The sequence below is a fragment of the Oncorhynchus clarkii genome, chromosome 13, assembly GCF_045791955.1.
Source record: "Oncorhynchus clarkii lewisi isolate Uvic-CL-2024 chromosome 13, UVic_Ocla_1.0, whole genome shotgun sequence".
NCBI lineage: Eukaryota > Metazoa > Chordata > Actinopteri > Salmoniformes > Salmonidae > Oncorhynchus > Oncorhynchus clarkii.
The window spans coordinates 28,837,560-28,893,408 of record NC_092159.1 but is presented as its reverse complement, the minus strand read 5'-3'; the positions used below and the strand labels follow the sequence as shown (position 1 = coordinate 28,893,408).

Here is a 55,849-nt window from a genome sequence, read left to right as displayed (position 1 = left end):
TCATCCATTTTAGTATCAAAATATATCAAATTAACCTGAAAATTACTCATCTGGTGGTGAAGAAGTATAATACACCTAAAATAACAAAACCGGGTAAATAAACTGGCTGGTGTTCATGAGTTTATAAAACATGTACTTTATACATTTGTCATAAATTACCTGCATTGATGAGACACACAGTGTGGATGAATGATCAGTAGTCGACAGGGTAAAAATAGCACTCCTAAAGAAGATGCATTTTCCAGTTAGATACCAACTTGAAAGAGGGAACTTTAGCATAAAACCCACATGGAAAACTGAGATTCGGCAAGAAACATATAATGAGAGGCTTATTTGACGCCAAACCAACAACAGTAGTTACTAAAACATAAATAGCTAATGTATTATTTAAAAGGTGGATTTTATGATGTAATGTCAACTTTATATATTTCTATACCGGGACTTTTCCATTTTGAACTCACCCACAGCAATTCTCCATAAATCTGCTGTGGATTACCCAGAATCCCGAAATAAATGAATACATATGTGATAACACAAAAACATAACTGGTTGTGCGTATAGGTAACCAGATCTTCAATACAACTCAGTTATTACGTCTTTAACCACACTGTGTTCTTACACTGGTGAGTAAAAACTCATGCTTCCTACACTAACTTTTTGTCTGAACATTATAATATATATTTACGTCACACCAGCGTCATTGTCTTAAAGTCGCACATCTCCATCACAGTCAGAGGTTCAGACAACTGCGTTACCCACTCCAGTCAGCAGATGGCGGTTTGGGAATTTAAGGCGATGCTGCTGGTGTGACCTAAAATCTAGTGGACTGAACGCTTCTTTCAGCGGCAGCAACACTTAGTCAGACACCTCGGTGCTTGCTAGACAAAATAGCCGAACCAATAAAGCTCTTTAGACGCTTTAGTGTATATTACCCACTGTGTTTTAAACCCTCGTATGTCGTCTAGTTAATAATCCTATTTCGTGTTATATTTACGGTGTTGTTGTTATTATTCAGCTGCCGGGCTGGTTAAGTTAGCATTAGCCTAGCTAGCTAACATCTCCGACCATGAGTTCACTAAGTTACTCTCTTCCTGCTAAAGAAGAGGCGGTCTGCTGGACTGAGAAAGAAGTTCTCGTCAAAGAGGAGGAGGAAGAGAAGGATGTTACAATACAAAAACAAGTAGAGGGTGGGGCTGTTACAGGGAAAGAAGAAGAGAAAGACGTTACAGTGAAAGAAGAGGCGTTCAGAGTGAAAGAGGAGGAGGATGTTACAGTAAAAGATGAGGAGGATTCAATTGTTGAAGTGGAAGAGGAGGGGGAGATTACGGACTCATCGGAAGAGGAAGAAGAGGAGGAAACTGGATATCTGGGCCCGATTTCCCAAACGCAATTTAAGGCATCCAGTGGTTCTAAATATGAACTTAGCCATAAGATGGTTTTGAGAAACCGGGCCGTGATTACCACTGGTAAGTACTGTCTTATATACAGAGGTACAAACTCTGCAGTTGTTGAACTGATGTTTGGTGTTAAAGGGGAAATCTGCAATTGCTACATCCATATTTTGACTTTTAAATTATTTATTTATAGCCATTGATTATTGAAGAATATAATACATGCCTAATGAGCTTAGTTCAACTGTTATACCCCATCAGAACCCAAAATAAGCTTTTTTTTACTCCAATGTTTAGAAAAAATGTAAATCAACAGCCTCAACATGGTTAAAACTATAATGTTGATATCTTGGATGGTCAGTCCTTGCATCCATAGATCTGTCTATGAATTTGAGAGTAGTTACATTTCTCCAGGCCCACCATCATCTAATTACCAAAACACTTGTGGAATGACTGCTTTGTTATTGTTTCAACTGCAGATTGGTTGATTGATGTGTGGCTTTTTAAAAGGGAACCTAGTATTTAAACAGCAACAAAATGGCTGTTTGGAAAACAGCTGAGGGATGGGGGCTGTAGAAATATAACCACTCTCAAATTCATAGAGAAAGCTATTGTAGCAACCGTAAACCAACACCTAGCTACCTCGTCAAGTTCAGACATCTTGGCATAACAGTTATAAGGTGTTGACTTGACAGTCGCTGGAACCAGGTTTGAGTTCAGCTCAGGGCTACCCCCAGAATTCACTACACTATGAATATAAGGACTGGCCATGCATGAGGTCATAATGATAGTTTAACCCGGTTTCTAGGCTATATAGTATATTCTAGAATTCATCCATGATGTCATAATGATAGTTTAACCAGGTTTATAGGCTATATAGTATATTCTAGAATATCCAGTGAAGATTTAATGTGGAGGCAAATTATTATAGCTGTTGATAAGTCATTGTATAATATTCAGCCAATTTTTTTTCATGCCCTTACATTAAAGGCAAGACATACCTAGATTCAATTACATTCATGAATTGGTTTGAAACCTTTGTTTTAAACCCTTCTCAAAGTTGGTGCCTTGACGGATTTGTAAAAAATGGTTTATCTTGAAACACAGTTTTTTATTTAATTTAAATGTAACCTTTATTTAACTAGGCAAGTCAGTTAAGAACAAATTCTTATTTACAATGACTGCCCACTCCGGACGATGCTGGGCCAATTGTGCGCCGCCCTATGGGACTCCCAATCACGGCCGGTTGTGATCCAGCCTGGATTTGATCCAGGGTGTCTGTAGTGACACCTCAAGCACTGAGATGCAGTGTCCTCTGCGCCACTCGGGAGCCCCAAAATCATGTTCTAGTGCTGTCCCCAACTAAAATACATCTTGGTCAACCAAGAGTCATCTGTTTCTACCAATCACCCCATGTGTTTTTATAAAATCAAATATACATACTGAACTTGTCTGATGCTTTAAGCATTCTGTTTGATCAAATAATTAAGACACACAAATGACTCGAAGTCATAACTAGAGGGAGCCGGTCGTCAACATAACCCGACCAGAGGGAGCCGCTCGTCAACACAACCTGACCAGAGGGAGCCGCTCGTCAACACAACCTGACCAGAGGGAGCCGCTCGTCAACACAACCTGACCAGAGGGAGCCGCTCGTCAACACAACCTGACCAGAGGGAGCCGCTCGTCAACACAACCTGACCAGAGGGAGCCGCTCGTCAACACAACCTGACCAGAGGGAGCCGTTCGTCAACACAACCTGACCAGAGGGAGCCGCTCGTCAACACAACCTGACCAGAGGGAGCCGCTCGTCAACACAACCTGACCAGAGGGAGCCGTTCGTCAACACAACCTGACCAGAGGGAGCCGCTCGTCAACACAACCTGACCAGAGGGAGCCGCTCGTCAACACAACCTGACCAGAGGGAGCCGCTCGTCAACACAACCTGACCAGAGGGAGCCGCTCGTCAACACAACCTGACCAGAGGGAGCCGTTCGTCAACACAACCTGACCAGAGGGAGCCGCTCGTCAACACAACCTGACCAGAGGGAGCCGCTCGTCAACACAACCTGACCAGAGGGAGCCGCTCGTCAACACAACCTGACCAGAGGGAGCCGTTCGTCAACACAACCTGACCAGAGGGAGCCGCTCGTCAACACAACCTGACCAGAGGGAGTCCCCCCTCCGCTGCTGGACTTCGTAAATTCTGCCGTTCTGCTCCTGAAGTTTGCAGTAATAGACTAATAGACTACAGATAGATAGACTAATAGACTAGTAATAGACTACACCAGCAGTCTGCAACCTTTTCCAGTTGGAGTGCCAATTTATCTGACCATTTCTGCTAATCTGTGTGCCAGTTATGATTTTCATATGCACATTTTCATGGAACAGTTTCATTTAATTTATAATAGTATCTCAAAATCATTGTCTGTGATTAATCTACATTCTATCTAAATGAAAATTATACAAATCTAAAAGTAACTTTTATTGCCATTGCCAACTATGTAAAAATAGCCAACATAAAGCCAACAAAGAAAAACAGCTAGAAAATATCCAGATAAAAACAAATCACATTGGATGCGCATGGCCTGTCTACATAGTTGATACACTGTTTAAAGTTCTATCACCTAGGTCGGTCTGAAACTTGATATAAAATATTCTGGGCTCTCAGTTTCCCGCGCCAGTGAGTTTGGGACAGATACAGCTGTCTGCTATTTGTGAAAGGGATAAGAAGCAATCAGGTATTTTATGACATTTTCACTGGATCAGAGGATTACATTTTTCCCTTTCATGTCGAGTGGTTATCAAGAGTGAGATCTGGAAATATTGTACAAATACTTTGAGGAACTATTGTTATTCGCCAATTGATTTTTGTACGACTTTGTTCATACTATCAGACATCCCCAAATAGGTGCATCGCTCTCTGCATCGCTCTATGCCCTCTGTTTGCTAAAACGCAATTTGGTTGCAGAAACTCCTCAATGCTAATGTGGAAATCCCTAGTTATACCAATAACATAGACTTACTGTAGGACCCATAACGTCACCTAACAACAACATAGACTTACTGTAGGACCCATAACGTCACCTAACAACAACATAGACTTACTGTAGGACCCATAACGTCACCTAACAACAACATAGACTTACTGTAGGACCCATAACGTCACCTAACAACAACATAGACTTACTGTAGGACCCATAACGTCACCTAACAACAACATAGACTTACTGTAGGACCCATAACGTCACCTAACAACAACATAGACTTACTGTAGGACCCATAACGTCACCTAACAACAACAATAGACTTACTGTAGGACCCATAACGTCACCTAACAACAACAATAGACTTACTGTAGGACCCATAACGTCACCTAACAACAACATAGACTTACTGTAGGACCCATAACGTCACCTAACAACAACATAGACTTACTGTAGGACCCATAACGTCACCTAACAACAACATAGACTTACTGTAGGACCCATAACGTCACCTAACAACAACAATAGACTTACTGTAGGACCCATAACGTCACCTAACAACAACAACAGACTTACTGTAGGACCCATAACGTCACCTAACAACAACAACAGACTTACTGTAGGACCCATAACGTCACCTAACAACAACAACAGACTTACTGTAGGACCCATAACGTCACCTAACAACAACAACAGACTTACTGTAGGACCCATAACGTCACCTAACAACAACAACAGACTTACTGTAGGACCCATAACGTCACCTAACAACAACAACAGACTTACTGTAGGACCCATAACGTCACCTAACAACAACAACAGACTTACTGTAGGACCCATAACGTCACCTAACAACAACAACAGACTTACTGTAGGACCCATAACGTCACCTAACAACAACAACAGACTTACTGTAGGACCCATAACGTCACCTAACAACAACAACAGACTTACTGTAGGACCCATAACGTCACCTAACAACAACAACAGACTTACTGTAGGACCCATAACGTCACCTAACAACAACAACAGACTTACTGTAGGACCCATAACGTCACCTAACAACAACAACAGACTTACTGTAGGACCCATAACGTCACCTAACAACAACAACAGACTTACTGTAGGACCCATAACGTCACCTAACAACAACAACAGACTTACTGTAGGACCCATAACGTCACCTAACAACAACATATTTCTAGAACAAGACAATATGACTATTGTTGTTCACTTGACTGTCTTAAGACAAGTGTCAAATATTGAACATTCATTACAAACGTCATTGTTTGTACAACGACTACGCTGTTGGCATCACATTTTTACAGTATATTTTTGCTGTTGTGGGCCTTAAACCATCTGTCCGACTTTTTGTTCACACAGGAGAGAGACATGACTATCGTGGATCCTCCAGGGGACTTCAACAACCTCATGATGCTGACGAGGCAGAGAAGAGTCTCTCCACATTGAAACACCTCAAGAAACACCAGCAAAGACCCACAGGGAAGAAATCTCACTTCTGCTCTGACTGTGGGAAGAGTTACTCAAGATCAGATTCACTTAAACTACATAAGAGAATACACACAGGAGAGAAACCTTATAGCTGTGATCAATGTGGGAAGAGTTTTACTACATCTAGCTCTCTGACTTCACACCAGAGAACACACACAGGAGAGAAGCCTTATAGCTGTGATCAATGTGGGATGAGTTTTACTACATCAAGCCATCTGATTCGACACGAGAGAACACACACAGGAGAGAAACCTTATAGCTGTGATCAATGTGGGAGGAGTTTTACTACATCAAGTCATCTGATTCGACACCAGAGAACACACACAGGAGAGAAGCCTTATAGCTGTGATCAATGTGGGAAGAGTTTTACGACATCTAGCTCTCTGACTATACACCAGAGAACACACACTGGAGAGACATCTTATAGCTGTGATCAATGTGGGATGAGTTTTACTACATCAAGCCATCTGATTCAACACCAGAGAACACACACAGGAGAGAAACCTTATAGCTGTGATCAATGTGGGAAGAGTTTTACTTCATCTAGCTATCTGACTATACACCAGAGAAGACACACAGGAGAGAAATCTTATAGCTGTGATCAATGTGGGATGAGATACTCTGATAAAAGATCTCTGATCAAACATCAGAAAATACATTCATGAAGGAGTTGTTTCATGATATCAATGAAATAATGTCACAATGTAGAATTTATTAACATTGTAGTAGGAGTATTTAATGATGTTACAATGTAGAATGTTTTAACATTGTAGTAGGAGTATTTTAATGATGTCACAATGTAGAATGTTTTAACATTGTAGTAGGAGTATTTTAATGATGTCACAATGTAGAATGTTTTAACTTCTTATGGTATAGGGGACGCTTGCATCCCACTTGAAAAAAAACAGGGAAAATGCAGTGCGGCAAATTCAAATGATATCAAATCAAACGTTCATTAAATCACACATGTAAGATACTCAATTAAAGCTACACTCGTTGTGAATCCAGCCAACGTGTCAGATTTTAAAAAGCTTTTCGGCGAAAGCATTAAGAAGCTATTATCTGATTATAGCACTATGTCAATAAAGAGGGTAGTATATTTCAAACCTGCAGGCACTACACAAAACGCTGAAATAAAATATAAAACATGCATTACCTTTGACTTCTTTTGTTGGCAATCCAATATGTCCCATAAACATCACAATTGGTCCTTTTTTTTCGATTCATTCCGTCCATATATACCCCAAATGTCCATTTATAAAGCGCGTTTGATCCAGAAAAAAACAGCTTACAAAAACAACGTCACTACAAAACATTTCAAAAGTTGCCTATAAACTGCCAAAATATTTCAAACTACTTTTGTAATACAACTTTAGGTATTTTTAATCGTTAATAATCGATCAAATTGTAGACGGGGCAATCTGTATTCAATACAGCAAGTAAACAAACCATGCTCCTTTTTACGTCTTGCGCAACTCTCAATAGGGTAACCTTGTTCCAGGATGTGCTTCTTCTTCTTTGCACAAATGAATAACCTCAACCAAATTCCAAAGACTGGTGACATCCAGTGGAAGTGGTAGGAACTGTAAAATGGTTCCTATCAAATATCCCTTGGCAAAGACAACAGAGGGAACGGTCAGAGGCAAAAAAACAAGTGAAAATGCTGCCCCCTATACCCATTGTAGTAGGAGTATTTTAATGATGTCACAGTGTAGAATGTTTTAACATTGTAGTAGAAGTATTTTAATGATGTTCTACCTTATCGTTTGCCCTGTTCAATTGATTGCAGAATGATATGGATATTAGCCTCAGGGGAAAATCTAGGCTCTGAATTGAAAGAGTATTATTTAACAAAAAGTGACTAACAAAAAAACAGCTGTGTTACACTTACTGCGTTGGTGACCCACTTTAATCAAAATGCAGAACTTCAAAATGTAGCTAGCTGTTTTCTACAAGTTGAAAAAGCTGCTTGTTTAAAAAAAGACATGTAATATGATAATTGTTGCAGATGTTTGTGTGTATACACACATGAAAGCAGTATAATAAATTGGACTATAAATAATTTTATTAACAATCTGACATTTCTCCAGTATTTCTTTACAACATTCAAGTGCTAATTGTCTTTATTCCACTACTGAAGAAGCATGTCTCAAATCACCTCATATTTCAAACATTCAGCCTGACAAAATACATGTTTTATTATTCCATGCCTCACCATTAAGTGAAGTATTGCCAATACATATTAACAAAGGGGTGTACATTTGGTTTTGATTTCCATATTTACAATTTGTAAAATAACATTTGAAAAATATTTTTAAAAGTTTTCTGTTGGTTGTGAGCAAACTTGTCCAACAGAAATATAGGATATATTTTTCTTAAGGGCGAAGGTGTTACAGGCTTTGGTTTTTCCATTTATGTTTTGAGGTTGAACTTTATCACGTATAGCTTGTTAGCACGTAGGACGCACTGATTGGTGTCACCTCCTTAGTCAGTATGTGTTACACCTGTGCTGGCTTTTCCATCTCGTTAGTGGGAAGGTGTTTCACCTGAGCTGGTCCAGGTTCTATTTAAGAGTGTCTGGCCCAGTGCTCCAGTTGTCTTGATAGATGTGGAGAGTCAACACCTTTAGTTGCTCCACCTTTTTGGTTGGCTTCCTGTCTAAGTTTGGTGTTGAAGGTAGGGGGTAGGGGGGTACCACATTTCCCCCTCAAGCTGGACGCCATTTTTGTTTCTTTCTTGTTGACGGAGCTTGCTCGTCCGGTTATACACCCGTCCGGTTACCTCCTGCGGGTGTTCTTCTCGTATAAGGCGAGAAGCGTAATGGTGTGGTCTAACGCGGGTCCTCGGGCGGAACAGCTGCCGTGGCATTTTGGCCATGCGGCCAAGTGGCTGCGTGCGCACCCCGAGGTTGAAGTTGCCCGAGTAGGTTTAGACCACAGGCACCTGTACGAGGAGGTCAGGCAGGCAGGAAGTCCTGCGCCTGTAGCGGGCATCTCGTCAGTGGTCTGGGAGGGAGTGCAGGCGCGGGGCCTGGACAATAGGCTCAAGGACCTGAATTGGTTGGGCCTCCATAAGTGCTTGCCGGTACGTGCCATCTTGTACCGGTATAGTTTGGTGCAATCCCCCACCTGTCCAAGATCCTCTTGTGGCAGGGAGGAGACTGTGCGCCATGCCTTTTGGGACTGTGCCTTTGCCGGACTAGTCTGGGCTAGGGCACGGGTAATGCTAGGTGTGGTTAGGAGTGATTTTGTTTTGACATGGGCTAGGCTAGAGAGAGGCGTAGGGAGAGCAAAGGGAACGGATAGGGACAGGTTTCTGCTCTGGCTTCTCATGAGTCTCTTTAAAAAGGGACTGTGGGAAGCCAGGCAGAATTTAGTCAAGACAGGGAGAGATTGGGGGGTGGAAGGGATAGTGAGAAGGGTGGAAGGTGATTTGAGGGGGAAGATGAAGAGGGAGGAGAGGAAGTGGGGGAAGCATGCGGCACGGGAGAGGTGGAAAGGGGGTTTAGGGCTGGGAGTGTTAGAGTGAGTTTGGTAAGGGGATAGATTAGGGAAGGGGAGATAGGGAAAGGGTTAGGTATTGGTTAGGTATGACGGGGAGGGACGATGCTCCCCTGAGGTTTGTTTTTGTTTGATGTTTTTGTAAATACAATTAATTAAGAATGAATGAGAATTATGATTTTGTAATAGTATGAATGGTATTGATTGTAATAAATTATTTTAACCACCTTTTTGGTTGGCTTCCTGTCTAAGTTTGGTGTTGAAGCTTCTTTCTGAAGAGAGCTTTTTTTTTTTTGAAGAAAAATGAATACAAACAAGCAAACCTGGTCGGTTCCGGGGATTGGTATAGCAAATACCGTAAGATTTTCATGGACTGAAAAGGAGATGGAACCTTGGGGCAGGGAAACTTTTGGAAGGACCATATTGATGGGATGCCTCAGGATAGAGGTGAAGGAAGTACTCTGCCTTCAAGGCAACCCAAATGAAAAGGGTTTTGATGTGACGTTTCACAAGCAAGAGAAACATGACGAAGTAATGAAGATGGCAAAGGAAGCGGAGAAAACGGGACCCCTGTGCCATTATGCGGTGACCAGCCTGGCGAAGAACAACTTCAGGGTGGTCACCGTAACCATGTACAATCCGCATGTGAAAGATGAAGAGGTGAGGGCCTTTCTGGGGAGGTACATGGACAATGTCTCCTCAGCGAGGTACCTCAGGGACTCCCTGGGTTTCTGGAACGGGAGGAGAGGTTTCCAGGCGTTACTCAGGGAGTCCCCGAAGAGTGTGGATGGCTACCTCCATCCTCTGGCGATGTTCTCCCTGGGGGCTGACAGGGGAACACTCTACTATGCACGTCAGCCCCCGTTCTGCACGCGTTGTATGGCCTACGGCCATATCCTGGCCTCGTGCAGCGCCAAGAAATGTCGTTTTTGTGGGTCGGAAGAGCACGAGGCCAAGGAGTGTGACGAGCCCAAGGCTTGCCACGGGTGTGGCTCAAGAGCACACCTGTGGCGTGATTGCCCGGCTCGTCACAGGTCATACGCGTCTGCAGCTGGGGGGGAGCGGGGGATGGGGGGAGGAAAGAAAGGACGCGTGCGGATTGCATGGATGGCACAGGGGAAAAGACGGCGCAGGAAGAAGATGGGAAGAAGGATGAGGTGGGAAGAAAGAGGCGAGGAGAAGAAAAGAATGGAACAGAAGGAGAGAAGAAAAAGGGGACGGAAGAAGGTGGGGTAGCTGAGAAGAGGGAGAAGGGGACAGTGGTACGAGAAGGAGTGGAAGAGGGAACGGGGACAGTGACGGAGAAGGAGGGAGGAGTGGATGTGGGAGGGGAGGGGGTGGGAGGGGGGGAGATGGGGGGAAGGAGTGGGGGGACAGCCTGCCAGGCTTCCTCGAGGTCGAAATGAGGGATTTGGTGGAGGGGTTAGTGGGGATGGGACGTTGTGTCTCCCCGCTACCTCCTTCACCAAAGAAGAAAGGGATAAAGAGGGGGAGCTTGGCAGGAAGTGAGAGGGAGGGGGGTGTGGAGGGGGAGGGGGGGGGTTAAGAGAGTGGCGGGGGGGGGGGGGGGGGGAGGGTAATTTGTCCTCCCGGTTTGCCTCAGCCCCTTGCATTTTAGTGGATGACTCCAGTGAGGGGTCGGTGGGTTGTTTGCTAGAGGGATCCCAACTCCTGTTTGGGGAGATGGGGTCCCCTATATGCAGCCCCGAGGCAAACAGGGAGGGGGGGATGGTGGGTGGGGAGGGAGGACCCAACACACTGCCTGGATCATGGGTTGGGATGGAGGACGGGGGGGCGTCAGCAGAGGAGAGGACGTCCCCGCCGGTGGAGATGGACCAGGGGAGCATCGGGTGAGTCTCCTGGTTTTTCTTTGGGTTTTGGGGTTTTTATTTGTTGTAAATATTTAAATGAATAGTTCTGTTTCTTTTTTTAGTCTAAATGTTAGGGGGTTAAGGGATAATGTTAAAAGGAGGGCGGTTTTTTGTTATTTAGAGGGTGTGGGGTTTGATTTCTGTTTTTTACAGGAGGCTCACCTGAGGGATGGTGGGGATGTGTGTAGATTTAAGAGGGAGTGGGATAAGGGGGAATCTTTTTGGGGCATAGGAGGGGTGCACTCAACAGGAGTAGGGATTTTGTGTGGGCATAGAGAGGTTAAAATAGAGAACACTTTTGTAATAATGCAGGGTAGAGTTTTGGGGATAGATGTTAAGTTTAGAGAAGCTAGATATAGGTTAATTGGGGTGTATGGGCCACAGGTGGCGGCAGACAGGAGGGAGATGGTGGACTGTCTGGCGCCCCTGTGTGTTACAAACAGGCACTTGGTGATAGGAGGAGACTTTAATATAGATTTAGGGTTAGGCGGTGATAGCAGTGCAGGTGCCATCTCTGGGCTAATGGCTTGCCATGGTCTGGTTGATGGTGGCCTGCACACTACTCCGGCAATGGTCGGTCCTACATGGCTCAACTCCAGGGGGGTTGCGCGGAGGCTCGACTACATTTTTGTATCCAGGTCTTTGGGTCAGTTGTCTGGGCGGCTGTTGCCTGTTTTCTTCACGGATCACGACGGGGTGTTCCTGCAGGTGGGGTCGCCAGTCTGCCTCTTCGGTAGGGGGTACTGGAAGTTAGATTGGGATATACTGGAGGAGCAGGCTTTCGTTGACGCATTTTTTTGTTTCTTTCGGAGGCTTGACGGCCTCCGGTCCATGTGCGAGGGGGTGTTAGAGTGGTGGGATTTAGTCAAGGGGAGGATAAGGGCTTTTATAATAGGATATTGTAGAAGGAAAAAAAGGGAGGAAAGGAGGGAGGTGGATCGTATCCAAAGGTTAATTGAACTCGAGTACGAGGCAGGCAACCTCGGCGGGTCGATTGACTGGGAGAGATTCGCAGCCCTAAAGGCGCAGCTCAGGGAGCTGCAGGAGCAGAAGGCTCGAGCTTTCCTGGAGCGTGCGCATAGTGGCTTTCTAGAACATAATGAGACTTGTTCCGCTATGTTCTTTAAGTCGGTTAGGGCCAGACAGAGTAGGAAGGTAATGAAGGGAGTTAGGGAAGAAAATGGTAGTATAGTAAGTAAACCAGAGGAAATGGTCAGAGTGACAACTGATCATTTCCAAGGTTTATTTAAGGAAAGGGAAATAGATGTAGAGCAGGGAAACGTGTTTTTAGAACACTTGTCCCGGCGGTTGCCAGAGGACATTAGAGACGTGATGGAGGCCCAGATCTCACTAGAAGATGTTGAGAGCGCTCTTAGGAGGATGGGAAAAGGGAAGGTGCCTGGGATGGATGGGCTGCCGGCTGAGTTTTACCTCAAGTTTTGGGGTATACTTGGACCAGTGGTTCTCGAAGTCTTGAAGGCCATCCTTGAGACGGGGGTCCCGGGGGGATCAATGGCTGTTGGTGTGCTGTCACTTCTTTATAAGAAGGGGGAAGCAACTGACCTTGGCAACTGGCGGCCATTGACCATGCTGTGCGTAGATTACAAGATTCTTGCAAAGGTTTTAGCAGACCGGTTGCGCACAGCCCTTCCCTACGTCGTCCACGAGGATCAGACGTGCGGGGTAGAGGGCCGCTCTATAAGATGGAACCTACAGTTGATCAGGGATTCCATCGCTTGGGTTGAAGATAGAGGGCTGCCTTTAATGGTAGCAGCGCTAGATCAGGCGAAAGCTTTTGATCGCGTGAATAGATCTTTTCTATTCAGGGTGTTAGGTAGATTAGGATTTGGGGAGAAGTTTATAGGATGGATCCGTACTTTATATGTCGGAGCGGGGTGTCGAGTTAGTGTAAATAATCACTTAGGTGACGTTTTTGACCTCTCGTCTGGGGTCAGGCAGGGATGCCCACTCTCGGCTCTCCTCTTCGTTCTGTACATGGAGCCTCTGGGGGCTGCCATTAGGGCAGACACAGGGGTGGAAGGCTTGTTGATCCCTGGAAGCGGTGGGCTGCGTGTTAAGATGGCGCAGTACGCCGACGACACTTCCTTGCTGTTGTGCAAGGACTCGTGCCTGACAAGGTCCCTTGCCATCTTTGGGGATTTCACCCGAGCGTCGGGAGCAGTTCTGAACCATGCAAAGTCTTCCGTCAAGTTTTTCGGAAGATGGCGCGGTAGAACGGATGTGCCTGGGGGGTTATCTCTCTGTGAAGGGGCCCTGAGGATTCTCGGGGTTCATTTTGAGACCTCCGGCTCAGCGACGCTAAACTGGAACATGCGTATCGCAGTGGTACAGAGGAAGCTAGCAATGTGGAAGGCTAGGTATTTGTCTTTTATGGGCAAAGTCCTGGTCCTAAAGGTGGATGTGTTGCCGTCTCTTTTGTATGTGGCATACATCTATCCATTGCCGGCTTGTCTGAGGAGGCCTCTAGTGAGGCTTGTGTTTCAGTTTATGTGGAGTGGCAGGTGCGAGTGGGTCGCCAGGGCACGCATGATCTGTCCCATCGGGGAGGGAGGTAGGGGGGTACCACATTTCCCCCTCAAGTTGGACGCCATTTTTGTTTCTTTCTTGTTGACGGAGCTTGCTCGTCCGGTTATACACCCGTCCGGTTACCTCCTGCGGGTGTTCTTCTCGTATAAGGCGAGAAGCGTAATGGTGTGGTCTAACGCGGGTCCTCGGGCGGAACAGCTGCCGTGGCATTTTGGCCATGCGGCCAAGTGGCTGCGTGCGCACCCCGAGGTTGAAGTTGCCCGAGTAGGTTTAGACCACAGGCACCTGTACGAGGAGGTCAGGCAGGCAGGGAGTCCTGCGCCTGTAGCGGGCATCTCGTCAGTGGTCTGGGAGGGAGTGCAGGCGCGGGGCCTGGACAATAGGCTCAAGGACCTGAATTGGTTGGGCCTCCATAAGTTCCATCTTGTACCGGTATAGTTTGGTGCAATCCCCCACCTGTCCAAGATCCTCTTGTGGCAGGGAGGAGACTGTGCGCCATGCCTTTTGGGACTGTGCCTTTGCCGGACTAGTCTGGGCTAGGGCACGGGTAATGCTAGGTGTGGTTAGGAGTGATTTTGTTTTGACATGGGCTAGGCTAGAGAGAGGCGTAGGGAGAGCAAAGGGAACGGATAGGGACAGGTTTCTGCTCTGGCTTCTCATGAGTCTCTTTAAAAAGGGACTGTGGGAAGCCAGGCAGAATTTAGTCAAGACAGGGAGAGATTGGGGGGTGGAAGGGATAGTGAGAAGGGTGGAAGGTGATTTGAGGGGGAAGATGAAGAGGGAGGAGAGGAAGTGGGGGAAGCATGCGGCACGGGAGAGGTGGAAAGGGGGTTTAGGGCTGGGAGTGTTAGAGTGAGTTTGGTAAGGGGATAGATTAGGGAAGGGGAGATAGGGAAAGGGTTAGGTATTGGTTAGGTATGACGGGGAGGGACGATGCTCCCCTGAGGTTTGTTTTTGTTTGATGTTTTTGTAAATAGAATTAATTAAGAATGAATGAGAATTATGATTTTGTAATAGTATGAATGGTATTGATTGTAATAAATTATTTTAACCACCTTTTTGGTTTGCTTCCTGTCTTTAAGTTTGGTGTGGGTTTTTCTTTTGTTTGCCTCTTCTTGGGCAGATTTAGTGGGTATCATGGTGGGTGTCTTTTAAGTCCCAGTTGTTACCAGTCAATTTTCAATCGATGCCACCGTAGTGTCTTCCAGAGCCCCTCCTAAAAAACTAGTTATGTTTTGGGTGGATGTAGCATCATATTGTTAATATTTGCAATGCTCTTTAGTCTTTCAGTTGTTTTTTTATCCTCAATATTTGTTTATTTTCATTGTTTTTTCCTGTGAAGCCATTGTGTTGCATCCATGTCTGAAATGTGCTGTATAAATAAAGCTTATTGTAAAACAAATTAACCCAGTGACTGACCAATCAACAGGCTCTTGGTCCCTTTTAGTATGAAAATCGGTATCAATCACACTTTCCCAGCCTGCTGAAGGCGTGGTGGAGTGGTAAACACCACCCCCGGCTCTACCAGGGGCTTGAGGTGGTCTCCCACAGCTCTGCTTATGTCATGTTCTGTGGCCTTGCTGTTCCATTTCTTGACTGCCCCTGCAACACAGAAACACATTTAGTCACATTATATAAAACACTCAAAGTAATGGATATGGAGCATCTATGGCCTCAGTTACACCTGGCACCTAAATGTGACTTCTGTCATCTGATCACTCCAAGCTGCTTTAGGTTCAGATCTACCAGGATGGGCCTTTGACATAGTCTGGACACAGACAGGCCACTGAAAATGCATAAGTAATGTAAAGCGATGGGGTGTTTCTAACTAAATGCTTGTGTTCCTAGCTCCAACAGTGCAGTAATATCTGACTAAATGCTTGTGTTCATAGCTCCAACAGTGCAGTAATATCTAACTTAATGCTTGTGTTTCTAGCTCCAACAGTGCATTAATATCAAACTAAATGGTTGTGTTCATAGCTCCAACAGTGCAGTAATATCTAACTAAATGCTTGTGTTCATAGCTCCAACAGTGCAGTAATATCTATCTAAATGCTTGTGTTCCTAGCTCCAACAGTGCAGTAATATCTAACAATTTCACAACAAATACCTAATACACACAAATCTAAGTAAAGGAATAAGAATATATAAATATATGGACGAGCGATGTCAGAGCGGCATAGACAGATACAGTATAATAGGATAGAATACGGTATATACATATGAGATGAGTAATACATAGACTAAGACACAGTAGAATAGGATAGAATATAGTATATACATATGAGATGAGTAATACATAGACTAAGATACAGTAGAATAGTATAGAATACAGTATTTACATATGAGATGAGTAATGCATAGACTAAGATACAGTAGAATAGAATACAGTATATACATATGAGATGAGTAATGCCAGATATGTAAACATGCGGGAGATCCATGAAGGAAAGATAGTGATGGTGCTCAGTGATGTTGTTGCAAATGGTGGGGAACAACCAATTTTGGCATTTTTAAAATAATTTTACCCCCACATTTTCGATATTGTGATGTCTACAGTGCTGTTGGCTGTTCGTCATTGACCTTGCGTAGGCTTAAACACTGGTATACACTGATTTTTAAGGCCATATTGGGTAAAATGCCATTTTATCTCTGTTCTTTTTTAGTCAGGTCGGTAAATAAATATAAATTACGGTCCCCTTCTCATTTGCTTCTAACAGTACCAAAAATTAGAACAAGTCATGGTAGAAATTGTTTTAGTTACTCAGCTCCGTGGTCCTGGAATTCTCTCCTGAACATTTAAAAATTTGATGATCTAGTTTCGTTGGTGGAGCTTAAACACTTGATCGATGTATATATCATAGAAGAGTGTAATTGTTTTTAGGACAGCTGTTTTTAGTCAAGACTTTCGTGTTTTTAACGTAAAATGTTATTGTTTTACTGTGTGAGTGTTTATAGCTTTGTTTAATGTTGTGTGTCGTGGAAATTTCCTCTATTTACCAAATCATGAGAGCAAACCACACACAAGTCAGAGTTAGTTATCACAAAGTCCATCTTTAATTATATGAGTGTTATCACAACCCTGTGATTCTCAGATCAATTCAGTGTCTATCAATGAATTCTCTGAGAGTCCCTTACACATTGCAGCTGAGATCCTTTAATAGCAAGACACACATAGCCAGACAGCATAGGCATAATTTATCGTTCAACTTTGTCTCCTAAACTATGTTCTTTTCTCAAACTCAGAACCATGAACCAATCCTCCATATCAACAGGCATACATCAAATCCATCCTATCTTGACAAGATCACAGAGACACCCTGGCACACAGACATTGTGGAGCCAAGAGATACACGCTTGACCTCTCCCCTCTCTCCGGCCCAAGCAACTTAGTCTTGACATAGAACAGATACTGCAACCCCGCCACAGTATTATACAAAAATAACATTCTGATGAGAAGTAACTTACAAACATATGATGAATATAAAACATCTTACCTATGTTACCAACCAATTCTGATTATTCCCCAACATGTGTTAGTGTACGTAAGTTGGTTTGTCTGAAACGTTGTTTCCCCTGCTGCTATTGGACCAGGTGTCTCTTGGAAAAGAGATGTTATCTCAATGAGAAAAACCTGTATAAATAAAGGTAAAATAAAAAATACAAATATTGTCGAGTCATGCGTCCTTTGAAACATGACCAGCCAAACTGCGCTTCTTAACAGCTTAACCCGGAAGCCAGATGCACCAATATGTCGGAGGAAACACTGTTCACCTGACGACCGAGGTCAGCCTGCAGGCGCCACAAGGAGTCGCTAGAGTAGTAAAGCCCCCCCCGGCCAAACCCTCCCCTAACCTGGGCAACGCTTGGCCTTTGGTGTGCTGCCCTATGGGACTCCCGATCACAGCAGGTTGTGGTACAGCCCGGGATCAAACCCGGGTCTGTAGTGATTCCTCAAGCCCTTCGATGCAGTACCTTCGACCGCTGCACTACTCGGGTATAACCTTGTTTTTTTTACCAATTCTGATGTTTGTTAAAAGTGTGATTTTGACATTATTACCGTTATATCAACACACTTGACACTCCCAACTATCAATGTCTTTGGCACCGTAGACATCAAGTCACTTGACAATAATGTTTCATACAACGTTGCATTCCATGTTTGAAAGGTCTATAATTTTCATTGAAGACAATCAAAAGTTAACATTCCATAAAATGTTCATTCAAGGCTGAGTCTCAAATAGTCTCCTGTCCATTTTAATAGCCGGGTAATGGCACACATTATAGCAAATACATTTTGGGTCTGAATTAAAGGAGCTACAATCATAATTTAATTACATGTTTTAAATAAAATGTCCATAATATCTGCATTAATAGTGGAATGATCGTGTTTCACAATATTCCTAAACATAAAAGTATATTCTCTATCTTCTATTGTGTTGTTGACTGAATGTTTGTTCATGTGTAACTCTGTGTTGTTGTTTTTGTCGAACTGCTTTGCTTTATCTTGGCCAGGTCACAGTTGTGAATGAGAACTTGTTCTAAACTGCCTACCTGGTTAAATAAAGGAGAAATAAATAACACATAATAATACATAAAAATGTAGGAGCAGTATAGACCTAGTCTGTTCATTATATACATCTACATGATGTATTGTTACACCATGTAGGAGCAGTGTAGACCTAGTCGGTTCATTATATACATCTACATGATGTATTGTTACACCATGTAGGAGCAGTGTAGACCTAGTCTGTTCATTATATACATCTACAGTGCCTTGCGAAAGTATTCGGCCCCCTTAAGTTAATACTTTGTAGCGCCACCTTTTTGTCAGTTTTTGATTTGTTAAAAAAGTTTGAAATATCCAATAAATGTCGTTCCACTTCATGATTGTGTCCCACTTGTTGTTGATTCTTCACAAAAAAATACAGTTTTATATCTTTATGTTTGAAGCCTGAAATGTGGCAAAAGGTTGCAAAGTTCAAGGGGGCCGAATACTTTCGCAAGGCACTGTATTTCAAACTTTTTTAACAAATCAAAAACTGAAAAATTGGGCGTGCAAAATTATTCAGCCCCCTTAAGTTAATACTTTGTAACGCCACCTTTTGCTGTGATTACAGCTGTAAGTCGCTTGGGGTATGTCTCTATCAGTTTTGCACATCGAGAGACTGAAATTTTTTCCCATTCCTCCTTGCAAAACAGCTCGAGCTCAGTGAGGTTGGATGGAGAGCATTTGTGAACAGCAGTTTTCAGTTCTTTCCACAGATTCTCGATTGGATTCAGGTCTGGACTTTGACTTGGCCATTCTAACACCTGGATATGTTTATTTTTGAACCATTCCATTGTAGATTTTGCTTTATGTTTTGGATCATTGTCTTGTTGGAAGACAAATCTCTGTCCCAGTCTCAGGTCTTTTGCAGACTCCATCAGGTTTTCTTCCAGAATGGTCCTGTATTTGGCTCCATCCATCTTCCCATCAATTTTAACCATCTTCCCTGTCCCTGCTGAAGAAAAGCAGGCCCAAACCATGATGCTGCCACCACCATGTTTGACAGTGGGGATGGTGTGTTGCTTTTACGCCAAACATAACGTTTTGCATTGTTGCCAAAAAGTTCAATTTTGGTTTCATCTGACCAGAGCACCTTCTTCCACATGTTTGGTGTGTCTCCCAGGTGGCTTGTGGCAAACTTTAACCGACACTTTTTATGGATATGTTTAAGAAATGGCTTTCTTCTTGCCACTCTTCCATAAAGGCCAGATTTGTGCAATATACGACTGATTGTTGTCCTATGGACAGAGTCTCCCACCTCAGCTGTAGATCTCTGCAGTTCATCCAGAGTGATCATGGGCCTCTTGGCTGCATCTCTGATCAGTCTCCTTGTATGAGCTGAAAGTTTAGAGGGACGGCCAGGTCTTGGTAGATTTGCAGTGGTCTGATACTCCTTCCATTTCAATATTATCGCTTGCACAGTGCTCCTTGGGATGTTTAAAGCTTGGGAAATCTTTTTGTATCCAAATCCGGCTTTAAACTTCTTCACAACAGTATCTCGGACCTGCCTGGTGTGTTCCTTGTTCTTCATGATGCTCTCTGCGCTTTTAACGGACCTCTGAGACTATCACAGTGCAGGTGCATTTATACGGAGACTTGATTACACACAGGTGGATTGTATTTATCATCATTAGTCATTTAGGTCAACATTGGATCATTCAGAGATCCTCACTGAACTTCTGGAGAGAGTTTGCTGCACTGAAAGTAAAGGGGCTGAATAATTTTGCACGCCCAATTTTTCAGTTTTTGATTTGTTAAAAAAGTTTGAAATATCCAATAAATGTCGTTCCACTTCATGATTGTGTCCCACTTGTTGTTGATTCTTCACAAAAAAATACAGTTTTATATCTTTATGTTTGAAGCCTGAAATGTGGCGAAAGGTCGCAAAGTTCAAAGGGGCCGAATACTTTCGCAAGGCACTGTACATGATGTATTGTTACACCATGTTGGAGCAGTGTAGACCTAGTCTGTTCATTATGTACATCTACATGATGTATTGTTACACCATGTAGGAGCAGTATAGACCGACAGTAGCTGGCTACTTATTTAGATTTAGTTGGACTTAATGAAACTGCCTTTAATGTTCTGTAGTAAACATTGTTTTATTCGCACTAATCAATCAACACATTCATGTCTTTTGTATGTCTCAATATAATAGTATTATTTAATTAAATACATTTAAAAATAATCTTTGTCTGAAAATAAAATATGATCCTCAACTGCGTTTCCCCTCCAGTCAGCAGACGACGATGTGCGTCTTTCAGGCGACGCTGCCAGCGTCGTATAATCTAGTGGACGGTTCTTCAGAAACAGCTTGTCAACCACCTCGGTAGCTTGCTAGCCAACATAGCCGAACGATTCAAGCTATTTATACGCTTTCGGTGTATATTAGCTACTGTGTTTTAGACACACTTCTGTCGTATCTACTTGTTAACCTATTTAATTTGATATTACATTATTTTGTATTAGTCAGCTATAGTAGCTGGCTGGTTAAGTTAGCACTAGTCTATTCTCTACTGATAGCTAGCCAACACCGCCGACCATGAGCTCTCTAAACTACTCCCCTCCTGTTAAAGAAGAGGGGAAATGCTGGACGGAGAAAGAGGGTCTTTGGCTGAACATTGTCGTGGAAGAGGAGGAGGAAGAGGAGGATGTCACAGTAAAACAAGAAGTAGACGGTGAGGCTGTTACAGTGGAAGAATAAGAGAAAGACGTTTCAGTGAAAGAAGAGGAAGATACTGTTTTTGGAGTGAAGAAGGATGGGGAGATTACTGTCACATTGAAAGATAAAGAGGTGGAGATATGAGATCTGATTCACACCAGTAAGTACCGTCTTAAATTGGTTTTTAACTTTGGATATTCGGAGTTGGCTCGTCAATACCTCTTCAACGGAGGGCCCTAGGATGATGACTGATATGTCTATAATCAGATGATGTAGAGAACAAGGTACCCCTTGTTTTCTCCGTTCCGTTTCCAAAAAAGTGGCTTAACATATATATTTGAGAAGGGTCTATCTGCTGACTGCAGACTGGGGGGCACGGCATGTAGTGATTTTCGTGTAGTGATGTTTTACTACACACCGAGCCCCCTAATAGTGCCATGTGAGAGTTGGGTTGACTACACCAAAGATTATGGATATACTGACAAGATGTCTCTCCTCCCTAGCAAGGGGAGTCGTTGTCCACAAAGCGGCACTGCGGGTTGTCTAGCTCCCGCTTATCCTTTCTTTGGATTGGTGGATACATCTTATTATTGTAAACTATTGTTTATATTCTATGAGGGTTGTTGACCTCAACCGCCTGTATTCAATGGAGAGAGATGCTAAGCTACTAGCATGAATATCCATAGCGATCTGGAGACAACTCCTGTAGTGTTTTTATCAAAGTTGTTGGTATATCACGTGTCCACGTAACAACATAATCATTACGAAACTTCTGTTAGATCAAGTAAACCTCACGTAGCAAATAAGCCATTCATTTTGTTGTTGACCAAATTCAACATTTTCCAAGTTGGGTTGATAATTGTTTGCACTTGGATACAACCTACTGGCATGGATACAACCTACTGGCATGGATACAACCTACTGGCATGGATACAACCTACTGGCATGGATACAACCTACTGGCATGGATACAACCTACTGGCATGGATACAACCTACTGGCATGGATACAACCTACTGGCATGTCCTAGAAAGCTAAAGTTGTTAAATTCCTGGATTTTAAATGAATATTTTCCATAATAATGGTAATTTGTGTCTCCCTATCCACATGTGGGATCCCTCTCCTTTGTCGTCCTCTCTACACCAATAACAGACTACTACTGTGGGACTCCCAATCACAGCTGAATGTGATACTGCCTGGATTCGAACCAGGGACTGTAGTGACACCTCTTGCACTGAGATGCAGTGGCTTAGACCGCTGCGTCCGTGTGTGTGTTAACTATTTAACAGTACTAGAATGCTTCAAAGGCAGCAAAACATTTTATCGGTTATCGGTTTCGTTTTTTGGTCATGGAAAATATTGGCCAAAAATGTAATATCAGTGCATCCCATTATTCTAAAATTGATTATATTATACTTTTTTTCCTCATCAATCTACACACAATACCCCATAATGCCATCACAATACCCCATAATGACATCACAATACCCCATAATGCAATCACAATACCCCATAATGACATCACAATACCCCATAATGCAAAGCAAAAACAGGTTTTAGATTTTTTGCAAATGTATTAAAACTATTCCGCATGATAACTAGTCTTAGTAATTTAAGATGTACGATCCCAGGATAACTAGTCTCAGAGTAATGTAAGTCTCAAATAGTTTTAACCCATTAGTCTAAGCCCTGTCTGAGGGGGAGGTTCTTCTAAGCTATATGGAATTGTTTTAAGAAGGTTTAAACAACATGAAGGGCTTCCCCTGTATTGTACTGTTTTAAGAAGGTTCTACCAAGGATCATTTTGCTATTTGATTTTGAACTGTAAGACCCATGGAATTATCAACAAAAAATATTTGTCCATACTTCTATAACTCAGTAAAAGGCACCTGACAGCCCACTTGGAGTTTGCCAAAAAGGCACCTAAAGGACTCTGACCACGAGAAACAAGATTCTCTGGTCTGATGAAACCAAGATTGAACTCTTTGGCCTGAATGCCTTTTGGCAACCTCCAAGCTAGCTATCATGTGCCTTTTACTGTGGAGTGGATTCTGTCTGCCCACTCTTCCATAAAGACCTGATCGGTGGAGTGCTGCAGAGATGGTTGTCCTTCTGGAAGGTTCTCCCATCTCCACATAGGAAATCTGTAGTTCTGTCAGAGTGACCATCGGGTTCTTGTTCCCTTCCCCGATGCCCTTCTCCACCGATTGCTCAGTTCTGCTGGACGGCCAGCTCTTGGAAGAGTTTTGGTGGCTCCAAACATCATCCATTTAAGAATGATGGAGGCCACTGTGTTCTTAGGGACCTTCAATGCTGCAGATTTGCTTTTGTTTTTTCGTAACTCTTTCGTAACTCTCCTCTGTGCCTCGACACAATCTTGCCTCGGAGCTCTAAGGACAATTCCTTCAACCTCATTGCTTGGTTTTTGCTCTGACACCTGTGGGACCTTATATAGACACGTGTGTGCCTTTCCAAATCATGTCCAATCAATTGAATTTACCACAGGTGGACTCCAAACAAGTTGTAGATATCTCAAGGATGATTAATGAAAATAAGATGCACCTGAAAGCAATTTTGAGTCTCATAGCAAAGGGTCTGAATACTTATGTAAATAAGGTATTTCTGTTTTTTTTTAACCTGTTTTCACTTTGTCATTATGGTCTATTGATGACACCCCTCTGAAACAAGATAGCCATCAGAAAAAAACATCTTCCTTAGCCTACTCCTCCCACTGCTGCTGGCCTTTGTAAATTCTGATGTTATGCCTCTAAAGTTTCTGGTAATAAACTACACCAGCAGTCATTATGCTCCTATAGTTTCTGGTAATAGGCTACACCAGCAGTCGTTATGCTCCTATAGTTTCTGGTAATAGACTACACCAGCAGTCGTTATGCTCCAAAAGTTTCTGGTAATAGGCTACACCAGCAGTCGTTATGCTCCAAAAGTTTCTGGTAATAGGCTACACCAGCAGTCAGCAACCTGACAGCTGACACCTACAGCTGTAGGCTATTTGTGAAAGGGATAAGAAGTAAGTCAGGTATTTTGACATTTCCACTCGATCCGCGTATTACGTTTTTCCCTTTTGTGCCGAGTTGTTATCGAAAGTGCGAGAGCTGGAAATATTTTTCAAATACTTTCAGGAACTATTCTCATTTGCAATTGATTTGGATTAGACTTTGTTTATTTGCTGTTTAACGTGAATAAAGCATTACTTTGAGAAGCTCCAAAACTTATTAGTGGTGGTGCATTAAGACAATCAGAAATACTATCAGAGGAGATCATAGGATTGGTTTAGGGGAAGAGGATGGACATCTGTGGATTAGGCGAAGGAGGGTTTGAGGTCAGGTCAGATCCCCTGAAGGGAGTAATAAGGGTTTAGTATCATGGTACCCTTTTTCTGTTTAACCAGAAGATGTAAGGATTGGAGAGAAGGAGGAGTGTCCAAAGTGGGGTATATATAGTTGTGATGGTGAGAACATGTTTTTGTCTGAATTACAGCTGTAACGACCCTTTGGGAAGAATTAAACTTGGTTAATCTTCTCTAGTGTCCATGAGTTATTTACTCTGAAAGATTAGAACCCAACACTATAATTACTGTTCCCTGAAGGAGGGAAACGAGGTGCAACACCTGTTTGGCCCCGCCCCTTCCTGGGTAGGTGAAGAGCCGTATTACATTTAAGGAATAAACCCGAGCGAGGCGTGAATGTAATAGTATGTTGTACCTAGTTTCCCTCCTTCAGTGAACAGTAGTTATAGTCATAACGTTACGCTTGTCATATGATGAACTTCAACTTAAATACAGATCTTGCTGTTGGACAGTTTTTTTTGTATTCTGAAATGCACTTAAACTATGTATCATTTAGTGGCTCCTTATGTTACTCTGGGAAAACAGTTTGTGGGCACATAAATACTAAATCATTTCAGTGTTTGCTAAATCCAATGTTTTTTAACAGAGTCAATCCAATAGCAGTAAGACGTGTTTGTTGTTGTAAATTGTTTTTTTTGTCATTTTTTTGTATATATTGCAAAATATTTAAATCTCTTCTTCCATGTTTAAATTATTATTATTTTGTTTATCTGTCGGCCCCAGCCTCAAACTCAGTGTGCAGTTAACTGACCCTCTCTGCCCATTCATTGCCATTTTACCTGTTGTTGACTTACCCAGCCCTCCCATTCAACACCTGTGATTGCTTTATATCTCGCTTTATGCCGAGGGTGGCAGGGTTGCTTAGTGGTTAGAGCGTTGGACTAGTAACCGGAAGGTTGGAAGTTCAAATCCCTGAGCTGACAAGTTACATATCTGTAGTTCTGCCCCTGAACAGGCAGCCACTGTTCCTAGGCAGTCATTGAAAATAAGAATTTGTTCTTAACTGACTTGCCTAGTTAAATAAAGGTAAAATTAAAAATGCCTCTCTGTCAATATGCCTTGCCTGTTGTTTAGGGTAGTTATCATTCTTTTATTTTACTGCAGAGCCCCTAGTTCCACTCATCATGCCTCAGAGAACTATTTTGTCCCGCTTCCCACACATGCGGTGCCTCCAGAGATGCAACCTCTCTTATCGTCACTCAATGCCTAGGTTTACCTCCACTGTACCCGCACCCTACTATACCCCTGTCTGTACATTATGCCTTGAATCTATCCTACCACGCCCAGAAATCTGCTCCTTTTATTCTCTGTTCCCAACGCACTAGACGACCAGTTCTGATAGCCTTTAGCCGTACCCTCATCCTACTCCTCTGTTCCTCTGGTGATGTAGAGGTTAACCCAGGCCCTGCGTGTCCTCAGGCCCTCTCCTTTGTTGACTTCTGTAACCGTAAAAGCCTTGGTTTCATGCATGTTAACATCAGAAGCCTCCTCCCTAAGTTTGTTTTACTCACTGCTTTAGCACACTCCACCAACCTTGATGTCCTTGACGTGTCTGAATCCTGGCTTTGGAAGGTCACCAAACATTCTGAAATTTCCATCCCCAACTACAACATTTTCCGTCAAGGTAGAACTGCCAAAGGGGGAGGAGTTGCTATCTACTGCAGAGATGGCCTGCAAAGTTCTATAATAGTTTCCAGGTCTAAGCCCAAACAGTTTGAGCTTCTAATTAAAAAAAATAATCTCTCCAGAAATAAGTCTTGCACTGTTGCCGCCTGTTACAGAACCCCCTCAGCTCCCAGCTGTGCCCTGGACACCATATGTGAATTGATCCCCCCCCCCCCCCCCCCCTATCTTCAGAGTTAGTTCTGTTAGGTGACCTAAACTGGGATGCCTGGTTGTTCTTTAAAAGCAATTTCCTCACCACCTTAAATAAGCATGCCCCTTTCAAAAAATGTAGGACTAAGAACAGATATAGCCCTTGGTTCACTCCAGACCTGACTGCCCTCGACCAGCACAAAAACATCCTGTGGCGTACTGCACTAGCATCGAATAGTCCCTGCGATATGCAACTTTTCAGAGAAGTCAGGAACCAATACACAGTCAGTTAGGAAAGCAAAAGCTAGCTTTTTCAAACCAAAATTTAGCTCTAACTCCAAAACGTTTTGGGACACTGTAAAGTCCATGGAGAATAAGAGCACCTCATCCCAGCTTCCCACTGCACTGAGGCTAGGAAACACTGTCACCACCGATAACTCCACGATAATTGAGAATTTCAATAAGCATTTCTATACGGCTGGCCATGCTTTCCTCCTGGCTACCCCAACCCTGGCCACAGCTCCCCACCCCCCTCAGCTACTTGCCCAAGCCCCCCCAGCTTCTCCTTCACCCAAATCCAGATAGCTGATGTTCTGAAAGAGTTGCAAAACCTGGACCCATACAAATCAGCTGGGCTAGACAATCTGGACCCTCTCTTTCTAAAATTATCCGCCGCCATTGTGGCAACCCCTATTACTAGGCTGTTCAACCTCTCTTTCTTATCGTCCGAGATTCCTAAAGATTGGAACAATTCCGTGGTCATCCCCCTCTTCAAAGGGGGTGACACTCTAGACCCAAACTGTTACAGACCTATATCCATCCTGCCCTGCTGTTCTAAAGTCTTCAAAAGCCAAGTCAACAAACAGATCACTGACCATTTTGCATCCCACCGTACCTTCTCCGCTGTGCAATCCTGTTTCCGAGCTGGTCACGGGTGCACCTCAGCCACGCTCAAGGTCCTAAACGATATCATAACCGCCATCGATAAGAGAAAATACTGTGTCGATGTCTTCATCGACCTGGCCAAGGCCTTCGACTCTGTCAATCACCGTATTCTTATCGGCAGACTCAACAGCCTTGGTTTCTCAAATGACTGACTCGTCTGGTTCACCAACTACTTCTCAGACAGAGTTCAGTGTGTCAAATCGGAGGGCTTGTTGTACGGACCTCTGGCAGTCTCTATGGGGGTACCACAGGGTTCAATTCTCGGGACAACTCTTTTCTCTCTATATACCAACAATGTTGCTCTTGCTGCGGGTGATTCCTTGATCCACCTTTACGCAGACGACACCATTCTGTATACATCTGGCCCCTCTTTGGACACTGTTAACTTCTTGGTGACAGGGGGGCAGTATTGAGTAGCTTGGATGAATAAGGTGCCTAAAGTAAACTGCCTGCTACTCTGTCCCAGATGCTAATATATGGATATTATTATTAGTATTGGATAGAAAACACTCAGAAGTTTCTAAAACTGTTTGAATGATGTCTGTGAGTATAACAGAACTCATATGGCAGGCAAAAACCTGAGACAAATCCAACAGGAAGGGGGAAATCTGAGGTTTGTAGTTTCATTTAAGTGATTGCCTATTTATTATAAAAAAGACCCTAAGGATTGATTGTAAACATCGTTTGACATGTTTCTACAAACTGTAATGGAACTCTTTTGACATTTCGTCTGGATTTTGCACTCGCGCATTGCACTCGCGCAAAAATTTCTAGTGGGAGTCCTGGGAGTACATTCCGACGAAGATAGGCAAAGGTAAGTGAAGATTTATAATGCTATTTATGACTTTTGTTGACTCCATAATTTGGTGGGTAACTGTATGGCTTGCTTTTGTGGCTGAACGCTGTTCTCAGATTATTTAATATTGTGCTTTTGCTGTAAAGCTTTTTTGAAATCTGACACAGCAGTTGCATTAAGAACAAGTTTATCTTTAATTCTATGTAAAACATGTATCTTTCATCAACGTTTGAGTATTTCTGTTATTTGATGTGGCTCTCTGAAATTTCTCTGGATGTTTTGGAGGGATTTCTGAAGATGGCGCCAATGTAAACTGAGGTTTTTGGATATAGAAATGAACTTGATTGAACAAAACATACATGTTTTGTGTAACATTGAGTCCTGGGAGTGTCATCTGATCTCTGAGCGAGCGTCATGAGACCAAGGCACTCTGCCAGAACACTGACTCAAAGAGGTCTCATGAGCCCCTCCTTTATAGTAGAAGCCTCATTCAAATTTCTAAAGACGGTTGACATCTAGTGGAAGCTGTAGGAAGTGCTACTTTATCCATATCCCAATGTGTATTCGGTAAGCCAAGCTTTAAAAAAAATACAAACCTCAGATGCCCCACTTCCTGGTTGGATTTTTCTCCGTTTTTTTCCATACTCAGACATCATTCAAACAGTTTTAGAAACTTCCGAGTGTTTTCTATCCAATGCTAATAAAAATATGCATATTAGCATCTGGGACAGAGTAGGAGGCAGTTCACTCTGAGCACACTATTCATCCAAAAGTGAAAATGCTGCCCCCTATCCCAAAAAGGTTTACAAACCTCCAAACGAGCTTCAATGCCATACAACACTCCTTCCATGGCCTCCAACTGCTCTTAAACGCTAGTAAAACTGAATGTATCCTTTTCAACCTATCTTTGCCCGTACCCGCCCGTCCAGCATCACTACTCTGGACGGTTCTGACTTGGAATATGTGGACAACTATAAATACCTAGGTGTCTTGCTAGACTGTAAACTCTCCTTCCAGACTAATATTAAGCATTTCCAATCCAAAATTAAATCTAGAATTGGCTTCCTATTTTGCAACAAAGCCTCCTTCACTCACGCTGCCGAACATACCCTCGCAAAACTGACTATCCTACCGATCCTTGACTTCAGTGATGTCATTTTCAAAATAGCCTCCAACACTATACACAGCAAACTAGATGCAGTCTATAACAGTGCCATCTGTTTTGTCACCAAAGCTTCATGTACCACTGCTCTCGTCGGCTGGCCCTCGCTACATATTTGTCTCCAAACCCACTGGCTCCAGGTAATCTATAAGTCTTAAGTCTCACATTCAGAATACATTGTGAAAAACAAAAATCTTTGCTCAACATTTTTGCTCCTGGCAGATATACTACATCCATAACTATCGGTTTCCTCATTAGCAGGGAGGTGTTTATGCAATCAACTTGTGTGCTCATCGCCCTCGTCTTGCAATTTTATTAACCACGTTTACCGTGGAGTACCCCTGTTGTGGGCCTTTAACCATCTGTCTGACTTTGTTGTTCACACAGGAGAGAGACGGGACTATCTTGGAGCCTCAACAACCTCATGATGCTGACAAGGTAGAGAAGAGTCTCTCCAGATCAGAACACCTCAAGAAACACCAGCAGAGACCCACAGGGAAGATAATTCACTGCTGCTCTGACTGTGGGAAGATATTCACCTCCTCATCAGGCATTAAAATTCATCAGAGAACACACACAGGAAAGAAACCGTATAGCTGTGATAAATGTGGGAAGAGTTTTGGTCAATCTGTCAGTCTGACTCTACACAAGAGAACACACACAGGAGATAAATGTTATAGCTGTGATCAATGTGGGAAGAGTTTTGTTACATCTAGCTATCTGACATTACACAAGAGAACACACACAGTAGAGAAACCTCTTAGCTGTGACCAGAGATAATCTGATAAAAAATCTCTGATCAAATATCAGAAGATACACACATGGAGTTTTTCATGATATCAATGAATTGTCACAATGTAGAATGTTTTAACATTGCAGTAGGAGTATTTTAATGTCACAATGTAGAACCCAAAACGCCATTTCACCAGGAGAGTGAAATCCTGCTGACCTTTGATGGGGAGAACATGCACGACCTTTGATGGGGAGAACATGCACGTCCTCGAGGACGTCCCCATGGGACTTGGGGATCTGCTAGGGCTGTATTTTTTATTTTCCCTTAAATTTCTCAAAAATGTCAGAAAAACTCTTAAGTTACTGTATTTTGGGGTGAAGTTACCAGGGCCGGTCATAAAGATAGCAAACTTCCTAACATAACTAAGTGAATATGATATACACACAAGCTGAGAAAACTGCATTTAGCATCAAGTCTACAATATTGTTAGTTTACCTATGATTCTTTTTTAATTTGTTTTTATTGTACATCATTATTTAAAAAATGTTTAAATGTCATGAAGAGCACTATACAAAGTAAATGTTTTATTTATTATGGTCTGACATGTCTGCAGAAATGTTGCAATTTTGTAATGTGTTTTGTTTGGTCAATTGCTTTGTAAATATCAATTCACATTTGTTGTGCCACTAAATAAACTATTACTTAAGTCAATATTGTTATAATGGAGGGATGGTGGACAGGGGTTTAAAAAAAAATTACCCCAAAAGGTTCTTTGAGGAACCATTTGAATGGGTTCCGCCACAGTTTCAATTTGAAGAACCCCTAAAGGATACACCAGGAACCTTTTCTTTTTAGAGTCACCTTGTCCAAGAGATATTTACATAGTTATACACAGCCCAATTTGGGATGACTATTTTGGGGCGAAATGGCAGCCACAACAGACAGACCTGATATCGCCCATAATTCGACATCACGGGCTGAGTGGGTATGACCAAAGTTACTCTATTTAGCCACACTTTGTAGTACATTTTTACACGTTAATAAATGTTTCTGATGCCACATCGCCCGTTTTCAAAGGGAGTCATTGGTTTTTAGGGGCAGTCGCTTTGTAGCTATTTGAAAGTATTTTCTCAGCTGCGATACCAACTCCAGTCTGGCGATGTGCGTCTTTCAGGTGATTCTGCCAGTGAGACGTATAATCTAGTGGACAAAACGCTTCTTCAACATCAACAGCTAGTCAGCCACCTTGCTTCACTCTAACTTTATGGAAAAATGTTTATTCAATAAATCTAGTAACGCCTCTCATACAAGGAAGACCCCCCCCCCCCCTCAGGCCTTAAGGGCAGTTGTATTTCAAATGTAGTACCCGGACGGAGAAAATCCAAGAAGCTTATTATAGTTACATCGTTAGGGTAACTTGCCCTAAAGTGGACACACTCCCATCAGTTTCTGAGACAATTGCCCAGACTTTGTAGACTGTTTAATAATGCTTAAACCTCATCTTTATCAAATTATCCATTATAGATACCAACTCAAAACCTACGTTTGTCTATATATGGGTTGTTTAAATTGTATGTTATTATATTCCCAGTATTACTTTATCAAATCTCTAGTGTCGTGTCTTTGCCTATACCGGATTAAGTGATATGACCTGCTATTCTATAAAATAATTTCTCCATAATTACTATTACCTAATTGAGCTAATCATGTAAATGTAATTAACTAGAGAGTCGGGCACCACAAAATAATATTTATAGAGCTGTTATCTTTCGGATAAACTCTTAAAGACCTTGTAATATTTTACATCCATAGCAGTCCATATCAATCGTCACGTCAATTCAGTCTCATAATCTGAAAGTTGTAAATTCTTGGTTATCTTCACGAACCCTGGCTAACAAGTTGAATCAGCAATGCAAAATTGTGTTTAATTATTTGTTTACTAAATACCTAACTAATTACACAGAATTCACATACACACAATTAATCATAACTTGATTACAAATTGTCATAAAGGAAAACGTCCCTAGCGGACGGAACAGATATGACAGCTGGTTACACAAAGACAAGGGGATTGGGTTTGAGTGAAAGAGCGGGAAGACTGAGGAAAAGGGAGAAGCAATGTCTCTATCGGGCCGTAGGCAGCTACTCTATCATAAATACAGTATCTTATGCATTCTAAATTACCGCCCATTTGGAAAAGGAAAATGCAATAAATATTTACTCTGAGCTGCGCTTTGATGGGTTGTATGTAGATGGATGGCCGTGTTGCCCAACAGAGTCCTTTGAAGAGTGTCTCTGGTGGTGAACGGGAAACGTTGTAGTGTTGTCGTTGGGTGATAGACGGGATACTCTGTCTGTTCTTTCCTAGCCCACGTTTTTAGCTGCTGTTGCTAACTCAACGGCTAGCAGGTATCACTTCTGTAGTGAATAAGAGCTAAAAGTTCATACCATTCGCAACCAAAGCTCACGATGAGTTTGGCTTCATTCTGTAGTTATCTGAACCATTCTGACATCAGATCGTCGTCCTAATGTACCCGGAACAGGAAGTTCTGTTGTCGTCAAGGCTTTATATAGGAAGGGAGAAGAGGGCGTGTTTGAAAAGTTTTATAGCCCATTTCCCTTTACAGAGGCGGGCCACTGAGTGAGCAGCCCTAACTTATGAAAACCCACATCTCACATTTCATCCCGTCACAAATCATTTCATATTCAAACATTTAAATTGAACAACAATTCCATGTGAATCCGATAACTCTGATGTGTAGACTTTCCACTGTAGAGTTTGTCATCCTATCATTGATGAGAATGTCTCAGATGACAACCGCACTGACATCATATTCATTAAGTATCACTGCATATGTTCAATTGTTTGGATTACCAGAATATAGTTCATTTCCCCCAACATTTTGACCTTCCCAGAATGTCTAGGTTAACCAAGTAAAAACATTTTTTTAACCTCAGTAGGTTAGAGAGAGGAAAAAGGGGGGAAGAGGTATTTATGACTGTCATAAACCTAACCCCCAGGCCAACGTCATGACACTAGTAATCATTATACACACATACAATTCATCATAGAATCCATATAAAGAGTAAGAAATTCTCAGCTACTCATGACAACAATTCCATTTGCTTTTTCAAGGACTCTCAGCAACTACAAAGCAGCTCCCCAAACATACTCCCAGCAGAACAAAAAATTAACTTTTTTTTCCCGGACAATGACCATGGGATCCCCAACGGTTCACTAACCTCCCAGAGACCACGGCAAAATCAAGCGTCCCAGGAACTCTAGATTTTCCGCTGCTTTCTAAAATATCATCCCACTTATTATCCAAATTTCAATCATCTGATTAAGCATATTTCTATCCAAACGTCAGATTAAGACTCATTTCCACATTCACATACCTCTCATATCACAGTCACACAATGCTATTTCCAAACATTCCTAGTCAGTTGTTTTTCAACAATATTTTAACCTGCAGGATTATTTTCACATTTCTATGTCATGGTTAGTTCCTAGGATAATGTAACTCATACATCTTTCAATACTTCGAAAATGGGTAGCAGGTTTAAAACAATTACAGGTGCACCTTACTATCTTCTACTATATCATAAACGGTCTTAACTAGTAAACACAGATTCTAGTTTTCATCCAGTTCACACAGATAGCTGACTGGGTCCTGTTTACACTTCCACACAGCAATACACACTCAGAGCCTACAAGGTTTTTCTAAAAACTCCACTTTATGTGCTTCGCTCACCTCTTTCTTTTTTTAAACTACGTTCGAGATGTGGTATCCACTCGGCTCGCTGCCTCTCAGATCAAAAGTGGGATCATCTGCTCTGTTCCCAAAGTGTAGTCTCCCTGAGATCCCATGTTTGAGGGATCCCTCGTGCACGATTTACCCAGGTCGTCAGGAGCGGTCACCAAGTGAAGAATAACATCCCCATCGCCAAATGTGGTTAATTTCTTTAATATCAAATGAGGACACAAACTTATCACACAAGTCAGATTTATTCTTAAACTAAATCTTTATTCACCTATAAGGGAGCAGGTCAATACAACACACACATATAAAGTGAATCAATTGAGTCTCTATGATAATGATGGCTGGTCGACGAATCACCCCCAGATGATTCGTTGAGAGCCCCGAGACAAAAGTACAAAGGTCTTTTACAGCCAAGATACACCCCTTTCAACCTACATGACCAACAATAGACGTATAGAATGGGTCACAAGGTTCAGATTTGTATGAAAGATACTTATAATTCTAGGCAGACAGTATCTGCTTTAAAAACAATACTCTTTGTGTAGAGACCAGGGTCTAGACCTGAGGTCATCTCTCCCTGGTAACATACAGAACAGAAACATCCACTCATGCTCTGGAATGTGGTCTCTTTAGGTTTTATCACCCAAAAGACAATGTAAATCTCCTGTCAGTGTTTTCTCTCAGAAGCCCATCCTCAGTAGAACACACAGACACAATAGTTCTAAGAAACCTCTATTCTGTTGCATAAAACAACCATTTGATACAATAAAAGTATAATAACATAACCTTGCAATTTTGCTCACAGTGTCCACTGAAAGTTGACTAGTAACAACAACTGGGACCTAAAAGACACCCACCATGAGACTCACTAAATCTGCCCAGGAAGCGGCAAACAAAAGAAAAACCAACAACAAACTTAAAGACAGGAAGTAAACCAAAAAGGTGGTTAAAATAATTTATTACAATCAATACCATTCATACTATTACAAAATCATAATTCTCATTCATTCTTAATTAATTCTATTTACAAAAACATCAAACAAAAACAAACCTCAGGGAGCATTGTCCCTCCCCGTCATACCTAACCAATACCTAACCCTTTCCCTATCTCCCCTTCCCTAATCTACCCCCTTACCAAACTCACTCTAACACTCCCAGCCCTAAACCCCCTTTCCACCTCTCCCGTGCCGCATGCTTCCCCCACTTCCTCTCCTCCCTCTTCATCTTCCCCCTCAAATCACCTTCCACCCTTCTCACTATCCCTTCCACCCCCCAATCTCTCCCTGTCTTGACTAAATTCTGCCTGGCTTCCCACAGTCCCTTTTTAAAGAGACTCATGAGAAGCCAGAGCAGAAACCTGTCCCTATCCGTTCCCTTTGCTCTCCCTACGCCTCTCTCTAGCCTAGCCCATGTCAAAACAAAATCACTCCTAAACACACCTAGCATTACCCGTGCCCTAGCCCAGACTAGTCCGGCAAAGGCACAGTCCCAGAAGGCATGGCGCACAGTCTCCTCCCTGCCACAAGAGGATCTTGGACAGGTGGGGGATTGCACCAAACTATACCGGTACAAGATGGCACGTACCGGCAAGCACTTATGGAGGCCCAACCAATTCAGGTCCTTGAGCCTGTTGTCCAGGCCCCGCGCCTGCACTCCCTCCCAGACCACTGTCGAGATGCCCGCTACAGGCGCAGGACTCCCTGCCTGCCTGACCTCCTCGTACAGGTGCCTGTGGTCTAAACCTACTCGGGCAACTTCAACCTCGGGGTGCGCACGCGGCCAAAATGCCACGGCAGCTGTTCCGCCCGAGGACCCGCGTTAGACCACACCATTACGCTTCTCGCCTTATATACGAGAAGAACACCCGCAGGAGGTAACCGGACGGGTGTATAACCGGACGAGCAAGCTCCGTCAACAAGAAAGAAACAAAAATGGCGTCCAGCTTGAGGGGGAAATGTGGTACCCCCCTACCTCCCTCCCCGATGGGACAGATCATGCGTGCCCTGGCGACCCACTCGCACCTGCCACTCCACATGAACTGAAACACAAGCCTCACTAGAGGCCTCCACAGACAAGCCGGCAATGGGTAGATGTATGCCACGTACAAAAGAGACGGCAACACATCCACCTTTAGGACCAGGACTTTGCCCATAAAAGACAAATACCTAGCCTTCCACATTGCTAGCTTCCTCTGTACCACTGCGATACGCATGTTCCAGTTTAGCGTCGCTGAGCCGGAGGTCTCAAAATGAACCCCGAGAATCCTCAGGGCCCCTTCACAGAGAGATAACCCCCCAGGCACATCCGTTCTACCGCGCCATCTTCCGAAAAACTTGACGGAAGACTTTGCATGGTTCAGAACCGCTCCCGACGCTCGGGTGAAATCCCCAAAGATGGCAAGGGACCTTGTCAGGCACGAGTCCTTGCACAACAGCAAGGAAGTGTCGTCGGCGTACTGCGTCATCTTAACCTCTTAGAGCTCTAGGGGCGCTATTTCATTTTTGGATAAAAAACGTTCCCGTTTTAAGCGCGATATTTTGTCACGAAAAGATGCTCGACTATGCATATTCTTGACAGTTTTGGAAAGAAAACACTCTGAAGTTTCAGAATCTGCAAAGATTTTGTCTGTAAGTGCCCCAGAACTCATTCTACAGGCGAAACCAAGATGATGCATCACCCAGGAATTAGCAGAATTTCTGAAGCTCTGTTTTCCATTCTCTCCTTATATGGCTGTGATTGCGCAAGGAATGAGCCTACACTTTCTGTCGTTCGCCCAAGGTCTTAGCAGCATTGTGACGTATTTGTAGGCATATCATTGGAAGATTGGCCATAAGAGACTACATTTTCCAGAGGTCCGCCCGGTGTCCTTTGTCTAAATTTGTGCGTAATCTTCAGGTGCAGGCATTTTCTCCTGGGATTCAGGAGAGAAAGCATGTTTCCAAGAACGATGTATCAATGAAGAGATATGTGAAAAACACCTTGAGGATTGATTCTAAACAACGTTTGCCATGTTTTCAGTCGATATTATGGAGTTAATTTGGAAAAAAGTTTGCGTTTTGAGGACTGAATTTATGGATTTTTTTTGGTAGCCAAATGTGATGTATAAAACGGAGCTATTTCTAATACACAAGGAATCTTTTTGGAAAAACTGAGCATCTGCTATCTAACTGAGAGTATCCTCATTGAAAACATCAGAAGTTCTTCAAAGGTAAATGATTTTATTTGAAGGCTTTTATGTTTTTGTTAATGTTGCGTGCTGGATGCTAACGCTAATGCTAACGCTAAATGCTAACGCGAAATGCTAACTCTAGCTAGCTACTTTTACACAAATGATTGTTTTCCTATGGTTGAGAAGCATATTTTGAAAATCTGAGATGACAGTGTTGTTTACAAAAGGCTAAGCTTGAGAGATGGCATATTTATTTCATTTCATTTGCGATTTTCATAAATAGTTAACGTTGTGTTATGCTAATGAGCTTGCTGATAGATTTACACAATCCTGGATACAGGGGTTTTTTCATAGCTAAACGTGACGCAGAAAACGGAGCGATTTGTCCTAAACAAATAATCTTTCAGGAAAAACTGAACATTTGCTATCTGAGAGTCTCCTCAATGAAAACATCTGAAGTTCTTCAAAGGTAAATGATTTTTTTGAATGCTTTTCTGTTTTTTTGTGTAAATGTTGCCAGCTGAATGCTAATGCTAAATGCTACGTTAGCCATCAATACTGTTACACAAATGATTGTTTTGCAATGGTTGAGAAGCATATTTTGAAAATCTGAGATGACAGTGTTGTTAACAAAAGGCTAAGCTTGAGAGCTAGCATATTTATTTCATTTCATTTGCGATTTTCATGAATAGTTAACGTTGCGTTATGGTAATGAGCTTGAGTCTGTATTCACGAACCCGGATCCGGGATGGGGAGATCAGAAAGGTTAACACGCAGCCCACCGCTTCCAGGGATCAACAAGCCTTCCACCCCTGTGTCTGCCCTAATGGCAGCCCCCAGAGGCTCCATGTACAGAACGAAGAGGAGAGCCGAGAGTGGGCATCCCTGCCTGACCCCAGACGAGAGGTCAAAAACGTCACCTAAGTGACTATTTACACTAACTCGACACCCCGCTCCGACATATAAAGTACGGATCCATCCTATAAACTTCTCCCCAAATCCTAATCTACCTAACACCCTGAATAGAAAATATCTATTCACGCGATCAAAAGCTTTCGCCTGATCTAGCGCTGCTACCATTAAAGGCAGCCCTCTATCTTCAACCCAAGCGATGGAATCCCTGATCAACTGTAGGTTCCATCTTATAGAGTGGCCCTCTACCCCGCACGTCTGATCCTCGTGGACGACGTAGGGAAGGGCTGTGCGCAACCGGTCTGCTAAAACCTTTGCAAGAATCTTGTAATCTACACACAGCATGGTCAATGGCCGCCAGTTGCCAAGGTCAGTTGCTTCCCCCTTCTTATAAAGAAGTGACAGCACACCAACAGCCATTGATCCCCCCGGGACCCCCGTCTCAAGGATGGCCTTCAAGACTTCGAGAACCACTGGTCCAAGTATACCCCAAAACTTGAGGTAAAACTCAGCCGGCAGCCCATCCATCCCAGGCACCTTCCCTTTTCCCATCCTCCTAAGAGCGCTCTCAACCTCTTCTAGTGAGATCTGGGCCTCCATCACGTCTCTAATGTCCTCTGGCAACCGCCGGGACAAGTGTTCTAAAAACACGTTTCCCTGCTCAACATCTATTTCCCTTTCCTTAAATAAACCTTGGAAATGATCAGTTGTCACCCTGACCATTTCCTCTGGTTTACTTACTATACTACCATTTTCTTCCCTAACTCCCTTCATTACCTTCCTACTCTGTCTGGCCCTAACCAACTTAAAGAACATAGCGGAACAAGTCTCATTATGTTCTAGAAAGCCACTATGCGCACGCTCCAAGAAAGCTCGAGCCTTCTGCTCCTGCAGCTCCCTGAGCTGCGCCTTTAGGGCTGCGAATCTCTCCCAGTCAATCGACCCGCCGAGGTTGCCTGCCTCGTACTCGAGTTCAATTAACCTTTGGATACGATCCACCTCCCTCCTTTCCTCCCTTTTTTTCCTTCTACAATATCCTATTATAAAAGCCCTTATCCTCCCCTTGACTAAATCCCACCACTCTAACACCCCCTCGCACATGGACCGGAGGCCGTCAAGCCTCCGAAAGAAACAAAAAAATGCGTCAACGAAAGCCTGCTCCTCCAGTATATCCCGATCTAACTTCCAGTACCCCCTACCGAAGAGGCAGACTGGCGACCCCACCTGCAGGAACACCCCGTCGTGATCCGTGAAGAAAACAGGCAACAGCCGCCCAGACAACTGACCCAAAGACCTGGATACAAAAATGTAGTCGAGCCTCCGCGCAACCCCCCTGGAGTTGCGCCATGTAGGACCGACCATTGCCGGAGTAGTGTGCAGGCCACCATCAACCAGACCATGGCAAGCCATTAGCCCAGAGATGGCACCTGCACTGCTATCACCGCCTAACCCTAAATCTATATTAAAGTCTCCTCCTATCACCAAGTGCCTGTTTGTAACATACAGGGGCGCCAGACAGTCCACCATCTCCCTCCTGTCTGCCGCCACCTGTGGCCCATACACCCCAATTAACCTATATCTAGCTTCTCTAAACTTAACATCTATCCCCAAAACTCTACCCTGCATTATTACAAAAGTGTTCTCTATTTTAACCTCTCTATGCCCACACAAAATCCCTACTCCTGTTGAGTGCACCCCTCCTATGCCCCAAAAAGATTCCCCCTTATCCCACTCCCTCTTAAATCTACACACATCCCCACCATCCCTCAGGTGAGCCTCCTGTAAAAAACAGAAATCAAACCCCACACCCTCTAAATAACAAAAAACCGCCCTCCTTTTAACATTATCCCTTAACCCCCTAACATTTAGGCTAAAAAAAGAAACAGAACTATTCATTTAATTATTTACAACAAATAAAAACCCCAAAACCCAAAGAAAAACCAGGAGACTCACCCGATGCTCCCCTGGTCCATCTCCACCGGCGGGGACGTCCTCTCCTGACGCCCCCCCGTCCTCCATCCCAACCCATGATCCAGGCAGTGTGTTGGGTCCTCCCTCCCCACCCACCATCCCCCCCTCCCTGTTTGCCTCGGGGCTGCATATAGGGGACCCCATCTCCCCAAACAGGAGTTGGGATCCCTCTAGCAAACAACCCACCGACCCCTCACTGGAGTCATCCACTAAAATGCAAGGGCTGAGGCAAACCGGGAGGACAAATTACCCTCCCACCCCCCCCCCCCGCCACTCTCTTAACCCCCCCCCCCCTCCCCCTCCACACCCCCCTCCCTCTCACTTCCTGCCAAGCTCCCCCTCTTTATCCCTTTCTTCTTTGGTGAAGGAGGTAGCGGGGAGACACAACGTCCCATCCCCACTAACCCCTCCACCAAATCCCTAATTTCGACCTCGAGGAAGCCTGGCAGGCTGTCCCCCCACTCCTTCCCCCCATCTCCCACCCCCTCCCCTCCCACCTCCACTCCTCCCTCCTTCTCCGTCACTGTCCCCGTTCCCTCTTCCACTCCTTCTCGTACCACTGTCCCCTTCTCCCTCTTCTCTGCTCCACGTTCTTCCACCTTTTTAATCTCTCCTTCTTTTTCCTTCTTTCCATCTTCTCTCCTCTTTCTTTTCACCTCTTCCTTCTTCCCTTCTTCGTCCTTCTCCGTCCTTTCCCCTGTGCCATCCGTACAATCCGCATGCGTCCTCTCTTTCCTCCCCCCATCCCCCGCTCCCCCCCCAGCTGCAGACGCGTATGACCTGTGACGAGCCGGGCAATCACGCCACAGGTGTGCTCTTGAGCCACACCCGTGGCAAGCCTCGTCACATTCCTTGGCCTCGTGCTCTTCCGACCCACAAAATCGACACCTCTTGGCACTGCACGAGGCCAGGATATGGCCGTAGGCCATACAACGCCTGCAGAACGGGGGCTGACGGGCATAGTAGAGTGTTCCCCTGTCAGCCCCCAGGGAGAACATCGCCGGAGGATGGAGGTAGCCATCCACACTCTTCGGGGACTCCCTGAGTAACGCCTGGAACCCTCTTCTCCCGTTCCAGAAACCCAGGGAGTCCCTGAGGTACCTCGCTGAGGAGACATTGTCCATGTACCTCCCCAGAAAGGCCCTCACCTCTTCATCTTTCACATGCGGATTGTACATGGTTACGGTGACCACCCTGAAGTTGTTCTTCGCCAGGCTGGTCACCGCATAATGGCACAGGGGTCCCGTTTTCTCCGCTTCCTTTGCCATCTTCATTACTTCGTCGTGTTTTTCTTCTTTGTGAAACGTCACATCGAAAGCCTTCTCATTCGGGTTCCCTTGAAGGCAGAGCACTTCCTTCACCTCTATCCTGAGGCATCCCATCAAAATAGTCCTTCCAAATGTCTCTCTACTCCACGGCTCCATCTCATTTTCAGTCCAGGCAAATCGTAAGGTATTTGCCATACCAATCCCCGGAACCGATCTTGTTTGCTTGTATTGATTCATTTAAAAAAATAAGCTCTCTTCAGAAAGAAGCTTCAACCTGGAATGAAAACATCTTAAACCAAAAAGGTGGAGCAACTAAAGGTGTTGACTCTCCAATATCTATCAACAAAACTGGAGCACTGGGCCAGACACTCTTAAATAGAACCTGGACTAGCTCAGGTGAAACACCTTCCCACTAACGAGATGGACAAGCTAGCACAGGTGTAACACATACTGACTAACGAGGTGACACCAATCAGTGCGTCCTACGTGCTAACGAGCAAGACGTGCTAAAGTCAAACCTCAAAACATAAAATGGAAAAAACAAAGACTAACACCTTAAGAGAATGCTTACCAACAGAAAACAACTTCCATTTCACATTATAATCAACTAAAATGCTACACCTTCACTAATATAAACATGGTGTCTACTGGCTGTCAACAATTAAAACAAGAAAAACATTTTTTTCCCCACTAGCTTCTAGAACTCCCGTCTTCCTAAAACTCACTAGCTTCTAGAACTCTCGTCCCTCTGAAACGAGCCCAAACAAAACCTTTCTACAAAACGGAAAAACGTGCAGTCAAAATAAATTGTGATCCATGGCAACTCACTGACTAAACACAAAACTTTTTGGCTGCCCACCCTTGAGACAATCAGCAACCAAGTTGTCCCTACCAAGGACGTGTCTGATTTCAAGCGGAAACTCTTGCAATATCCGTAGTAACTTTCCATCTCACTGCGGAGCTTCTCTCTTTTCAGGGTTCACTAGATAGGCATGTTGTTGGATCGGGGCCCAGTCCCCAATGTCATGTACATTTGGCTTGGCACATCTGAGAATGAACCCTGATATTCTAAAAGCAGGGAAACAATGTCAATATAATTGTACCAAATTGTCAGTTGGTTGCATTAATAATAATCATTACTAAATGTTACATGACTTGGAAATATTAAATATTTGGTTACATAGTCTTATTTTCAATGGCTTTTCAATTACATTTTGACAGGTGGGATATCCCCAATGTTAAAACACAGTTTTAACGTGTCCAAATCAATAACCAATATGCAGAAACAGTTTGGGATAAATTAAAAACCTAAACATAACATGTGCAATATACACAAACATCTGCCACAATAATCATATTTCTTGTATTTATTTAAACAAGCTCCTTAACAACTGCACAAGCACCAGCAACGCTGTTGTTTTGACAAGTAGAAATAAATCACTGATATGATTTGGGGGGAAATCAGGTTGTAAGGGTTGTTGAAACTAACACGACTAAAAAAACACATGGAAATGGGAGATATCTTTTACCTCACTGGTTAAAGGACAACCTGCAGAAGACAGTCATCTACAGATTGGAGTGATGCATTTAAATTTAGGGGTCGCTAAACTAAGGAACGCAACACTTATTTGTCATCACTCATCGATATCATGTTGAAATCCATTGTGTCGAGAGGAGAGAGATGAGGTTGCACGTCCTGTTAGTTTTAACAGCTCAAAAACCACACGGAATCTGTGAATAATGTGTACATCACTGGTTAGAGGACAATTTGTAGAAAACAGCTAGCTACATTCTGAAGTAATGCATTTTGATTCAAGTGGGTCACCAACATGGTAAGTGTTACACAGCTCTTTTTGTGTTAGTCACTTTTTGTTAAATTACATAAATAGTACTCTTTCAATTCAGAGCCTGGATTTTTCCAAAGGCTAATATCCATATCATGCTGAAATCAATTGAATGGGGCAAACGTTTAGGATTCTACATTGTGAAATTCCTTAAAATACTCCTACTACAATGTTAAAAACATTCTACATTGTGAAATTTTTTCATTGATATCACAAAATAACTCCTTCATGTGTGTATTTTCTGATGAATGACCAGAGATATTTTATCAAAGTATCTCTTGTCACACTGATCACAGCAAAAAGGTTTATCGCCTGTGTGTGTTCTCTTGTGCAGAGTCAGAGTGCCAGATCTACCAAAACTCTTCCCACATTGATCACAGCTATAAGGTCTCTCTCCTGTGTGTATTCTCTGGTGCAATGTCAGCTCTCCAGATTGACCAAAACTCTCCTGTGTGTTTCTCTCCTGTGTGTGTTCTCGTGTAGATTGAGAGAGCCAGATCTACCAAAACACTTCCCACATTGAACACAGCTATAAGGTTTCTCTCCTGTGTGTGTTCTCTGGTGTGATACCAGATGGCCAGATCTACCAAAACGCTTCCCACATTGATCACAGCGATAAGATTAATCTCCTGTGTGTGTTCTCTGGTGTGAAACCAGATGGCCAGATTGACTAAAACTCTTCCCACATTGATCACAGCTATAAGGTTTCTCTCCTGTGTGTATTCTCTGGTGTAAAGTCAGAGTACTAGATGTAGTAAAACTCTTCCCACATTGATCACAGCTATAAGGTTTCTCTCCTGTGTGTATTCTCTGGTGTAAAGTCAGAGTACTAGATGTAGTAAAACTCTTCCCACATTGATCACAGCTATACGGTTTCTTTCCTGTGTGTGTTCTCTGATGAATTTTAATGCCTGATGAGGTGAATCTCTTCCCAGTCAGAGCAGCAGTGAGTTCTCTTCCCTGTGGATCTCTGCGGGTGTTTATTGAGGTGTTCTGATCTGGAGAGACTCTTCTCTGCCTCTTCAGCATCACAAGGTTGTTGAGGCTCCACGATAGTCATGTCTCTCTCCTGTGTGAACAACAAAGTCAGACAGATGATTATAAAGGCCCACAACAACGGTAATCCACTGTAAAATGTGATGCCAATGTGACAGGTTAAAGAAAATATTAATAGCCTGTTATACATTAAAAAGTATTAGTAAGTTTATAGTATGTGAGGATCGTAAAACATCTAAGGTTAAAAAGATGCATTCAGTATTAGTTGATAGAGATTAATAACATTCATATAATTGTGTTAACGTTAAAATCTGTCAAAGGGTAAGAATTGAGAGTAATGTGTAAACGTTATATTGATTACTTTATTTTGTGGTGCCTAAAAGTGTTAATCTGTGATCTACGAAATGCTCTTAATCTATGAGCCGGAGATCGATAGCTCTGTTCTCCACCCATATTCCTGGGGAAATCGCGGTCTTTTCTCATTACACTAAACGTTGAATTGAGAATACAACACCGTATCACACTCGTGATTATTTCTCCCCTGTTTTCAGGTACTTTATTGATGATAAAAATAGTAATTTAAATGTTATAACTCGCTAACATGTCAAGAGTGTTTAAGGTGTGTCTTAGTAACGTCTTGAGGAAGTTAGAGTTAAGTTTGAAGAGAGTAATATTAGCCCTGCTCGGTTGAAGTGAAGAATAGCATCGTACTGAGAGTAGCTGCCATTTTATGTCGATTGTGAATGAACATGTACGTTGTTAATAAGATATTTTGCTGTGTTAGTTGTATAACGGGTTTTCTGTTGTTTTGTAATGTGTTACTTTTGTGAAATGATTACACTAAATGTTGAATTGAGAATACAACACCGTATCACACTCGTGATTATTTCTCCCCTGTTTTCAGGGGTGTAACATTTTTGGAGGCTCCGCTGAGATAGCTGCTCAGATGTCCAGTTTCCACACCCTGGTCGCTGAATTCCGAGCCAGCTAAATCTCCACATAACAACTCAGGCAGGCTGCAGTGAGGAAAGTGTTGCTGTTCGAGGGAAGTTGGAAGTTAGTGGTTAAGTACGTGTCAACTGAGGCCATTGATCGACCATCAGAGACAGTAAGGACCATCTAATTCAGAGTCAACTCCTGCACAGTAAAAGTTCCTCCTGTTCTGTCAACATGACAAGCGCCTTGGAAGAACTACAGGAAGAGGTAGTAGGAGAATTGCACACCCTGACTAAAGACAAATTACTAGAGATATGTGATTTCCTTGAAATATCAGGCGAACAGAGAAGAGATGTTAAAGACAAATCCCGCATAGCATTAATGACTCGCATTATGATGTTCCTTGAAAGAGAGGAAGTCGCAGAGTTAGAAGATGGCGGCATGTCGGAATTGTTGCTACTTAGAGACAAAATGACAGAGATGATCAGTGGCATAGATAACAAAACAGGGCAAATTGACCATGATATTGAACCAGCCGGAACACATCACAGAATAGAGGAACTGAGAACTGTAACTCCACAACAAGGGGTGGGAACGGAGCAGATTACTGCAGCCAAAACCAGTGATTCTCTGCGTCAGCCCCAACCCCATGCCAATCTTCAGGGGAGCGTGCCGCTCTCACCAAATGCACAGCCCAGCTCATACTGGCGCAAAGAGTTTAAAATTTCTGGTCAGATAGGTGAACCGGGCCAGAAAAAAAAACTGATTTTTTCCAGCCTTGCCCATCAGATTGAAAATGGATTTAAGAGGCTATCCTGAGGTAGAAATAGTAGACGCAGTAGTCAGGGCTATTTCTCCAGGCTCACAGCTACGCAGCTACTTGGAAGGTAAACCCCAGCTAACTCTTCCCACACTTAGATGTATCCTGCGTTCCCACTTCCAAGAGAAGAGTGCAACAGAGCTTTACAAACAGCTAGCTTCAGAAGCACAGCATAGCAAGGAGACCCCTCAAAGCTTCCTGATGCGCGTTTTAGATTTGAGGCAAAAAGTACTGTTTGCATCCCAGGAGTCAGAATCAGGGCTTAAGTATGACCCTGCTCTAGTCCAGAGCATGTGTTTTCACACAGTCCTTACGGGTCTCCAGAGTGACAGTATCAGGATAGACATGCAGCCTCTCCTGCTAGAGAGCAAAACATCAGATGAGGTTTTGCTAGAGAAGCTTAACATTGCTTGTGCTAATGAGATAGAAAGACAAAACAAAAAGAGGTTTAATACCCACAGCCTTCTACAATTGTAAGTGTAGTCCAGTTAGAAGATACGCCATCTGCAAAGTGTCCTGTGAAGGAAGCCAAAGCTAAGATACCCGCAGGACTGTTAACAGAGTTAGCTGAACTTAAGACAGGTGTAGCTTCTCTAAAAGGTCTCAGTGCAGAGATTGCTCAGATTAAGGAGACATTACAGCAGCCTGTTTCAGTCACCGCCTTGTGCCTATGCCCCACCCCCAGTTAGGAGGCCAAATAGGGACCCCCAGCCACCTGTTTCCCAGCAGCAGTATTACAGCAGCTACAGTCGGTCCCAAGCACCTGACCCTGCGCAGCATCAATATGCACCTAACTGGTATACCAACCGCTCTGCTCAAGCTCCAAGGAGGTGTTTTGTCTGCCAGCAGGCCAGAACAGATGCACGCTGCACACACTGCTTCCGATGTGGGAGTGGAGAACATTTTCAAGCTGGATGTAAAATCCAGGGAGCCAGACCATCAAGGGAGGCCCCTTTAAACGGAAACGGGTTACCGCTGAGGGACGAGTGTTAACCGTAGCTACCAAAAAGTCCCAGAAATGTGCAAATTGTGCCAGAGAAGTCATTTGAGAACCTGAAACAATGTTCATCATGTAAAGAGACACTGTACTGTTCCAAAGTATGTCAAAACCAACATTGGACTAAACATAAGGAAAAATGCACTCACCTGAAAATTGACTCTACCAGTGAAAGGGTTTCCTGCACAGAGGAAAATGCCCACTCCTTACCATCCCTAGCTCAAGGTTGCAACCCCCGTAAGGTCACCTCGCTAGTCGGCAGACAGTGCCTTATTGAGTGTCACCTGAATCGCCACCACCTCCAAGCTCTATGGGACACAGGCTCTCAGGTATCGGTCATTGATGAACGATGGAAAGAGGAATCTCTCCCAAACGCAAGGCTGAGAGATGTTTCAGAAATCCTGGACTCACCTGATGATCTAAGGTTGACTGCAGCAAATGGGACTGAAATGCCGTACCTGGGATGGATTGAAACAACTTTTCGGCTAGCCTCTGAAACTGACCAAACAAAGGAACTGATCATCCCGGTGCTGGTAATGAAAGGCTGTCACCTATCACATCCCATCATAGGTTTCAATGTTATCGAGCACATCCTGACAATGACCGAAAAGACTAAACGATACAGTACAGTAAAAACAGCTTTCCCAAGCCTCAAAAGAAACAAGGTGAGAGCTTTTATACAGGCTGTTAGCGCAGAACAGACAGATGAATACGCAGTGAAAACCAAGAAAGAGAAGGTTGCTGTACCAAAACACAGTAGCATTCAAATTGAGTGCCGTGTAGCTTCCCAGCCTTTCAAAGATGACATGACAATGCTTTTCCAGCCAGACCTGAACCCGCAGTGGCCAGACGACCTTGAGTTCTTTGACAAACTAGTCAGAGTCAGGAAAGGTGTTTTTCCAGTTATCCTGCTTGATGTCTCTAACCCCACTGACCACGACATTGCCCTGCTAGGACGCACAATAATCGGTACAGTACAAACTATTATGACTGTGTTACCTGCCCAAGTCTTTGAAAAAACTGTCACCCCAGCCACAGTGAATCACACCAGCTTTCGAACCCCATGTACTGCTACTGAACAGTGGGATCCACCAGTAAATTTAACTCACCTAACCGAAAAACAGAGAGAGGTTGTTAGGCAAATGCTTAGAGAAGAGTGTCACTCCTTCTCCAGATCAGACAATGACATTGGCTGCATTGAACGATTGAAAATGACTATTTCTCTAAAGGACTCTGAACCAGTAAAGCGCACATACACGTCAGTGCCCAGGCCACTGTATCAGGAGATGAAGGGTTACATTTATGATCTCATAGTCCAGGGCTGGGTTAGGAAGTCAAACTCTTCATATTCTTCACCTGTCGTGTGCGTTCGTAAGAAGGACGGGACCCTCCGGTTGTGTATAGATTACAGAGACCTGAACAGAAAGACACATCCCGACCGCCAGCCCATCCCTCGGGTCCAAGACATCATGGACAGTTTAGGTGGTAATTCTGGTGGTTCTCCCTCTTAGATCAGGGGAAAGCGTATCACCAGGGGTTCATCTCTGAAGAAAGCAGACCACTGACAGCATTTGTGACCCCATGGGGACTCTATGAGTGGATACGTATGCCATTCGGCCTCATGAACTCTCCTGCAGCTTTTCAGTGGTGTATGGAGGAGTGTTTGGAAGGGCTCCGGGATAACATCTGCATTCCTTATCTGGACGACACGCTAGTTTTCAGTAAAACATTCGACAGCCATGTGAATGATGTGCGAAAAGTTTTGCAGCGTCTCAGAGAGTATGGCATTAAACTCAAACCAAGTAAGTGTGATCTCTTTAAACCCCAGGTCCGTTATTTGGGTAGAATAGTGTCTGCAGAGGGCAGCCGAGTTGACCCAGCCGATTTTGAAGCAGTAAGAGCATTGAAAGAAATCAGACCAGAGACTGTGGCCATTTGGCCATTTTTTTGCCTTTACCTCCCTTATCACCTCATTTGCTCACATCGTATATATGACTTGTTTCTACTGCATTATTGACTGTATGTTTGTTTTACTCCATGTGTAACTCTGTGTTGTTGTATGTGTCGAACTGCTTTGCTTTATCTTGGCCAGGTCGCAATTGTAAATGAGAACATGTTCTCAACTTGCCTACCTGGTTAAATAAAGGTGAAATAAAAATAAATAAAAACATTTGAGGTAGTGAGGAAATTACTTTTAAAAGAACAACCAGGCATCCTCTACTGACGGGATGAGGTCAATATCCTTCCAGGATACCCGGGCCAGGTCGATTAGAAAGGCCTGCTTGCAGAATTGTTTTAGGGAGCGTTTGACAGTGATGAGGAGTGGTTGTTTGACCGCGGACCATTAACGGATGCAGGCAATGAGGCAGTGATCGCTGAGATCCTCATTGAAAACAGCAGAGGTGTATTTGGGCAAGTTGGTCAGGATAATATCTATGAGGGTGCCCATGTTTACGGATTTAGGGTTGTACCTGGTGGTTGTACCATTATCCTTGATAATGTGTGTGAGTTTGAGGGCATCTAGCTTGGATTGTAAGACGGCCGGGGTGTTGAGCATATCCCAGTTTAGGTCACCTAATAGAATAAACTCTGAAGATAGATGGGGGGCAATCAATTCACATATGGTGTCCAGGGCACAGCTGAGAGCTGAGGGGGGTCTGTAAACAGGCGGCAACAGTGAGAGACTTATTTCTGAAGAGATTCATTTTTTAAATTAGAAGCTCGAACTGTTTGGGCATGGACCTGGAAAGTATGACAGAACTTTGCAGGCCATCTCTGCAGTAGATTGCAACTCCTCTCTTTTTGATAGTTCTATCTTGACGGAAAATGTTGTGGTTGGGGATGGAAATTTCAGAATTTTTAGTTGCCTTCCTAAGCCAGGATTCAGACATGGCAAGGACATTAAGGTTGGCGGAGTGTGCTAAAGCAGTGAGTAAAACAAACTTAGGGAGGAGGCTTCTGATGTTAACATGCATGAAACCAAGGCTTTTATGGTTACAGAAGTCAACAAATGAGAGCGCCCGGGGACACCCGGGGCCTGGGTTAACCTCTACATCACCCGAGGAACAGAGGAGTAGGATGAGGGTACGGCTAAAAGCTATCAGAACTGGTCGAATAGTGCATTTGGAACAGAGTATAAAAGGAGCACATTTCTGGGCCTGATAGGATAGATTCAAGGCATAATGTACAGACAGGGGTATGGTAGGGTGCGGGTACAGTGGAGGTAAACAACAACGGGTAAGACAACAGTTTATCAGCTAAGACAACAACAACAGGTAAAATGGCAATGAATGGGCAGAGGGGGTCAGTTAACTACACACATGGCTTGACTTTGAGCCTGTGGCCGACAGATAAACAAAATAAACCAAATGGAGACCCGTGATTAATGAACAATCCAGCAGGCATCAGCTATGTAGCCAAGTGATCATAGGGTCCAGTGAACAGGAATATATGAAACAGGGAAGCCGTTAGATAGTTGTTACTACGCTAGCCAGGAGATGCGCCTGACTCGAGGCTAACTGGTGCTAGCTTCAGGACAAGGGCATCACCAACGTCCTGCAAAGGCCGGTTGAGGGCACATCGGACGGAATTCCGTCGGCAGACCAGTCGTGATGGATCAGCGGGGCTCGGTGTTGACAAAGGGTCCAGGCCAATTGGCAAAAGAGGTATTGTAGCTGGAGTAATTATGTTTGCTAGCCGGGAGATGCGCCTGGCTCGAGGTTAAATGGTGCTAGCTTCGGGACAAGGGTGTTAGCCACTATAGCCACTCCGTTACAAAGGTCCAGAGCCTTTGCAACGGAATCCGGTGATGTAGTGGCTTCTACTCGTCTTAGTGAAGAGTCTGGGAGACATCACCAATCGGTAGCAGCTAGCTAGCTGCGATTATCCGGTGTAATGGTCCAGAGCTTACGGCAGGAATACGGTGATGTAGTGGAGAAAAACAGTCCAATATGCTCAGGGTTGAAATTGCGCTGTGCAGACTGGAAGGTATTATCCAGGCTAAAAGCGGCTGGTGTCTGAGCTAAAAAGGTAAAGGCCACAAGCAGTGGCGAACAATGACAAAATAGCTAGTAGCTAATTAGCTGGTTAGCTTCTGATGGCTAGCTTCTGATGGAGGTTCTAGCTATAAGGTCAAAAATAGCAGATCCGTATTACATTGGGTGAGGCGGGTTGCCGGAAGGTATATTTAATTTAAACATAGAAATATATTACAATATATACAAAAAAAATAGCAAAAAACAACAAACACATCATACTGCTACGCCACCTTGGATTACAAGTTGACATTGGATTTAGCAAACTCTGAAATGATTTAGTATTTCTGTGCCCACAAACTGTTTTCCCAGCGTAACATAAGGAGCCACTAAATGACACGTAGGTCGAGTGCATTTCAGAATACAAAAAAAATGTCAGACATCTGGCAAGATCCGTATTTAAGTTGAAGTTCATATGACAAGCGTAACGTTATGACTATAACTACTGTTCCCTGAAGGAGGGAAACTAGGTACAACATACTATTACATTTGCCTCACTCGAAGCCCTGCCTTCCACAGGTGATGAGCGTGAGGCTCAGGTTTATTCCTTAAATTTAATACCGCTCTTCACCGACCGAGGAAGGGGTGGGGCCAAAAAGGTATTGCACCCCAGTTCCCTCCTTCAGGGAACAGTAATTATAGTGTTAGGTTCTAATTTTTCAGAGTAAACAACTCACGGACACTAGAGAAGCTTAACCAAGTTAAATTCTTCCCAAAGGGTCGTTACAGCTGTAGATCAGACAAAAACATGTCCTCACCATTACAAGTATATATACCCCACTTTGGACACTCCTCCTTCTCTCCAATCCTTACATCTTCGGGGTTGACAGGAAGAGGGTAACAGGATACTAAACCCTTACTACTCCCTTCAGGGGATCTGACCTGACCTCCTGACCTCAACCCCTCCTTCGCCTAATCCACAGATGTCCATCCTCTTCCCCTAAAGCAATCCTGTGATCTCCTCCCGTCCACCCAGCACATTCCAGTCACTATGTCTTTCTACAGATCTCACTCCTTTATATACTCTGCATCTGAACTATCATGTCTTGAATAAGTTCAAAGTTTAGAATCCAACAATAATCATAAAGTTACACTCCCTTTCAGTCAGTCAACTTCGGTACAACATACAATGGGAAAAGACAATCATTCCCCATGCCGATCCAAACGGATACTAAATGAAACAGCCCCATGGCAGACCACCCAGACCTGACCCCGCAAGATGCGTCAGTTTTGCCAATTTATTAATTGTCTTTTGTTTGAAAGACACCTGTCAATGTTGAGTAAGGATGCACACCTAATTACGCATATAGAAGTAGGACTAGTCTACCTGGCCTGCACGAGAATGTAGGCCTATAAATGTGCACATTTGGGGATGTCTGATAGTATTTCTGATTGTCTTAATGCACCACCACTAAATGAGCTGTGGAGCTTCTCAAAGCAAATGTTTCTTCACCTCAAACAGCAAGTAAACTAAGTCTAATCAAAATCAATTGCATACGACAACAGTTCCTTCAAAGTATTTTCGTAAAATATTTTCACTCGGCATGAAAGGGAAAAATGTAATGATCTGATCCAGTGGAAATGTCATAAAATACCTGATTACTTTTAATCCTTTGCACAACTAGCCGACAGCTGTGTCTGTCCCAAACTCACAGGCTCGGGAAACTCTGAGGGCCCAGAATATTTTATACAATGTTGCAAGCTTGCTAGCACAAGTTTTGGAGGACCCAGTTGATACAATGTTTCAAGTTTGTTGTAGACAGGCCATGTGCAGCAAATGTGATTTCTAGGATATTTATTTTTATCGGGATATTTTCTATCTGCAGGCTGCAATGTTTTTATTTGTTATATAGGCAAAAAAAAATTACATTGTTGGCAATGGCAATAAAAGTTACTTTTAGATTAGTATAATTTTCATTTAGATTTAGATAGAATGTAGTTTAATCACAGACAATGATTTTGAGATACTATTATAAATTAAATGAAACTGTTCCACAAAAATGTGCATATGAAAATCATAACTGGCACGCAGATCGGTAGAAATGGTAAGATACATTGTCACTCTAAATGGAAAAGTTTAACAACTGCTGGTGTAGTTAATTACTGAAAACTTCGGGAGCAAAATGACAGAATTGACAAAGTCCAGCAGCAGCAGGGGGAGGAGGAGGAGAGTTTTTCTCGGTTATATTGTTGACTGGCTCCCTCAAATAACTTGTGTATCTGTTATTATTTAATCAAACAGCATGCTTAAAGCATCAGACAAGTTACGTACATATAGTTGATTTTATTAAAACACATGGAGCGATTGGTAGAAAGAACAGATGACTCTTGGTTGACCAAGATTGATTTTAGTTGGGGACAGCACTAGAACATGATTTTGGGGCTCCCAAATGGCACAGCGGTCTAAGTCACTGCATCTCTGTACTTGAGGCGTCACTACAGGCTGTATCACAACCGGCCGTGATTGGGAGTCCCATAGGGTGGTGCACAATTGTCTCAGCGTCGTCCGGGGTAGGCCATCACAGGAAATAGGAATTTATTCTTAATCTTAACTGACTTGCCTAGTTAAATAAAGGTTACAATTAATTAAATAAAATAGTGTTTTCTGACAAACCATTTTTTACAAATCCATCCAGGCACCAACTTTGAGAAGGGTTTAAAACAAAGGTTTCAAACCAATTCATGAATATTATTGAATCTAGGTATATTTCGCCATTCATGTAATGGCATGAAAAAAATTGGCTGAATATTATACAATGACTTATCAACAGCTCTAATAACTTGACCCCCACAGGAAATCTTCACTGGCAATTCTAGAATATACTATATATCCTAGAAACCTGGTTAAACTATCATTATGACATCATGGATGAATTCTAGAATATACTATATATCCTTGAAATCTGTTTAAAACCATAATTTTGACCTAATTGATGGCCAGTCTTTGTATTTATGGTGTAGTGAATTCAGGGGATAGCCCAGAGCTGAACTCGTTTTATCCACGTTTTGAGGCTATACAGTGTTGATTTACATTGTTTCTAAACATTGGAGTAAAAAAAGGTTATTTGGGGTTCTGATGGGGTACAACAGTTGAACTAAGCTCACGAGGCATGCGTTATATTCTTCAAGAATCAATGGCTATAAATAAATAATTACAAAGTCAAAATATGGATGTAGCTATTGCATATTTCCCCTTTAACACCAAACATCAGTTCAACAACTGCAGTTTGTGCTTCTGTATTCAAGACAGTACTTACTAGTGTTAATCAGGGGCCGGTTTCTCAAAACCATCTTACGGCTAAGTTCATCGTTAGAACCATTGGATGCCTTAAGATGCGTTTGGCAAACCGGGCCCAGAAATCCAGTTTCCTCCTTGTTGGATATGACAGTCATCTCCCCATCCTCCTCTTTCACTCTGAACGCATCTTCCTCTTCTTTCACTGAAACGTCTTTCTCTTCTTCTTTCACTGTAACAGCCTCACCATCTACTTCTTGTTTTACTGAGAAATCCTCTTCTTCCTCCTCTTCTTTCACGACAACGTTCAGCCACAGTCCATCTTTTTCCGTCCAGCAGACACCCTCTTCTTTAGCAGAAGGAGAGTAGCTTAGTGAGCTCATGGTCGGGGATGTAAGCTAGCTAGGCTAATTTAACCAGCCCGCTAGCTGACTAATAACAACACCGTAATATGAAATTAAATCGGATAACTAACTAGACGACAGAAGTGGGTGTAAAACACAGTGGTTAATATACACTAAAGCGTCTAAGGAGCTCTACTGGTTCGTCTATTTTGTCTACTCAGCTACCGAGGTGTCTGACTAACTGTTGCTGCTGTTGAAAGAAGCGTTCCGTCCACTAGATTTTACGTCACACTAACAGCATTTTCTTAAATTCCCATACCGCCATCTGCTGACTGGAGGGTAACGCAGTTGAGTAAAATGTATATTTAATTTTCTGACAAAAAGTTAAAGGGTATGAATCAGAGACGACGCTAGTCCTAAAATATTAATTGCCCCCCCCCCCTAAATAAATCAATATCAGTCAATAGATTTTTTCTGCGATTTATTTTTTTCTCAACCGTTCCATCACATTAAGAACCTGAAATGGCGGCACTAGGACCGGGGGAGGCTGCTGCTGCTGCTGCTGCTGCTACAGAAATACTAGATTGGAAGCAAATGTAAGGGATTATAATGTCATAACGAATCATGCAAAAACATGTACAGTTGACAGGAATGTTTGTTAATGTGGAGACAAACGATAATGCATTTTCTTATCATAAAGTTAATTTATGAAAATCGTGATTTAGCCAGCTAGCAGGCTAGCTTTATGGGTGTTGTGACATGAGTTTGAAATTGTAATTCTGGTTGTTTTAGGGACTCCTGAAACAACCAGCAAGCCAGGCTGTCGTTTTGTGAAACAGTGGATGTATAGAATCTAGCTAGCTGAAGAATTTACAGCAAATTGAATGTACAATTGTGTAAGCTTGTCTTGATGATATTTACCATGCAGATTGATGAAATAACGTAGCCAGCTATGTTCTTGCTTATTGTGCAGTGGATGATTAAAATCCCTGTATGCCCATGGATGTGTAGCTAGATATCTAGCCGATCTGTGTATGGACCCAAACGTTTGGTATACATATTAGTTCAGAACCTAGCTATGAACCTCAGCTATCATAGCTAGTTGTATCAACTTCAAAACAGCCTGAATTACATTAATGAAGCCTATGGATTGAGTAGAATATAATATGTTGTACCAAGGATGAAAGTCATATATACATGTAGTTATTACCATGCATGAGATCCCCACATTGTATCCTGTACATTTAATATATTCACTGATCATGTACTCTACCTTGGCAAATAAAGGTGCATTTCAGGTATGAATGTCTTTGAGATTATTTTTCAGTGATATCCAATACCAGGAGTATCAAATTCCAGTCTTTGAATGACTCTGTGTCATCTGCATGTATGTAATACAATTATACACTTCAACAGTGTTTACCAATCGTGGTCCTGGGACATCAATGGTTACACATTATAACTAATAGACTAGAAACAGAATTTAACTAGTTAATTCATATATACAGAAATATAATGTTAAACACTACACAACACTTCCTATGCATCATGTAAATACTCTAACACCGGTTCATCTCAACATCTAATGCCCTTCATCTGTATTGATCTGATAAACACAGGATAGGTGGAGTATTTTATAAAAATACACATCATTTCAACCAGTAGAGAATGTGAAATGCTTTATTGAAAAGCTCATTATCCAGGTGTTATAAATACAAGTTC

The 55,849-nt window shown here is 43.1% G+C and overlaps 1 protein-coding gene across 1 annotated transcript; it reads left to right on the top strand.

Annotated features, from left to right (window-relative positions):
- The first annotated feature begins 1,066 nt into the window (after nt 1–1,066).
- Nucleotides 1,067–29,884, top strand: LOC139423533 (zinc finger protein ZFP2-like). The gene is made up of 3 exons (XM_071175133.1): nt 1,067–1,466; nt 5,762–6,551; nt 29,599–29,884. The coding sequence occupies exons 1-3, from the start codon at nt 1,067–1,069 to the stop codon at nt 29,882–29,884; spliced, it is 1,476 nt and encodes a 491-aa protein (XP_071031234.1).
- Nucleotides 29,885–55,849: the final 25,965 nt, after the last annotated feature.

Excerpts from the sequence above, each read along its gene's own strand:
- LOC139423533 (XM_071175133.1), top strand. The coding sequence starts at position 1,067 with ATGAGTTCACTAAGTTACTCTCTTCCTGCTAAAGAAGAGGCGGTCTGC. Across the intron at positions 1,467-5,761 it reads CCGGGCCGTGATTACCACTG|GAGAGAGACATGACTATCGT; the intron begins GTAAGTACTGTC and ends TTGTTCACACAG. Across the intron at positions 6,552-29,598 it reads AAACATCAGAAAATACATTC|AGGGAAGATAATTCACTGCT; the intron begins ATGAAGGAGTTG and ends GCAGAGACCCAC.